Source organism: Primulina tabacum, chromosome 17 (genome assembly GCF_025594145.1).
Source record: "Primulina tabacum isolate GXHZ01 chromosome 17, ASM2559414v2, whole genome shotgun sequence".
Classification (NCBI taxonomy): Eukaryota; Viridiplantae; Streptophyta; class Magnoliopsida; order Lamiales; family Gesneriaceae; genus Primulina; species Primulina tabacum.
Genome location: NC_134566.1, coordinates 3,039,989 through 3,112,077, shown reverse-complemented (window position 1 = coordinate 3,112,077; position 72,089 = coordinate 3,039,989).

Genomic DNA, 72,089 nt, shown 5'->3' with positions numbered 1-72,089 from the left:
GGAGGTGGCTCTTTCTGCTGGGAGGAGAATGTATCTTCTTCTGTTTTTGAACAGGAGGATTTTTCAGGAAGAACCAATTCCTGATCCTGTTCCCAAAATCTGATTTCCCTTTGTAGGCCACTAAGATCTGAGTCCAGTTGGGTGAACACAGCTCTATCATGATATGCAGTTGGACCTATGTGATTGTTGTTTGATTTCAGCTTTTCAACCATTCTAGTCAGCTTTTTGGCTCGAATTTGATCAAAGAAATATTTTTGCCTCTCCAATGCCTGGGCAATAATAGCAGCTTTGACTATATTCAACACAATCGCTTCAAGTTTAATAAACTTTTTCAGTTGGGATTTGTGCTTCAGCTCTTTGGCAAAAATCTCAGTCCTAAAACTCTTCCAACTATCAAAAGATTTTAGTTTCGATGTGGCAAATGCATTTACCTGTTCCCAAACCAGGTCAATGTGAGTTTGGATGGCATTAGATGGTCTTGGCTCTTCAACTAGCGTGCCCTTTCCTTTTTCAGCAGTGAGAATATGAGGAATATCCAAACCAGAGTGAGTGGTGTCCACTTGTTCCCTCAATATATCGCCTTTAGATCTGGCCGGATGCAAAATGGTAGGGCGATTTACATGAGTCAAGGGAGCTCTTACTTTAGCGGGTGCCTTTTCTTCAGTAACTGAATCATCAGGTGGAACAACCTGCAAAGGGATAGCCTGAATAGGTTGTTGGGCAGGTGATTGAGTCAATCTCTCAGTTGGAATGAATTTCACCGCTGTTATTGGTTTAGTTCTTTGCGTCCTCGGTCTCTCGACAAGCTTAGGAGAAGGAGTTTTCTCCGAATCTGATTCACTGATAATCAGTTTTCTTTTTGCAGTCTTCAATTGGGCCAAAGTTTTGGCCTTCTTGACTGGTGTTGGAGCAGGTGGTTGCGTCCCAACCTCCTGTTTGGTTTTCAAAAACTGTTTGGGAGAAATGTCCAGTTTGGTCTTTGGCGGCAAGATGTTCTTGGCAGTGAATACCTTGAACTTTGATGATTTTCCAGCATTTTCAGCTACCAATCCCTTTAGTTTTAGAAGATAATTGATTGGAATAGCAAAGCCTCTTGATTGTTTGGTAGATTGAAGCATATTCCTCAGAATATTGAAAATAATATGCCTCCAGTTAGCTTTCTTCTCTCCCATGATGATGGTCATCACTTGGAATTTTTCAAGAGTAAGGGCAGCATAAGAGCCTGCCTTAGCCAATATGCCCTTCGCCACAATGTCGGCTAATAACTGAATTTCTGATTTCAGCTCTTTCTTTGGATCGGAAACTTTGATTTTCCGCCTATCAGCAGACAGCAAAGATTGCATTTCCTCAATGTAAGATGTTTTGACTTCAGAGAAGTTGACGTATCCATCAGTTGGCAAAGAGAAAATTTCTCCGAAGGCCTCTTCAGATAGGATCAACAGCTGATCATTGACAGTTACAGAGATGCTTCAATCAGTAGTGACAAACCCCTTCAGATAGAATTCATTTACTTCCTTGGGGTATATCTCCTGCGAAGATTGTCCCAAAAACATCCTGAGACCAGCAGATTCAATCTTCAGAAAGACGTTCTTAACTTCAGCTTCTTGAACTGATAAAACAGAGTCAAAATCAATGGCCATAGCGTTCAACACGTGAGATGGGATTTGATTCGCCATTTCGAAAGATAAAACGATCTGAAATTCGTAAAAGATAAGCTCTGGAATTAGTATGCTTTTAGGAACTGATTGTTTTTGTAAGAAAGAAAACTGAATTGAAGTGGGCATAGTACATTTGTACGTGACTGTTCAAATTCGGGACACGTGTCAGTCCATGAAAAAAATTTGAATAAAAATGTGTGTACGTGTGCTGTAAGCGTGTGTGCAAAAAAAGTGAGCGGTTTAAAATAGGCCACGTTATGAAACTGCAGTCACGTCAGTTGATTTGGAATATAATAAGTTTTTTAATTTGTTAACTTTTGTGAGAAGATTTGTAAAATATCCAGCTGAACAATCAGTTGGGAAACTGATTCATTTCAGTTGAGAATTCACAAACAATTGTCCTCTCAGTTAACCACTTCAAAACTGATATTCCCCCTTAATCGGTGCATAGAATAATTAAAGTGACGATATAAAATAAATTTAAAGGTTAGAAAGATAATCGTTTGCTGAAACGTTGACGACCCTTCAGCTTCCATGATTTTCGGCAAAGAATTTTATTAGTAAAACAACATCAATAATAATTTTAAGACAAGTCAATTAAACCAAGAATATTGCGAAAGTAAGAAAACTTAGTCTCAGGTAATGGTTTGGTGAAGATTTCAGCTGCTTGTTGCTCAGTTGAAATATACTCCAGTATAATGTTCTTCTTCAAAGCATGATCTCTAATGAAGTGGTGCCTGACATCTATATGCTTGGTCTTTGAGTGAAGAACTGGATTATAGGTGATGGCAATTGTTCTCGTATTGTCACAAAATATGGGCGATTCATTTGTAATTACTCCATAATCTCTCAGTTGTTGCTGGATCCAGATCAGTTGTGCACAACAACTACCAGCAGCAAGGTATTCTGCTTCAGTTGTTGAGGTAGCTATGGATGTCTGCTTTTTGCTGAACCAAGAGATCAGTCTGTCTCCTAGAAACTGACAAGATCCACTTGTACTTTTACGATCAAGCTTACATCCTGCATAATCTGCATCTGAATATCCAACTAAATTGAAAGTAGAGTCTTTAGAATATCATAACCCAACATTTTGTGTACCCTTAAGATATTTCAAAATTCTTTTAGCAGCTGAGAAATGTTATTGCTTAGGATTTTCTTGAAATCTAGCACACATACAGACAGCAAATACAATATCAGGACGACTGGCAGTTAAGTACAACAATGAACATATTAAACCTCGATATAATGTCGCCTCAACTGATATTCCCCCTTGATCAGTGTCCAATTTTACTGATGAGCTCATGGGAGTGTTTGCAGTTGAACATGATTCCATGCCAAATTTCTTCAGCAGCTCCTTTGTATATTTAGTTTGACTGATGAATATACCAGTCTCCAGTTGCTTCACTTGCAGTCCAAGGAAGAATGTCAGTTCACCCATCATGCTCATTTCAAACTTATCCTGCATTAGCTTAGCAAACTTTTCGCATAATTTGGGATTAGTTGACCCAAATATGATATCATCAACATAAATTTGAACTAATAAAATGTGATCATTCTTAGCAAATTTGAACAAGGTCTTATCAACTGATCCAACAGAAAAATCATGATCAGTTAGAAATTTTGAAAGAGTTTCGTACCAAGCTCTGGGAGCTTGTTTAAGACCATATAAAGCTTTGTTCAAATGATATACATGATCAGGAAAGTTGTGATTTACAAAACCTGGGGGTTGTTCAACATATACTTCCTCTTGTAGTTGACTGCACTCTTTACATCCATCTGATAGATCTTGAAGTTCTTGTGTGATGCATAAGCAAGAAAAATTCTGATTGCTTCCAGTCTTGCAACTGGAGCATACGTCTCATCATAGTCAATTCCTTCTTCTTACCTATATCCTTGTGCCACTAATCTTGTTTTGTTGCGTCCAACTGAACCAACCTCGTTCAGTTTATTTCTGTATACCCATTTTGTACCTATAATAGTTTTTGAAATTGGTCTTGGAACTAAGTTCCAGACATTGTTATAAGTGAACTGATTTAGCTTTTCTTGCATTGCATTTACCCAGTTAGGATCAGCAAGAGCTTCATCAGTTTTCTTCGGTTCTAGTTGTGAAACAAAAGCTGAATAGATAAATAAATTTAGCATTTGATTGCGAGTTCTTACTGGATCAGATGGATTTCCTATTACCAGTTCAGGTGGATGTGATTTTCTCCATCTGTACTCAGTATTTGTTGTATCAGCAATTTTTTCAGTTGGTAACTGAACACAGTTTTCAGTCTCAGTTGGTGCTTCGTCAACTGGTATTTGAATGTTATCATTATGCTCTATCAACTGATCATCAGCAACGACTTCCTGCACATCTGATTGGTCCAGTACTTCTGGTTCAGGTGTTTGAAGTATGTTTTGATTGCCATGACTTTCATTTTTGTCATCATCTTCCAAACTGATATCTGTAAATCGATCAACTAGCTCAACTTGATCAGTTGGCTTATCAATTAGTTCAGTTTCATCGAAATCAACATGAGCAGATCCTTCAACATTTAGGGTTTTCTTGTTGAAGACTCTATAAGCTATACTAACTGATGAGTATCCAAGAAATATTCCTTCTGCGGATTTAGCATCAAACGCATTTAAATAATTTTTACCATTATCAAGAATAAAACATCTGCAGCCGAATATTTTGAAATAAGTAATTATACTTTTTCTTCCATGCCAGATCTCATATGGTGTTTTCATATGATTTTTATTAATCATCGATCTGTTCTGAGTGTAACACGCAGTGTTTACGGCCTCTGCCCAAAATCTTTGAGAAATACCAGAATCAGCAAGCATCGTTCTAGCAGCTTCTTTAAGGGTCCGATTTCTCCTCTCAGCTACACCATTTTGCTGAGGAGTTCTGGCTGCTGAGAGCTCATGCTTAATTCCAGCATTTTTTAGGAAATTTGAAAGAGTTTGATTGATGAATTCAGTTCCTCGATCAGATCTGATTCTATCAATTCCAACTGATTTTTCATTTAAAAGTTTTTTGAAGAGCTTTATTAGTTGCGAAGCAGTATGGTCTTTAGATTTGAGAAAAAATAACCCAAGTAAATCTTGAAAAATCATCTACGACTACCAATGTGTATTTCATTCCTCCTAAGCTCATGACTGGTATATGACCAAAGAGATCCATGTGCAATAGTTCTAAGCATCGGGATGAAGATTTACAGCCCTTGTTTTTAAAAGAGGATCGTACTTGTTTACCATACTGACATGCTGAGCAAAGTTTTTCTTTTGAAAAGTCTATTTTTGGCAAACCAGTTACAAGTTCATGTTTACTCAGATAGGCAATGGTTTTAAAGTTCAAATGATTTAGTCTCTTATGCCACAACCAGTTTTTAGACAATTTGGAAGCAATAAAACAAACTGGTGCATAAGTTTGATCATTCCAACTGACTTTATATGTGTTTCCACAACGTTTGCCAGTTAGTATGATTTCATTAGTTGAAGTTTTTACTGAGCATGATTTTTTGTCAAATTGTACTGAGAATCCACTGTCGCATAACTGACTGATGCTAATCAAGTTATACTTAAGGTTTTCTACTAATAGAACATCTTTAAAAGTAAAGTTATCATGGATAAGCTTACCCTTACCCACAGTTCTACCTTTGGAATTGTCCCCGAAACTGATGTTTGGACCACTGTATTTGATCAGTTGAGATAACGCACTTGCATATCCTGTCATATTTCGCGAACAACCACTGTCCAAATACCATATTGAGTTCTTGTTTGTACCCGTTTCCTGCAATCACATACATAATATAACATGGTACCCATATCTATTTGGGTCCTGAACTGATTAGTCCTTTAGGAACCCACACTTGGATTAGTCTAACAGACTTTCCAGTAGCTGTATTCCAAATGATTTTTCTCGGCTTTTGTGTGCTTGGTGTGTAGTGTACAGATGGTACAATATGTGTTTTAGCTTTATTCAACTGATTGTTCAGTCTATATCTCTTCTGAACTGGCTTGCAGTTATAGTAATTGAAATAGCTATTCGAATAGTTCTTGTGAAACCTCTTTGATGACTGACTTTGTGAATCAGTTGAGAATTTTTGACTATAACCAATCCCATATTTTCTAGCCTTATTCATATTCTCAGTAGGTTGCTCAATCAGTTTACTGGACTCAATTTGTTCTTGTACCTCTGCTGTTTTGACAAAGTGAATGTATTTCCCTTTGTTTGTTTTTAGCTTTGGTTGAGTATCATTTGGATACATTTCTCTTTGAGTGTTGAACCCTAAACCAATTTTATCAGAAACCGATTTTTGTGAATTCTGCATCTCATTCAGTGCAGTAGATGACTTGTTCCAAGACTGAATGAGCTCAGTCTGTTTTGAGTTTTCAAAAATCAACTTCTGGATTAATGACTGATTTTTGTCTCTTTCTGCTTTTAACTCAGCAATTTCTCTTTTTAGACTCAACCCATCAACTGATTCATCAGTTTTGGTTTTATTGTCTGTGGGATCAGTTTGCTTTGCTTTGATTTTTTCAAATGATGATGCAAGCTTTTGATACTCATTTACCATATCATGTAGTGTTAGAATGAGTTCTTCTCGTGTGAAATCAGTTGAGCTAAAATCAAATACCTGCTGGCTAGATGATTCTTCTTCTGCATCATTGGCCATTAAGCACTTGTCTTCATCATCATCACTAGAGCTGCATGAGCTTTCTGGTTCTGACTCTTCACTGTCAGTTTCTGCCCATTTAGATTTGTTTTCTTCACCTAAGAGTACCTCATGTTTCTTTCTGAAGGACTTCTTATCTTCCTTGGGTCTTCTTTTGTGCTCATATGATTTCTTTCTTCTATCAGTTGAGCCTTGACTATCCTTCTTGGGTTTAGGACAATCAGCAATAAAGTGACCTGATTTGTCACAGTTGTAGCAGGCATTTGATTCATCTTTGGAGCTGTTTCTTTGGTATGGCTTCTGGAAGTTTCCTTGATTCTTTCTCATGAACCTTCCAAATTTTTTGATGAACAATGACATAGCATCACTGCTCAACTGATCAGCAGATTTCTCGACTGAACTGATTGGTTCTGTTCTGACAGCAGCTAGAGCAGTTGTGGCTGCAGGGGTAGATGGTTCTCCTTCTCTTGTCTGCAGCTCAAATTCATAAGCCTTTAAATCAGCAAACAGATCATGAAGTTCAATCTGGTTCAGATCTTTGGACTCCCTCATTGCCATGGTCTTGACATCCCATTCCTTGGGAAGACCTCTCATTACCTTCAGTGCAATCTCTTTGTTGGTATACACTTTTTCAAGTGCATTTAACTCATTGATGATACTGCTTACTCTTTCATCATACTCGTGCATTGATTCTCTTGCTTTCATTTTGATATTATAAAACTTTTGAACACAGAAAGTTTATTTTCTTTGGTTTGATCATTTCCTTCACACAGCTGGATCAGCTTTTCCCAAATTTCTTTGGCTGACTTACACATCTTTATTTTGCTGAAGGTTACTTTGTCCAGCGTTTTGTACAGAATGTCTTTAGCCACATTATCAAGATTTGCTTTTCTTTTATCTTCAGTTGTCCATTCATCTCTGGGCTTTTCTATTCTTTGTGGTGCCCCTTCTGTTATGGCAACTGCTGTATTTGTTTTTAGAATCTTCATGGGTCCATCAGTTATGACATACCACATGTCATCATCTTGTGCAGCTAAATGAGCCTGCATTCTGATTTTCCATTCATCAAATTCTTCTCTGGAGAACATAGGAATTTTGTTGAATGAAGTCATGCTAGCAAGTTTATAGATCAAAAGTATTCATGAACAAGATTCAACCGCTCTGATACCACTTGATAGGATTGATTAACGTATCAAGAGTGTTTAGAAGGAGGGGGGGGGGGGGTTTGAATAAACACTCACAATTAAAACTGATCTTTTCGAATTTTGAGTTCAGTTTGGTGACAAACTGATTCTCGAAATCTTGCTGGTCAATGACAATCAGTTAAACTAAAGTAGTTGCGGAAAGTAACTGACTGACAGATAGAATATAAATACACAAAGATTGTTTCTGGATGTTCGGAGATTTCAATTACTCCTACGTCACCTCTTCTATCTCAAGGATAGGATTTCCACTAAAAGACTTTGATCGAATACAAGATTTGTACTGACCCACTTCAGTTTGGACTTATCACTGCCAAAAGCTGAAACTCTTAGTATTACAAAATGTTTTCAGTGCGTAACTGATCTTAGCACTATCGAATTTAACGATTATTACAAAGTGCTAATGTAACGCCACAGATTCGACGACTGTCCTCATTGTACCCAAACGAGTCTTTCCAGCGTGTGTGTCCTCACTCACACGCACCCTAGGAAACTTCCCAGGAGGTCACCCATCCCAAAATTGTCCCAAGTCAAGCACGCTTAACTTTGGAGTTCTTATGTGATGAGTTACCGAAAAGAAGATGCACCTTCGTGATATGAGTAGTACAAATCAAATCTTTTAAGCCCTCTTCAACTGTGCAGTCCATTACATTGCACAGTCTCGGAATCCCTCTCATTCCGGTGTGGGATCGGTTCATTCATGTTCCCTCCACCTAGAAGCCTGCCTGGAGCCGCTCATTGTCCGTGCAACCTCATGGCACCGGCGATCACCCCCCGCCCTATTCGGCCCCGGGCCTCACATGCCCACCAGCTTCCGCTTGGTTCGTCCCCGAACCACACAGTACTTAGAGAACCTGGCTCTGATACCAACTGTAACGCCACAGATTCGACGACTGTCCTCACTGTACCAAGACGAGTCTTTCCAGCGTGCTTATGTCTTCACTCACACGCACCCTAGGAAACTTCCCAGGAGGTCACCCATCCCAAAATTGCCCCAATTCAAGCACACTTAACTTTGGAGTTCTTATGTGATGAGCTACCGAAAAGAAGATGCACCTTCGTGATATGAGTAGTACAAATCAAATCTTTTAAGCCCTCTTCAACTGTGCAGTCCATTACATTGTACAGTCTCGGAATCCCTCTCATTCCGGTGTGGGATCGGTTCATTCATGTTCCCTCCACCTAGAAGCCTGCCAGGAGCCGCTCATTGTCCGTGCAACTGATGGCACCGGCGATCACCCCCCGCCCTATTCGGCCCCGGGCCTCACAGCTAGTGAGCTCAAATTGTAGCCTTGACTGCTACGAATAAACCAAGTAAGAGTGAGCTAAGATTTTGGCAGAGTAACAGCAAGCTTTGAATAGAGCGATCTTCTTTTTTCTTTAGCTGTTATTCTATCATATTTATAAGCTTCCCTTCCAACGGTAACTTGAGATATATTTGAATCTTTGTATCCGTTGATTGCCACTTCATTATTTCTTGGGCATTGTTTGCTTCATTTATTGTAATGCGGCGTCTTTACTGCTTTAGCCGAAATGCGTTGTTCTAAGCTGTATTGATTGAAGTGCGGCGTTTCATATTCAGTTGCAGTCTTCTATGCCTCTTTGTCGGTTGAATGTTCTTTCCCGAGACATGTTCAGTTGAAGGATGCTTAGCTTAAAAGCATACGACTGAATGTATCAACTGATCGGTTTCCAACTGATCAGTTTTCTTTATTAGATCAGCTGATTTCAGTTGTTAAGTCCAGTTGCTGAATATAATTGCGCGTATCAGTTGGTTGATCAGTTTGTCAAACTCCAGAATTTAGAGTCTGGTTTTCAACACATTCCTTGAACTTTCAACAAGGGAATAGTCTTCATTCTGAATTATCTTTCTTCTATTGATTCTGATTCCTATCTGGAATAATAATTCAAGAAGTATAATGTCATAATACAACTCGAAGTAACTTTAATAGAATCAACCTCAGAATATTGGCTATACAATATCCGTATATACCAATCCAGAGCTCATAGCAAGTCAATACCATTACCGGCTACCAAATCAGTTTACTCTAAATCAATTCAGTATTCAATCTACTATATCAAATACCATCGGTCGTCGTCTGACGTTGGCATATTCAGTCTGTCTACTTAGAGCTGTCGTAATTCTTTTCTGAATCAGCTTCACTTCTTAAGTCATATCTCTGATCATATCAGGTTCAATCTTAGGAACCTCAGAGATATTATCTCAAGTACAAAAAGGGAATCTGCCCTTCTCATCGTACAATGCCTCGAATGGAGCTATCTCGATACTCATCTGATAGCTGTTGTGGTACGAAACTCTCAAAGTGGAAAAAATTTTTGCCCACTAGTGCTAAGTCAAGCACTATAGGTCAAACTATATCTTCCAGTATCTGGATAGTCTGCCCTGACTATCCATCAGTCTATGGATAATATGTGGAGGAACCTGCTACACACTCTGCCAAACTTGCAAAGTTAACCCAAATCATGGTCTGATATAATCAATTTTCGGCACTCTGTTTAATCTGATCACTTTTCTAACAAAAATCTCAGTAATCTAGTCATATCTGTATGTATACATGTACGAAATAAAATTTGCAGACTTGATCAGTCTGTCATTCTTAACTCAAATCGATACTCAATCTCGGGAGTATTGCAGTAGCTTCATCACGATATCCCTGAAAATGTGATCTCATTTCCATTCAGGAATCGATAAGCTATATAACCAATCTCCTGGTTCTTTCTTTCTGTCTTTATCTGTCAGCAATTCAGACATTTCAGTACAAACTCTGTCACATCTGATCTCATCTGTTTCTATCAAAACAATCTTTTCAAACTATTATACATCTTTCTGCCACCAGAACGAATACTGAATCGACTACTGTGCGCTTCAGACAATATCTGTCATTTCAAATCGGAAATATCTGGCACAACAAGACGATTACTAACATCTAACACGCTGTCACAAACCTGATACTTGGATCGATGCCCTGCTCTGAATGTCGATATCGAGTTTTGAACATTCTGATCAAATTTCTGAACGGTTTTAACTCTCAAAATCAGCTCTGGTTCTGCTTGAACGGTATCGAGTCTCAACTGTATACAATCTGTATCAAATACTGCTCCAGAAAATAATCATTCTCAAGCAATTCAAAATAACAATCATATACAGTAGCCTGCTAAACTCATGCAACTACAAATTTCTGACACTGATGTCATTCTCAGCTAACTAATTACGTCTTCACGGTGCTAGGATCAACAGATATATCATTTTCAGATATAACAAGCCCTGAATACAATCTGTCTTAATCAAGATTCACATCTCAACAATTTCTGTATACCACTTTCCAATTCTCAGAATATTCAATACAATACTCAAATATTCAACAAAATAAGTTATATTCTTCGAATATACAAGAATATCATAGATCAACTAATCAGAGAATCATCAAAATATTCTGAACACAGAGTTTATCAACTCACAATCATAGCTGATACATCCCAAAGAGAAACACTCAATCAGATGTAACTCTCTGCTAATAAATCTTCTACCTGATTTTTCAAATCCTTCAATTCAATCGGTATCATTCGGTACAGTGCTTTAAATTAAAACAGTACCTGGTATCAAGTCAAGGGTGAAATCAATCTCCATGGCTGGAATCAAACCCGGAGTCTCATCTGGGGAAAACATCAGTAACTCTCATGTCACTGGCAAATCAGCCAATGATGGACTCAACTTCAGTAAGTCAACTGAATACACAAGGAGTCCCTCTGCTCCTTTTTGTAATGATCGAGTCATAGATAGTACGGATATCAAAGGAATTCTAAATCTAGAATCCTTATCGTACAATATTCCTTCTTCGGCCATTTCAGGTCCGAAAATCTTACCATCTTCCGGAATCAGTCTATGGTAATTCTGTACTTGATCAGTGTATCAATATCAATAATGTAGTCATACTCAAACAACACAAGTACAATACAAGCTAACTCAGTCTCATTCTCATCTCACTGTAGTATACGATGTTTCACAGAGTTCACTGATATCAAAACTCTCCCCAAACGGTAAAGAGATAAAATACTACCGCAGACACTGACTCAACAGATAAAGCATACATCAACGCCGTTCATTCAGAAATCATACATAGGATGTACGAGAATCTCTCAATACATACACGGAATAATCATAAAAGAACAGTTACATGCCACTATATCATCAAGTGCATCATGGGTTTGTTCCTCGGTCACTGCCACTACTCTGCCTTCCTTCTGGCCCTGGTTGTGTCTGAGTAGGGGGTGGTTGGAAAGAGCGAACAACAGATGATGGTCTATTAGTCTGAGTCACTGATCCAGATGATTCTGCTCCCTGGAATCTTCGGAAACCTCTCTGTTGACATACTCTCGCAAAATGTCCTGATCGTTTGCAGATACGGCAACTACCAGTTACTCCTTGGCATTGCTCAGTGGGATGTCTCCCTCCGCAAATGCTACAATAGACCACGGTGTAACTTTGACTAGAACCACTGGAACTAGATGAACCGCTTCCTAACTTCTTGAACTGTTTCTTTCGGGCTTTCAAATAGTCTTTCTTTCTACCACTGCTACTACCAGTCTCAAGTCCGAGAGGTGGTTGCTGTGGTCTCGATGCTGGAGGCACAAACGAAGCTCTTTTCTGTCTCATCAGACTGGCTTCGGCTCTCTTGGCTCTACTCAGAGCATCAGCAAAATTATAGGGTCGGCCTGTGTTTACCAATGTCAATATCTCAGTATTCAATCCCTTAACAAACTGATCAGTCACAGCTTCATCATTCTCAGCCATGTGAGGAGCAAAACGTAACAAGGTAGAAAATTGAGCAACATATTCTTCAATGTTTAGCTGGCCCTGTTTCAAATTTTCAAATTCTGCCATCTTATCTTCTCGGTACGAAACTGGGAAAAACCTTCGATAAAATTCCACTTTGAAGATTTCCCACGTAATCACCATACCACGCTGTTCTAAGGCTTCTTTGGTTGCAATCCACTAGCTCTTTGCGACCTCCTCTAACTGATGCCCAATCAGTTTAACTCTACATTCATCCGAGTACTCAAGTGAATCAAACAATATCTCTATATCATCTATCCAGCTCTCACAATCAACATTCGTCTCAGTACCCCTCAGAATCGGCGGTGTCAATGATTGAAACCTCTTCAACTGTATTTCCATTGGAGTTTCTGACACATCCATCTGATAAATCAAGATACTATCCCTGTTCTGGGATTCTTCGAGGAGATAAATCTTGTTATCAAAAGGGTTAGTAACCAGATACAACAAACCTGTTTCAGTCCTCCTCTGATCATCTTACTGCTGATCAAGAATAGGTTCTGATTCACTTTAAATAATACATATTACCAAATCAAATCAGATAAATCAAGTAACATGTATTGCAAAGTAGTAATTCATGCTAGCAATCAAAAGCAAGGAAAGAAAACTCATTCTACCTTGCTCACTAGCTCTTCTATCTTAGTCTAAGGTACCTACTACTCTGGAACTTACTGCTCTGATACCACCTGCTATGGGGACCCGGACGCTAATTCATGTCTTAATCATTATTAATATCAAATATAGCAATTAAGAAAAGTGGGACTAATTTTCTTTTTCTTTTTAAATTATAAATGCGGAAACGTAACAATAATCTATCTGATATACATGTAAAAATCAAAGTACAAATCATGTACTACATGTCTCTATCTCAACTAGGTTCAACGACTATACATCCAGTGCTAAATCCTATTCTGCTTCTGTGCCCGGATCTCCACGCTAACTATAATCTCTCATCCTCTTCCTGATCCTGATCCTGTCCCACCTGTTGTCATGCGCACATACAAACAAGACAACAGCCGGATAACTCCGGCGAGAATTACATTCCCAGTATAAACCATGTATACATGCATTTCATATAAACAGATATAAAAGTATGAAGCAGATATCTCTAACATGTATCACAGTCAGAAACATGAATCAATATCAAACTGTAAATCACACTCTGAACATGTATCAAAATCAGAAAACATGAATCAATATCAAACGTTAAATCCCGCTCTGTGACTCTGAAACTCTGACTTGATTCATTCCTAATCTAGGGATCCCGATCTGAATAAGAACGCAACAATCTCCCACCTACTCTCCCGATCGCGGTGGCGGTACGTTCTTATTACGGACTTTGGTCCTGTCCATATTGAATCTCGATATAGAAGTTGCTCCACTCCTACGCACTATCAATATGACCAAACATCCGGTGTCTTGGCGACTCAGCCGAAGACTTGGCACATCAGCCAATGACTAGGCACATCAGCCCATGGACTAGGCACATCAGCCCATAACTCTACATATCACATATGCTTAATTATAAATCAATAGAATAAGCATAACGATCTCAAACATTGCCACATATCGAGGCAATGACAAATCAGTATGTGATTTTGGGAAACTCAAGTTGAATCAAACTCGAGTTGTGCAATCCTGAATCAACATTAATTTATACATTTCGTTTCTTTCTGTCGATCTGACTCTATCAAAGTCTCGAACTCACTGCCTGTCAAATCAATCTAGCAATAACAATATCGAATACACTGTATTAATGTATAACTCAATTCAAGGCCTGTTTTGATCAATACTCAAATCAAACATAATCTGATCCATATCAATGATATCATGATACAATCTCAGTCAATACTGAATCTGATCAAAATCAATCTACTGATGTTTCGACGGCATAATAATACAATCTCGATAACCCCGTCAATCTCAACATCACAGATATAATATCACAACTCATAATCGATATCAATACACTCATAATCTCAAAAATAACAGATCGTAATATCAAATTTGCGCAATCTCAATCATATCACTTCCGAAAATAATAACAATTACATACACAGTCTGTTCTTCGATCTGACTTCAATTATATACTGATCAGTATATCCAGAACACATAATATCAGTCAAATCACAATTCCCCCAATATCATAATCTCAAACAATATCAGAATTCGATAAAACTTACGTCCTGTTGTAGCTATCGTTGCTAGGAACTCGGTACTGAGCTCGGATTCAAAATCTGACGGACGGATCGTTCGTAATTCAAATTCTAGCATCAAGAACTTTGCAATTCTCCCTAGCTTCTCTCCCGTTTCCTTTCTGCCGATTTGAAGGAATGAAATGGTTATATGGATATATATCTTGCATGAAGAAGGGAAAGTGGCTTCCCCTTTGTCCAACACGTCTCGCGCATATGCGTGACCTCAACCGGCACATATGCGCGAGACCTACTGGTCTCGGTTCTTAGCTTCTCGGCAGCTCGCGCATATGCGCGCCCCATCGTCGCGCATATGCGCGAGGTTCTCTGGACATCACATTTAGCTTCTGCACAACTCGCGCATATTGGCGCACACTTCTCGCGCATATGCGCGAGATCTTCTGCCACTGTCGAGCATATGCGCGGCTCTTTGTCGTGCGTTCTGTCCTCGCATCTCTTTCGTGTTTTCTTTCGTCCTTTCCGGTCTAATCCCTTTCCGTCTATAATCACATCGATTATCACAAAATCATTTCAGATTACGGTAATCAAAATCTCGGGCCTTACATATGTATTCGGCCTCAGTTATAGAATCCGCTATGGTGTGTTGCTTGGAACTCTTCTGAGATATAACACCACCATTGAACATGAATACAAAACCAGATGTTGATGTCGAATCATCCACATATGTTTGGAAGCTAGAATCTTCAAATTATAATTCTCCACGCCCATAGATCATGATAACATTATTAGTTCTTCTTAAGTACTTAATAATATCACTCACAATGCAATGGACATGGTTCGACTGATATCTGCTTGAAACACTCAGTGCAAAGGCTATATTTGGTCGAGTAGATATTATACCATACATAATACTACCAATGACTGATGCGTAGCGAACACATATCAGGGTTTCTATCTCATCATCTGTCTTAAGATACATAGACTTAGATAAAGTCACATAATTATACATTGGTAGGTATCTTATCTTGAAATCTTCCATAGAAAATCTCCTTGATATGATATCAATATAATTGGCTTGGGTGAGCCCTAAAATATTCTTTGATCTATCTCTATAAATCTATACTCCTAAAACATAGGATGTTTCACTCTTCATGGAGAATTTACTAACTTTCCATAATTTAATTGATTTCAATAGTCCTAGATCATTCTTAATAAGTAGTATATCATCAATATAAATTAATATGAATGTTACAGCACTCCCACAAAATTTCTAGCACACACAAGATTACTAAGGATTCTTAACAAAATTAAACTCTTTGATAGTTTTATCTAATCTAAGGTTCCAACACCTCGATTCTTGTTGAAACATGTAAATCTTTTCTCTAATATCAATCTAAGATTTATCTAATCCAAGGTTCCAACACCTCGATTCTGCGTATACTCCAGGTTGAAACATGTAAATCTTTTCTTTAATATCACTATTAAGGAGCACTGCCTTCACATCCATCGGCCTTATTTCATAATCATACCATGTTATTATGGCCTGTAGAATCTTAATTGACTTTAACATTGCGGCTGAAGAAAGGGTTTTATTATAGTCAATACCTTACATTTGAGTATATATCATTTTGCTACCATTCTAGCATTTAATGTCACTATATTCCCATCTGCCCCAAGTTTTTTTTTTTTTGTAAATGCATTTACATCCTTTTGAAATAATTCCCTCGGGTGGATCTAATAAGGACCAAACTTGGTTTTAATACATAGAATCCATCTCAAACTACATGAATTTAAGCCATTTTGGTGAATCAACATCAGATATTACTTCTATCATATTTCTTGGATTACATCCAAGAATAGGCTTATCCTGAACTTCTTCAAGAAACAAACCAAAACATGGTCTTGAGATACTTTAGATCTCCTGTTAGGGGCTATTTTTTCAATTGATTATTGGGGCATCAGTTCTAAAATATTAGGTGTGTGTGATTTTTGAATCTTATCAAGTCCCATCGTCTTGCTTTTTTTATCCAAAAGAAACTCCTTCTCCAAGAAGGTGGCATTCTTAGAAAAAAAGCACTTTCTTTTCCCTGGGATCATATAAGTAATATCCAACAGAATTTTTTGATATCCCACAAAGTAGCACAAAATGGATATATTATCCAATTTGTCTATCGCTTTCTGCTCCATGTAAGTAGGGCATCCCCATATTCTAAATTAAGAATATCTGGGAGGCTTTCTTATCCATATCTTGTATAATTTTTTTGTTCATTGCCTTTGTATGAACGTTATTCAACACCATTTTTTCATTCTCAAGCGCATATCCCCAAAAATATGGCGGAATTTCAGTGAATCACATCATAGATTGAACCATATTATTCAATGTTAGATTACGAGTTCTGACACACCATTCAAATGTGGTGTGATGAGAGGAGTTCTGAAACGACCTCTATTTTTTTTCCTAAACTTAAACCAGAAATTCTAAATTATTAACTAAAATAATTTAACATAATCATGAATCATAATAAATTAACATATGAAAGCTCAAGTGCATAAAATAAAATCCTAACTCATCGACTAACCAAAATTACTAAATCGACATTTAAAAGATCGGCTAACAATAAAATTAAGCATAAAAATATATCTAATAAAAATCATTAACATAATCTTTAAATCATAAATCTATCTAGCTAGTGCGGAAACATAAAGGTCCTCAGGTGTGTACTGCTGCACTCGATCTTCTCAAGCGTCAGCACCTCCCATAAATCATCTAAATCTGCATCATATAAACCTAGTGAGTCTAAAGACTCAACACGTTCTAAACATGGATAGCAAATAATACGTATACATTCACATGCATTAAAATCATATTTTTATTTAAAATAGCTTTTGGACATACATAAATCATTTAAAATCATTTTAGCATAATTAAATTATAAATCGTAAAATCATTTTAAAATAACTTTAAGCATAAATAAATCCTTTCAATAATAATTTAAAATAAGTTTTGAGAAAAAATAAATCATTTTAAAAATAGCTTTAATCATCATCATGAATCATATATCATAAAATCATTTTAATCATAAGCTTTCAATCATATATCGTTTTGGGTGAAGTTTGATCCTTGAAAGTGACTAGCTTTTATCCTTTGGTCGACTGCAGTCTTAGCTCCACATGGTCCATGGGGATGTGCACTAGGCTCCACCTTGTAAATACGATCGTCGGGGTCGTCAGGGGCCTTTTCCCATACACGAGGTCCATCTGGGGCCTTGGCCCGTATATGGGCTCCCTCTGGGGCTTTGGCCCTCACGTCATCCCCACAAAATCATATATCATATCTTTTGTCACAGTCAATTCACATCCCTCAAAAATATTTTTCCATTTCTTTAAAAATCATAAAATAAGACAGCTTTCCAAAAATAGTATTTTAAACAGTATAAATTGCACAGCTTTACCATAAATCGTAAAAATACATGTTATCATCAAAATCATCATAATAAATAATAAATTATCATTTTACAAGCATTATGATCCTTCAAGACGCTGCCAAGGGTTAACGTATTTTCCTACGTGTAAAATTACCGTTTTGCCTCTGGACGTAAAAATTCTCGATTTTATCTTTTTCTAACTTTTAAAGACATGGGATTATTCTAAAATAAGTATTTAAGCCTAAATATAATTTTTTATAATTTTATAAAGCTTAAAACTAGGCTTTTCAGTTAATTCTTTAATTAACGTTTTGTGAGTCGATTAAATCTCGGATAAATCCAAAACTCAATATTTTGACCCCAAATTTAAACATAACATTTTTATTATTTATTCTACCCTTGTGAGCCATGAACCACACCCGTGGACCCATGGTTCCAATTTTTATTCTTTAATTTTCGAAATTGACCCTTAACCGATCAACCCGAGCCATCTCCTGATTTACTCGAGTCACGCCCAAGCCACCTCGAGCCAAACCCTAGCCAAACCATCTAAGCACCCTCCTGACCAAGCCCAAGCCCATGAACCTAGCCCTGGCTCGCTCACAAACCCTGCAACTGAGCCACAAGAAATTTGCGCGTGAACCCCTTTTGCCCAAGACTCCTAGCGAACTAGGACCCTTCCAGCTGAGCCACCACTATGCCCATCTGACCATAACCATCCCTGGACCACACCCTGACCCTACCCTAGCCCCCAACCGCGCGCATGAAGCCCTGCACCAGACAGTAGCCTCGCGCGCCCCTCCCTGCGTGCGTGCGTGTGATGCTTCGCGTGGCTCTTGCTCGAGCCACCACAAGCCTTGACCCTTCCTACCCCTCTCTGGACTGTCCCAAGCCATCACCCAGACCACCTAGCTCGCCCTCAGACCGAGCCACCCCCTGAAAACTCTCGGCCAGCACCATCACCCTATGGGAAGAGTCCTATGCAGCGAGGACTCTTCCCCAGCCCCAAGCTCAAACCCTAGCCACCCTAGGACCCAACCCAGACCTAGACCATGACCCTTAGAACCCAACCCCCAGCCCTGGTTGAGCCCCAAGCCCCCATGCATAAGAACCGACCCCATGACTCTTGCAAACCAAGCAAAACCTTCGGCCCCTATTTCCCTTCCTGCCCACGGTTTTCCAGCATATTTCCTTCAATATTTATCATGTTTTGTACATATTTTAATCATACAACATCCTACCTTGGCAGCATATCGTTGGATTCAAAAACGTTTGTCATAAAAGCGTAAAAACGTCGTATAAATGTTCTACCGTAAAAATTATCGAATACCTATTTTTTCATGGAAAAACAATTAAATCATGCATAATAAGATTTTTATGATGTTTAAAGGAGTTTAGGAATGTGTCTTTGCATTTATAACGCTCGAATATACGATTTTCGGCGAGGGTGCGACGTTGGACGACCGGACGACGAAGAACACAAGCCTTTTTCCTTCCCAAATTTTCGAAAATACTTGTGAGTGTGAGGAGAATTTCAGCTGATTGGTTAAAGAATTTGTGAGGGTTTGAAGACCTAATACACTTATTTATAATTTAATTAACATATTAATGAGCGTTTTGGGCTTGCAAGCTTAAGGGTAATTGAGCCCACTTAATTTAATTAAATTGAGCCCAATAACACTTGTTTAATTAAATAATAAAAATTTATAAAATTAGTTTCCATAAAATAATATTTTTGATCTTTTAAAACTCCTTGTTTGCCCAAAACCGGCTTCACGGGAAAAATCGAGCTCGACTCGTAAAATAATTCGAACTCTTAACATTTTTAGAAAAATAAATCATTTTTAATCATATTAGGAAGTGTTGCCATTAATTAATGAAAATACATATTCTTGTCTTGGTCGTCTCCGGTCTCCTTTCCGCTGCCTATTATCGAATATTCGGGTAAAATCCTTAATTTCATGTAATCATGTCATATTATCATTTAATCATGTAATAAATATCGTGCAAGAATTTGAAATCAATTAAATAAAATAATTGAGCAATTAAAATAATTTTTCATGCGTGTGCTTTACGTAGGTTGGTTTTTCGGATGTTACAAGTTCACTATGAGATAATCTCATTCTCTTGTAGATATTTTTGGAATTCCAGACTCACATATTCTCCACTTTGATCAGATCAAAGTGTCATGATATTTTTTTCTAATGTATTTCTACTACAGCTCTAAAGGCTTCAAATTTTTATTTCATGAAATACACATAGTCATATTGAAACGTCTCTTACTCATTTTTCTTTAAAATATACTAGAATACTTTTTATATATAAAACATTCGGCTTGACCATATGTATATATATGTAGAAATACTTTACTAAATTTTGCACCATTAAAATAATCCAACCAACATATTATTTAAAAAATCCAAAAACGCAGTGCAAATAATAAAATCGTAAACGTCAAACCAAACCTAAAGCTAGCATTTTATAAAAAAATAGCATAAATATCTTAAATACTCTCAAAACCACTCATAAGCATAAAAGTCATGAAAATATTTAAAAGTATTGTAAAATCATAATAGTCCGGAAAACTAACAATGGTTCTCGGGTTAAGTGCACCAAAAGTCTAGCCAGTTCAACCATCAAGTCCTCCTTTATAATCAGAAATATCCTCACCTCCATCATTCACAACTAGTGAGTCTATTGACTCAACAAACCCTAACCATAGTAACAAGTAATACATATACATCCACATGCAACAGTGAAAAAATAATTTTAATAAAGATAGCTTTATCATAAACATGCATAAACTTGAACCTTTTTTTTCATCTTATACTTTTCCTTTAATCATAAACTTTTCCTTTTATCATATACATATACATTTTCTTTAGGGTGAATTCCGTTCATTAATTATCACCATCCTTTCATCCTTAGTTCGATTGATTAATCTCAACTGTAACCATGGTACCTGGCAGCGAGACATCAAACCATTTTCCCTTATGTGCCTCAGCCTTTAGTCGGCGTGGACACCAATAATCACTTTTTCATTACTGGGCCTTGGCTTATGGAAATTCGGTCGTTGGGTTTCCACGGGGCTTTGTCCCATAAACGGGTTCCACTAGGGCATCATCCCTCACAAATCTCCAATCCTTACCGTCACAATTAAATCACTTCCTTCAAAACATTTTTTTCATCGTTCCCATCACTTTACGAAAATACATGCATTAATATCATTTTCTTTTAAACCAAGCATAAAACACGTCTTTTAACTTTATCATATTTCATCATAAAATTCCATATCCTTTCAAAATAAAAATTATAACATTCATTACAGTATTCAGGACACTGCCAGGGCTCCTAACATTTTTTAGGTGTAAAATGACCTTTTTGCCCCGAGACCCTAACTTTCCCAATTTACCCTTGGACCTTAAAACGACGACCCAAATCCATCCAAACTTACCATAACATCTTAAAATTAACACATAAACAATTTTTAGATGTAAACTTAGGCTTCTCGACTAAATTTGTAATTCGTTTTGAAACTTGAACCAAAGTCTCAGTTTTAACCCGAATCAACTCGAAACTTAACCAAACTTTTAACCATAGCTTATTAACACCGAAACAACCCTTTTTCAACCCAATTCAAGCCATCTAAAACCCTTGGAAAATCGTAGAGACCTACTGAAATTTTCTGCCCTTGTTCGAAAAACCTTACCCCCAACAAGCCCTACGTTCCTTCGACCCTAGGCCTTTACCAATGTGACCACCCCCTAACCAGCCATCCTAGGACATAGACTGGACTCTTAGGAACCTACTGGACCAACCTCTATATCCCATGCACTAGGACGTGAGTGAACCAACAACTCTTTGTGTGCGGCCAAACCGTGCGCCTACCTTTCCTAGCCACTCCAGCCATGCATGGACCATCATGGCTTGATGCTAGGACCCTCACGAGCCGAGTCCCTCTCCTGGAAAGCACACCAAGCGGCCCCCTCCTTTTTTTCTTTGAAAACCTCAAACCCTTGCCCTTTTGTCCCCAAAACGTGCAGCCCTTTCATCCTTCTTTTTCAGCCCTTAACCATGCATCTAGGAGTCTCTAAACCTCTAAAAATCGGCCTTCCTAATAGTTCTAACCTGGCAGCCCCTTTGTCATCAATAACATAATTTAAAAAGCATGAAAACCCAAGTTTTTGGCATGTATAATTCAATAAACGAAAATATAAAGAGGGTAACATATTTTTAATGCAACCACGTATCTTTCACATATAATATGGTATGAACGATGAGTAAAGAAATATTAAGACGTGCCTTTGCTTTGTTTCACGCAAGAAAATCAATTCTAGGCGCGAAGAACATTGGCGGAGAGACGGGGAGACCTTGCTGCGTTTTCTTCCTCAAAATCGACGTGAATCACCTTAAAAGTGGGTGTGTGTGCGTGTGTTGTTTGGAGAGAAAAATCCTAGGAGTCTTTAGGTGGTGTGTTTGTGAGTTTTGTGAGATTTAAATAGGGCTTGGAACTCTAGTTTTAACATAAAATACTATGATAGAAGTTTAGGCTCAATAATCTTAGTATAATAAGTTCATTAGGCCCATTATAAGGTAAGAAAAATATCCCGTTTAGGAAATTTTTTAAAAATAATAACCGCACCTCCAAAAATTCTTTGTTTTTGTAAAAATCGATTACCGGTTAAAATAGGACTCGACATGTATAAAAACCTCAAAAGACACAATTTTCAAAAATTTCATATTAAATATACCATGCATTAAATAATTAAAAATAATCATTTACTAAAAATATTTTTCTTTTACAGTCCTCAGTCTCCATTTCTCGATTGCGTCTCGAATATTCTTTGAAAACAAAGTTTTATCCATTCTAATAGGAAACTATATTTTAAACATGTAAACATGCCTACCAAATTTAATTAATGCAATTAAAATAATTTAATTAGGCATTTTTCATTTTTCCTAAATTTGCATGCAGTTGGGTTACCTTATCGCTTGGGCTACCTTATCGCATTTTTAACCTTACACATACCTTGATTATTCATAAATAAGTTAATGAAGTAAGAATTCTCTTATTTCGTGCTAACACTTAGGAGGCCATACACATATGTATGAATCAAATTCAATAGGTCATGAGCACATTCGTATTTACATTCAAAAGGGACCTTGGTCATCTTTCTTTTCAGACATGACTCTCATGAAGAAAGGTAGTTTATGTCAAACAAATCAAACATGTCCTATTTCACTAACTTGTGTATCATCCTTTTGGATATATGTCATAGTCTAGACCTGCCACCTTCTCAATAAGTCCAATACTAGGTATACCACGCTCAAAGACCAAGGCCCCATCTTGCATTCATGTAGGCATGATCTCCTTGATAGTTGTGTGCCTCACTATATGAGTTTGAATATAATACAGCTCATGCAGGTGCATTCGACTGCCAGCAGCATTCATAATTTCCTTAAACTTCCTTTGCCGTTCATTTGACATACAAGCCAATATATAACACTTAGGCTTGCAGATTATGGTCCCACCATCTTGCATTATTTTCCACTGCAGTTAGACTGACATTTGATCATGTATTGTAGATATGGATTACATGACAAAATCGTGAATATATTGATTATGAAAGAGAGAAACATTGTTGACTATTTATCTTCACGGGTCAAGTCCAACCAATATATGTGGAATCACAATGGACGGTCTCCATGAGATCCTCGAATAATATGAGCTGAACCATGAGAGTTCCACCCAATTAACATCAATTATGTCGATGGTAGTCACAAATTTCCGACTTCTAGGCATTTTCAATAATATGAGCTAGACACTAACCGCATGTAGCATTCATCATTGTTGGATTAAGCATGCATGATTGAGAATAGTACTGGGATGTGTGACCTCTTGGGAAGTTATCATATATCAAACTGCTGACATTGCGCTGATTGATCTGGGCGGCTAAGTGGTTCGTAAAAAAAATGAGGCCAGGTTTTAACGGGTAATATTGTAACTGTTGGGTCATGGCTGATGGTAGGAAAAATGTAAGACTGATATCAAAGGGATGTGAGACAACACCAACAAATAAACATACACCTCTCCGTACTTATGTGCCTAACAACTCGACCCATAAGCACTCAAGTGCAATTTGTGTTGCTACAACTATAAGAAAATAAAGTTTTGCCTTGTCTAACAGCTATAGCTTTTAACCTAGCGGAAAGAGCTTGATCCTAACAATTGGTATCGAAGCAAGGTCATGGGTTCAAGTCTCCCAAGAAGCATATTTATATACCTTTTTTTTTTGGGGGGGGGGGGGATGTTGGGTTAAGCATGCATGAGTGAGAGTAGTACTGTGATGGGTGACGTCTTGAGAAGTTTCCGTGCATCAAGCTGCTGACGTTGCGCCGCTTGATCTGGTTGTCTAGGTTTGCCATAAAAGAGTGATGTCATATTTTAACGGGTAATATCATCTCTTCTGGGGACATGGCTGAAGGTAGGGAGAGAATAAGACTAATCTCTAAGGAATTTGAGACTGTACCAGCAGATAGACACGTCACATGTATAAGGAAATAAAGTTGTGGCTTGCCTAACAGCTAAAGCTTGTAGCATAGTGGTAAGTTCTTGATCCTAATAATCATGCAACCATCATTGATGAAAGACATATTACTTTTAAAATCAGAGATTGATGGTAGAATCAATTTTGGTTTCTTGCTTGGAACTCTTCTAAGACACAACACCACCACTGAGAACAAATACAAAACCAGGGGTTGATTTCGAATGATCTACATATGATTGGAAGCTATAATAGTGTAGCCTTCAAATTTTATTCTTCACCCCCTATACCATAAACAATTTCTTAGTTCTTCGCAAATACTTAAAAATATATTCACAACTTTCCAATGCAATGGATCGGGGTACGACTGATATCTACTTGCAACACTATGAAAATTATATATCTGGTCGAGTAGATATATCATCCATAATACTACAAATGTCTGATGAGTAGAAAGTGTGTGTCATGGTTTCTATCTCTTCACTATCTTAGGGCATATTGGCTTGGATAGAGTCAAACCATGACAAATTGAAAGATATCCTCATTATTATGATATTGATATGAGTGGTTTGGATGAGCCCTAACATCCTCTTTAATCTATCCCTATTGATTTGCATTCCTAATACATATGATGTTTCACTCATGTATTTGATTGAGAATTTACTAACTAGCCATACTTTATATGATTGTAATAATCGTACATCATTTCCAGTTATTAATATATCATCAACATAAAGTACTATGAATGTTATATCACTACCACTAACTTTCTTGTAAACACAAGGTTTCTCGGGATTCTTAACATAAACAAAATTTTGATAGTGTTATCGAATCTAAGGTTCCAACTCCTCGATAATTTTTTAAAACCATAAATTGATCTCTGAAGTTTGCATACCTTATGCTCACTTCCTATTGATGTAATCCTTCAGGTTGAGAAATGTAAATATCTTTCTTAATATCAACATCAAGGACATTGTCTGCACATACTTTTGTCATATTTCATAATCATAGTATGCTCCTATGGCTAGAAGAATCCTAATAAACTTTAACATTTTTACAGTAGAAAAGGTTTCCTCATGGTTAATTCTTTGCCTTAAAGTATATCATTTCGCTACTGGTATGGATTTGAAGGTCACTACCTTCTCATCCACCACTAACTTCCTTTTATAAATTCAATTACATCATGTGGGAAAAATTACCATAAATAGATATACTAAGGACTAAATTTGGTTTGAATATTTGGATTACATCTAAAACTGCATGACTTCAAACTATTTTGGTAAATCAGTATCAGATATTGCTTCTTTGGATCACATCCAGGAATAGCCTAATCCTGAACTTCTTCAAGAAACATACCAAACCTCATAGATGTTCTCAAGATGCTTTCATATCTCTTAAGAGTGTTTATTTCTTCGATGTGGGCGCTTCTCGAATCTCATTGAGTTCTATCATCTTGCATTTTATATCATATAGAAACTCTTTCTCCAATAAGGTTACATTACAAAGACAACCATTTTCATTTCCTTAGGATCATATAAATAATATCCAACTTAATTCTTTTGATATCTCAAGAACTAGTAAAAATGGTTTTATTATTTAATTTTTCTCTCATTGTCTGCTTCACGTTAACAGGGCATCCTCATATCATAAGATAAGAATATTTGAAAGGTTTTTCCATCCATATCACATATGGTGTTTTGATCAATGACTTTGTATGGATGTTGTTTAACTACATTGTAACAATCTTAAGATCCCTAAAACTATGGCCGGCATTTCGGTGAAACTCATCATAGATCAAACCATGACCATCAATGTTTGATTATGATGTTCTGACACACCATTTAACAGTGATGTGGCGGGAGGAGTATACTATGAGAGAATCTCATTCTCCTTTAGATAGTCTTGGAATTTCGTACTCAAGTATTCTCCATCTCGATCAGATCAAAGTTTCATGATATTTTTTCCTAATTGTTTTTCTACTTCAGCTCTGAATTCTTTGAACTTTTCAAATGTTTCATATTTGTATTTAATCAAATACACATGCAAATGCCTCAAGTAGTTATCAGTGAATGTAATGAAATAAGAATTCCCATATTTTGTGCTAACACTTAGCGGGCCACACACACATATATATAAAATCCAATGGGTCATGAGAACATTCGACTTCCCCTTCAAAGGGATCTTGATAATCTTTCCTTTCAGAATGGACTCACATGTAGCAAGGGAGTTTATGTCTAAAAAATCAAACAATTCATCTTTCTTTAGTCCGGGCATAATTCTTTGGAAAATATGTCATATTATTGCGTGCTATAAGTGCGCTTGGTTAAGACTATCTTTTTTTTTTGGTTGAACGCGTGTTGGACTTGCACATTCACTTACCATTTCCAAAGCAGTTCTGGTTTAGATATTTTCCAATGTCCATATTTCTTATTGTTGAAACAAACATGTTCTGACTTATCAGGTTTTGTGGGCCTCTTAAATAATATTTGAAGCACGCTTCTTATTGGGCTTACTTATTTTGATGGGGCAGAGCATTTATTTCCCATATTTTGGGCCGCAATTTTCGTCCCATGCAAGAAACCCACTAGAAGAACATACTTTTATTTCTTTATGGCTTTCTCATAAGTTGTAAGCATGTTGGTCAACTCTTCAAGGCTAACCTCGAGCTTATTACTATTTAAATTCACCACAAAAATGTCAAGCGAGTAAGGAATGATGACAAGATGATGTCATCATGGAACTCGTGGGGAATCACTGATTCCAGGCCAATCAACTTCTCAATAAACTCAATCCTATGTACATCACGCTCATGGATCGAGCTTCATATTACTTGCGTGAAATTATGAGCTCCTTTGTAGTAGTGCACCTCACTGTGAGAGTTTGAGCACCATACAACTCTTTCTTGCAAATTCTAATGTCAGCAGCATTCGTTATTTCCTCAAGTTGTCTTTACAATTCATTTGAGTTAAAAGTCAACATATAACAGTTTATCTTGCAGATTATGGTCTCATCATCTTGCATGGTTCGCCAGTTCACAAAAACTAACATTTCAAGCACCTCTTTTGGAGGATACTTAGTAAGTGTGTACTCCATCTCTTTTCGATGTCAGAACAATTTTTATTTTTTTATCCAATCTTGATAATTAGCTCCAATTATAATTTGTTGATCAAGTATTGTGGATAAAAGATTACGTGACAAAATCGCGAATATTCTGATTATTAAACAAATAAAAATTGCTAACTATTTTGTTGGAATATTATAAGTTTCAGAGTTTGAGAAATTAATCCGAAAAAGAACTGAATAATCTAATTGATCGAACAATCGAGTAATCGTAACTAAAGACTTCGTTTGAGTTGAACTAGAAAGACCTTATCAACTGAAATATTCATAGCTGATAGGACATCAGTTAGAACTGATAATGTCCAGCTTAATTGATCGGCTGATCAGTTGACTTCTAATCAGTTGGTCATGTCATCAGTTGAAGTATCAGCAGCCAGACTAACAGGTCGTACCAAAGCAGAACAGAAGAATAAGACAGAACAGTCTGAATATCTCGTACTACTGTCAGATAAAGTAACTAGATGACGTTTCAACGGATATTTGTCATTAAATGCATTCAATACGACCGTTGATATCGAAGACTATACATAGCTGATCGAATCAGTTGAAGAAGACTAGTGAAACACATGAAACTCTCAAGCTATAATCTTCAACCAGTTGCGATACTTTTCACGAGTATTTCCTCAATATAAAAATCACACACTCAAGCTCTAAATTAATTGTATTTATCAGTAGCGTTTAGGCTAACAGTTAGAGCATTTTTGTTTATTACTGTAAAAGAGTTGTTACACTAAGAGTTTCAGTTTGACAGTGTGTAACACCAACAAAAGCGGATTATTATAATTTGTTGTAACATATCAAAGTCTTTTAGTGAAATCCTGTCTTCGTGATAGAAAGGGTGACTCAGGAGTAGTTGTAGTCTCCGAACATCCATAAAATTTTCCGTGTTCATTTCAGTTTTATTGTCAGTTTTACATTATATAATCCTTCATTATTCAATATATATTTCAGTCTATTTCCGCACTTTTATCACTTGACAACTTTATATCGACAAACGAGATTTTAGGATCAGTTCCTTAAAGAACTAATTCATATTTGAAAAAATAATAAAAAATTTTAAGTGTTTATTCAACCCTCCTTCTAAACACTTAAACTTCCTTAACCGATCCTATCATAGTTTATAATATTTTATGAGATATAAAATATAGACTTTAATTTTCTAAATTATCTCCTACTATTTTGACATTTTTACCATCTTTCTATGAAAATAAGAAATCATACTTCTGTAGTGAGTATGCGAGTCCTAATCAGCAAATCATGATCCCTGATAATATTATTCAATCACAATTCGAAAAAGGTAGATCCCAACTGCTGCTCATGAAATCCCCACATAATTTGTCTCCCGTTTGCTAAGAACCAAATAATATGATTATGTTTATCTTCACGTGTCAAGCTCAGCCCATCAATGTTGAGTCGTAGTAGACGGTCTCTGTAAGATCCAAAATGCGATAACGTAACCCAACTACATGCAAATCTAGGAAAAATAAAAAATGATTAATTAAATCATTTTAGTTGCATTGATTAAATGTAGTAGGCATGTTTACACGTTAAAAATGTGATTTTCTATTAGAATGAATAAAACTGTGTTTTCAAGGGTTATTTGAGACGCGACCAAGGAATAGAGACCGGAGACTATAAAGGAAAAATAATTTTATTAAATGATTATTTTAATTTATTTAATATATGGAATATTTAATAAGTGATTTTCAAAAATGATGTTTTTGAGGTGTTTTTAAACGTCGAGTCATATTTTAAACCAGTAATCGATTTTTTAAGAAAACATGGACTTTTTGGAGGCTCGGTTAATATTTTCGAAAACTTTCCTAAACAAGATATTTTTTCTACATTATAATGGGACTAATGGGCATATTATCCCAAGGTTATTGGGCCAAGCTTTCTATCCAATTATTTTTACCAAAATATGGAGTTTCTAAACCACAAAACACTTCATATCACACAAGAAACCTAGGGTTTCTCCATAGAAACACATGGCCATGCACACATCCACATTTTTGAAGCAATCCACATCAGTTTTTCAAGGAAGAAAATGCAGCAAGGATCCCCCGTCTCTCCGCCAACGTTCTTCGCATCTAGAATTGATTTTCGTGCGTGCATCGTGCAAAGGCACGCCTTAATCTTTTTTTTCTCATCTTTCATACTATATTATGTGTGAATAAGCATGTTTGCATGAAAAATATGACATCCTTTTATTTATTTTCGTTTCTATGGAATACACATGGAAAAACCTTGATTTTTTGCATGATTCTTGATGCACAAAGGGGCTTCCAAGGTAGGGCTATTAGAAGTGGCGATTTTCAGAGGGTTAAGGGTCCTTAGATGTATGATGTACGTCCGGTATGGTTCATGGAAATAGGGGCTGCACGATTTGGGTTCTTTGTCGAACTAGGGCTCGAGTTTGGTTTCTTAAAGGGCACGGCTCGTGCGTCGGCTGGGGCTGGGGTTGGGGCTGAGTCCAGGGTTCCTAAGAGGGTTGTGACGTGGTCCTAGATGGGTTGAGGGAAGGCCGGTGCAAAGGCAGGGGCAGGAATGCTTGGCTCGGTTGCGCAAACCATGCACATGAAGGGAATTGAAGAACCATGCACGTCCTCGTGCATGGCCTATAGGTCTTGGTCCAATAGGTTCCTAAGGGGTTCGGTAAAGGTCCTAGCAGGGGCAGGTAGGGTCTAGTCTCGTGGTTAAGGGCTAGGGTCGCTCATGGGTTGACTTGGGCTAGGGTTTCGTTCGAATAGGGCAGGAATGTACAACAGGTTCTAGGTGGTTTTCTAAGTTATAGATGCCTTGAATTGGGTTGAAAAAGGGTTGGTTAGGTTTTAGTAAGCTATGATTAAAGTTTGGTTAAGTTTCGAGTTGATTCGGGTTAAAATCAGGACTTCGGTTCAAGTTTTAAAATGAATAACGAATTTAGTCGAGGAGCTTAAGTTTACATCTGTTAAATGTTTATTGGTGTATTTTAAGGTGTTATGGTAAGTTTGGATGGATTCGGGTCGTTGTTTTAAGTTCCAATGGTAAAATGGTCAAGTTAGGGTTTCAGGAGCAAAACGATCATTTTACACCTGAAATATTAGGAGTACTGGCAGTGTCTTAAATGTAGTAAAGAATGTTAAAATTTATATTTGGAAAGGTTATGGAATTTTCTGATGAAAATTGTAAAATGTTATAGAATAAGTTGCATGCTTGGTTTCAAGAAAATGTTATATGCATTAATTTTTACAAGTGATGGATATGATACAATGTGTTGAAGAAGGTGATTTGATTGTGACTAATAAGAATAAAAATACTAAATGACACGATGATATGTAAGGCCAAGGCTCAGTTGACGCGCTGATATCCTCACTGCCTTGTGCTATGATAATAAGTAAGATCGATCAATCAACAAACAACTGATACGAAAGTCATAATTAATGATCTGAATTTATCTATGGGTAAAATGTATATGCATATGATTAAATGAAAAGTTAATGATGAAAGGAAAAGTATACGATGAAAAAGGTTTAAGTTTATGCATGTCATTTAAAAGCTATTTTTATTAAAAGTATTTTCACCGTTGCATGTAGATGTATACATATTACTTGTTGTTATGGTTAAGGCTTGCTGAATCAATAGATTCACTATATGTAAATGATGCAGGTGAAGATTTCGATGTTGAGACTGGCGGGTTGGCTTACTGAACTGGGTAGACGGATGGTGCACTAACCTGAGGACCTATGCATTGCTAGTTTTCCGCGCAGTTATTGATAAAACAGTATTTTAAATATTTTGATGACTTTTATGCTTATGAGTGATTTTAAGAGGATTTAGGATGTTTATGCTATTTTTGAAGCCTTAGGTTTGGTTTGACGTTTACGTTGTTACGACGTTTATTGCACTTTTGGATTTTGAGTAAAATAGATGGGGAGCTTATTTTAAATGGTGCAAAAGTATATATTTATATAAAATAATTTCTAGCATATTTTAAAGAAAAAGAGCTAGAGATATTTCATTCTTAATGAGATCCTCCAATAATATGAGCCGAATTAATGGGACTTATATCTAATTCACATCAAGTATGTCAGTGGTAATCACAACTTTCTTGTGTCCTGGTCTCTCCAACAATCTGAGCTAGACATTGATTGCGGGTAACATTCATCATGCTGTCACTGTTTATGGAAGGTAAGGAAAATGTTAAACTCCTCATAATTTTCCGTTTAAGAGCTTGATACAAATATTTAAATCATCTTAAAAATAAAGGATTTTAAATTTGAATTTTGTCTCATCAATTTTTTAAATTTTAAAAATTGTGTCATATTTGTTTGTATGTTTGTCAGATTTATGCAACTCTTGTTATAATAATAATAATAATAATAATAATAATAATAATAACAATAATGTATTATTTATAATATATCACATACATAATAAATAATAAATAAATGATGCTAGATCACCGAGAGCTATTTGATCCATGAGTGTCATACATGGATCTGAGTCCAAAAACATAGGTAAATACGAGGATGCAAATAAAATATTAAAAATCTTCTAATACTTTACATGTTTTCAATCTTAAAAATTATTAATGATCTGGCCCACCATCTTTTAATATTGATCTCCTAATAAATTTATATTTACATTAAATTTATATGACAAATGAAGATACAAACTTAAGGAGTGAGAATGAATAATGAACATGCCCACTTTAATAATTAACCCATAATTAAAAATTACAACATCGTAAATTATCCTAACATTTACCTAGCATATTAGTCATGGCTCTCGAACATCTTTATATCATATAATCTGCAATATTTCGGCCCGTGAGCAAGGGATTGCCCAAGACCATCTCGAGCAACCCTAGCCCGTGCTCCTCCTACTGCCCGAACTTGTATGGAAGGAGTTGTGGGTATTCAACAAGTCATGGGCAGGAGCACACAAACCTTCCCAATTTTAAATTTTTTTTTAAAAAAAACTTAAATGGACAGTCGTTGGTGCCTAGTTATGAAGCGGCAACCCACGGACAGTCGCTGCACACACATGCTGCTCAAAACTGTTTTGGTTGTTTTTCTCTAGTTAAATTTCATAGACTACAATTTTCTGGAAAAATTCTTAAGCAGTTAGAACAAACAAATCAACATGATTTAAATAATAAACAACTTGAACCATAAGATTTGAAACCTAGACTATGATACCAATGTTTGTGTATCATTTTCTCGTAGCCAAACGCAGCAAAAGTTTAAAATTTTAATTTTTGACATTCAAAATTTCTTGGGTGACGTTTATTGAATGTTACCTTTAGCGTTTAACAATTGGCTCCAACTATTTCGGATTTTAAGTGGAGATAGTTCTTCTCGTATCTCTCTACGAACAATCAATTGGATTCGTCGTTCTTAATTCTCCAACAATTAGGTCCACGATTGAAAGCTATGTTCCTCGTCTAGATCGCACTATAAATTTAGACAAACTTTTCATAGAAAATCAATGTCCCGTGCGACGAGGCAATGACGGCATGCAGTGGTGAGAGTAATGCTCGACCGCGAATTATTTCTCAAAGAATAGGTGTGGCCAAAAATACTTGTGTAAAAAGAGAATGAAATTGTCTCGTGTGCAAATTTTACATGTAATGTCATATTTATGAATTTCATGGATGATGTAGAATCCCATTAGGAATCATACTAGTATTTTTTACCAACCAAGACATTTACTAGTAGGTGTTTGAGTGGGATACTCCGGCTCAACTGGTCAAAACTTCAACTAGTGGTTTTATCAGTATAAGACATTATCTAGATCATATCTAGATAACGTGATCTCGTCTAGTTGTAGTTTGTTTAGGATATTCTAGTCGAATGAGTCAAAATTCATATTGGGTGTTTGTATAATTAGGACACCTAATAGATAGAGTTTTATTAGGATACTTTAAGCGCAATCTATCAAACAATCCATAATCATGGTTTCATCATAATCTCGATTGAAGATCAGATATCACCAATGTAACTAAGGTATAAAGCTTTTTATAATTACGCAATGTCAAAATTTTCGTAAAACCACTATGTCAAAGTTAAGTGTCCAAAATCAATTTTTCACTGACTCAGTTTTGGAACTCTTTCACAAAAATCAATTTTTCACTGACTTAGCAGGCATGCTAACTCTCATACCTCCCAAATATGTAATACACTTATAAATACTTTTGTAACACCTGTTTTTGATCTTCATCAAACTTAGTCATCAAATTTAACTCCTTAAATTTTACTATGCCAACGGGAATACAGAAAAATTCAATACTTGCGTGATCTTCAATAGTTCAGGAATTCAGTAAGACATGAGTTCACAAATCATGTGATTCGTGATAACACGTGTCTCTTATACGAGCTTATTTTTGTTAGCCTTATTCTATGTATCAGTCACTTTATCACAATAACATCAGAGCTCATGTATGATTGGACCCATAAAATCATGGTAAGAGCTTCTAGTATCATCTTCACATGATTCCCTAGGTATCAAGGATAGTGACTGCAAGAATCAGCATGTTATGGTTATCGTACAACATAGTCCTTTCAACTTATATATCTCGATGGAATCTGCAAAAATTAGTTTATCGAGGGTGGATATGAATTCGATAATAATGCGATTTATCTTTGAGTAATCATAGTAGTATCGTGTGTGCAACTAGGAAACCACTTTATCCTCAAACACATGGCCACATATTCCTTACATTATTAAAGCATCATATCACATATGATAATTATACACGTAGGTGAGCAGTAAATCCCCGATTACAATTCATCGGCTCCTATATATGTTGAAACTACACTCAACATCATCACCTGATGACTCTCGCAAAGTCGGTAAACGAGTCAAATTACAACACTAGTACGTAGAGCCTCTGTGTTGTGACATGTCAAAGGACTAATTTCGTATAACCATAACCGCATAATTATCCACTCGATAAATGATAACCACTTGAAAATTTTGAATGAGTGTTGTTCGGTGATTCATCATATAAACATTCATCATACTTGATAGGACATCTCCTGATCTCCATGTCCCTACCAATAAAATGTGACATATAACGTCACAAATGTTATTCTCTAATTGGAGCGATCTTTATCCGTATTTTATATTGTTGAATCGAATAGAAACATTTTTAGAATATACGATAACCAAAATGTGTTTCACGATCGACGTGACATGTACGATGTCACTGTACTATAACATATCTAACGTCTTTATCTATACAGTTTATATGTGTATATAAATAATGTAAATGTTATAATTTGTTAAAACGTAAAATGTTAATAAAATAAATATTCTTTATTACATAAGAGTTAATAAAACTCAAGCTATAAGTTAGCATGCTGTACACCTACTATAAAACACAGTTATAGTATGTCGATTCTCAATAACGTCAAACAAACGGTGACAAAATTACATTCGTGTACCTGATTAATACTACCATAAATTTACAAAATGATATGTAATTTATATAATTTACATCATTATATTTTATTCAATAGCATATCTAATAGATTAAATGTTTGTTGCATTACAAAAGTAGCTAATAGTAACAATGTATCTTGAATTTTTTAAACTATACAATAGCTTAAAACACCACATTTCGATCATTCTCTCAATAAAGACATGCACACCCAGCAGCATATCTTATGTACACACAGACACACCGCACACACATATATAGATATTTCAAAATGTGCTAAGTCCGTCATGTCAAACAAAATAGATGGATTGTGTTCGACGATTTTTCAACCATCAAAACTGTGAGTCGTCTTGCCAAATTACACACAAAATTGGCTATGTTCGTTTCGCCACTATAAATAACTGGATTGTGATGATAGTTTCTCAACCTTGCTACCCCGTTTGACATCTCTATGTGTGTGTTTGAAACGTGTACATATATTGATCGGAAAATATTTGACTTGAAATGAGTGGCATGCATGTAGGATTTTCTTTTCTAGACTTAAAGTTCAGGGATATTTAGAGAGATTGATATTCCAGATTTTACATAATATCTAGTGAACTTTTTTCCATGCAACATTCAAGAATCGATAGGGAAGTGCGTTGTATTTTTCATACCTTAGTATACCTAATACATTATATAATCATTCAAATTTATTATCAGCGGTGGAACCCAAATTAAATAGACAGAGTGGATTAAAATATTAATTTATTCCGCGACATATATACTAGCTTATTTTACTATACTAACACAATTTTAAATAATATATTATTGGGCCTTCTAAATTATTTCAATTTAGGACCACATAATATATTTTATATATTATAATATAATAATATAATATAAGTGGAGAGACAGACAAATTTTAATTAAAAAAATTTCCTTTTTTTATTAAAAGTTTTGCCGATACGCGTGATCATGCAACCGATACATGCATTATTCGACGGTCAAGATTCCTCCGCTAAGAAACAACATACATCATAAAAACGTTTATTATTATAAAAAACTCATGATGGTCTCATTGTTGGAATAATCGGTTTTTGTGTCTAAAACGTAGCGGAAATTAGAAAATTTTATTTTGACATTCAAAATATTTTGGTTAATCGTATGATTTATATGAAACAAACATTCATAGAGAGTATATAATTTTTACCTTCAGTGAATTAATTCACTTGACACCAACTGTTCAGGAATTAGGAGATATAACTCTTGTTGAATTTTCTACGAACTTTCTTCAAACTATTATTTTTTCGACTATCCTTATTCGATCCACGACTGAAATATTTGTTCATCTTCAAAATTGTACTATGTTAACGTTTAGAGCAAAAACAAGAGGTGGCTCAAAAAACTTAATTTTCTAGGTGATGGCCGAAATATAGAGAGGAGAGGGAAGAGCTGATTTTCGAATTTCGCAAGAGGATTGGAGGCTTGTGTTAAGGTTTCATTACCTTAAAACAAAAGTCTTAACTTAATTACTTTAATTGTAAAATTAGGTTTTATAATTAACATTAATGAGCTTATTAATTAATTTGACTAATCCAACTAGTTTAATTAATTATATCAAAGTCTATTAAGAACTTTTATCATTTAGTATGTTGGACTTGTACTCCTACCGGCCAATTAAACATACTTCCTACTATATTTAATTTAATATTTAATAAACTCAACTTTTGAGTTTTATAATTTAAATTCTCAAATTTTATAAATTCAACTCCTTGAATTTATTCTCCCATAATTTTAATTATCATAAATTCAACTTCTTGAATTTACTATCTTGTAATTTTATATAAATTCAACTCCTAAAATTTATTCTATCCAAAATTTAATTATCATAAATTCAACTTCTTGAATTTTCTATCTCATAATTTTATATAAATTCAACTACTTGAATTTATTCTCTTATATTTTTAATTATCATAAATTCAACTCCTTGAATTTACTATATCGTAATTTTATATAAATTCAACTCCTTGAATTACTCTCTCAACGGGAACAAATGATCCAGTACTTTTGGACCCTCAATGGTTCAGGGATACAGCTAACAATGGGTTTACAACTCTTTGTGATTCTAGACATTTTTTTTATTCGGGCTTATCCTAATTTTCTCCATTTCATGCACCAATATTTGATCATGAGAATGTCAGAAATCAATTTCTGATTAAACCTATCGAATCATGGTAAGAGCGTCTAGAACCATCTCCCCATGATTCTCTAGGTATCACTAATAGTGCCTGCAAGAACCAATCGGTTATGATTAATGTATAGTACGGTCCTTTCATCTCATATATCCCGATCGAATCTGCAATGGTTGCATATTAAATTCGATAACTATGTGATACAATCATGAAATTTCATAGTGTCATCGCATGCACAACTAGAGAACTCTTTCCCTAATGTACATCTCATACTCTTGCCAGATATTTCATACACTATTATTTCGTTAGATCACATAGGATATCCATGCTCGTAGGTGAGCGGTGACCCTCGCAGAGTCGGTAAACGAGTCAAAGCACAATCCTAGTATGTAGAGCCTCAGTGTTGTCACGGGTCATAAAGACTAATCATGTACAATTACAACTACAAATTTTTCCTCTCGATGAATCACTACAACAAAAATGATTTTTCTCAGCGCGCAAATTCTCTTTCCGCGGCGCACATTGCACGCTGCACAACTGCAAGTTGTTGAAAGTTCAAAATTATCCGCGACGTACATGTTCACGCTGTTAATACTATTATCTGCACGCCGTTAATATAATTATCCGCGGCGTGCAACGTGCGCCGTTAATATTCTATCTAAAATTTCAATAATTTGAATCGTCGCTAATTAATCGACGATTTAAAACGTTTAGCGACCGTCGTTAAACTCGCTAACGGTATATCATAATCCATCGCTACTGTTTTTGTTAAAATAAAAAAAATACTTTTATAATTTAATAAATTTAAAAAAAAAACTTACAATCTAAATATGCTAACAATACTCATGATCTTAACTAACACTTAAAAATTAACCAAAAATTGAAACGAAAAAACGTACCCTAAATCGAAACAAAAACCGTTTAAGAGAGAAAAATTTTAAGTGTTGTGAAGTGGTGTGGAAGAAAATGGATTGAAAAGCGGATATTTATAGACAATTTGCGACAGTTTTTGGTATAACCGTCGCTAAGAGTAAAATCGTCGCTATTGTTTATTGAACCGTAGCTATTAGCGACGTTATCAAACACCGTTGCTATTAGCGATAGTTGGTAATACGGCTATTAGAGACGGTTGAGTTATTAGCGACGGTTTTTTATTAAACCGTCGCTAAATTAAATTAAAATCATCGCTAAATAGTGACGAGGTAATTTAAACCGTCGCTAAATTAAAAGTTGCTAAATATAACGACGGTTTCAATAAAACCGTCGCTAATTTAAAAATTGTTCTAAATAATTGGGCGCCAATTTTTCGCAGCGTACTCATATGCATGCCGTGAATAATAATATTGACGGCATGCGATAAATGTACGTCGTTAATGTCTAGAAAAGATTTTTTAAAAATTATTTACTATTAACAGCACACATAAACATGCACGATGTTAATAATACTATTTACGACGTGTCTTTACTGTGCGCTGCGAAAATTGCATAGGTTATTAATAGCTCACATATAACTGCATATCGTTTATATAATTTATTAAAAGCACACGTAAATGCATGCTGCAGATATTACTATCCGCAGCGTGCTTTTAATGCACGCCATTATTTTTGTCAAGTGCAACAATATTAACAGCGCACATATGGATGCACGCCGTTAAAAGTAATATTCGCAGTGCTTTTAATGCACGATGTTGATGACATGCTGTGAAAAATCATTTTTCTTGTAGCGAATGATAACCACTTGGAAAGTTTGAAGGAGGGTTGTTTGGTACAATCATCGTATGATTATCCATCTAATACGAAACACACAAATATAACCAAAATAAATATGCCCAAATTTTTTTTATGACTAATTATAAAAAATCTTATGAAAAAATAATCCATAAAAATTTTAATATTAATATAAGTTCTCAATAATTTACGTACTAGTTGATTTAACTACCGTAAGTAAAAATAGATTGTGAAAGAATGTAATGTGTACATGCCCGTGTGAGAGATTGAGACAGGAGGTATTTAAGACTCGAACCAAATTGTAAACGCGAATGAAATCGCATAGTTTGGATTGGTTTTTACTCGATTACAGTTGGATTGATTTTAAAGTCAACTAAATCGAAAAATTGGTAGGTTCGAGTTTTAGATAAAAATAAACCGAACCAAACTTATTACATTAATATAAAAAAATTGTCCTTAATTTTGTTAATTTAATATGAGATTTTTGGATATAAAATATTTTTTTATTAATAATTTATGTTATATCAGTATTAAAATTTTTGAATAGTCCAATTACATAGAGAATTTATTTATTGCATATTTAAGTCCAAATAGACATAATCATAGACCTAAAAATTCAGGTGTTTTCATAAATTGCACAAAATCTGTAACTTAAGTACTTGAATTTGCGATACTTTACCCATTAATTAGCTGAAATTCAAAACTTAAAATTGATCATTTCAACCAAACCAAACCAAACCAAACCAAACCAAAATGATGGGTTTGGTTATTAATATTTCATGATTTGATTTGGTTTTAAGGTTTATAAAACTAATAACATATTGTTTGATTCAAACCAAATCAAAACATAGTTAAATCAGTTGGCTCTCAAGAATTTGTATAGTTGCTTATTTTCTTAATTTTCTCAATTCGTCACGATTTATATGTGGGGCCTGCCTATACACATATAATTTGGTTAAATTATAATTTACTTTGGGGAAACGCCCATATCTGTGCCCACTAATGATGTATCACTCATTTATTGGATATTTCAATAGATCAATAGATGAATGATTTCTCATTAATAGACAGAGATGTAGTCACGGTGGGTAAACAACATATTAAACAATATATATTCAAACATATTTTTAGTTTATCTCACATAATGTTTGCCCTGTTGGAACAATTTTATTTATACGTGCTTATATATGAATAATTATGTGTTATGAGTTATCTATTAAGTTAAGGAAAAAATTAAAGTGCTCAGGTAGAGTTTTGGCTATTGGGCTTTAATGTATCTAATATGTTATTGACCTTTAATGCATAGAGACATAAGTGTGATTTCTGTTTTTATGATGGATTAAAACAGAAATATCAGAAGATAATGATATACATTATCTATATATGAGTCATGCTCCCCAGATCATGTTCCCTATTATCTTCCCTATTAAGAAAATAGTTGAGAAGAAAAACTAAATAATTCTCTCAAGGAAAAGAACGTGTAGATCTGGAAGATCAAGAAATGTTCTAAAGAATTCAGGACTATGGCTTCAGGTACGCTTTCTCTTATGTTTTTAATCAAATTCTTAATAATTTGGCTTGATAGATTCTGTGTTTTATAGATAAAATTTGGTTCCATATCTGGGAAAGAAAATTTTTATATGGCTTCAAATCTGGAAAATATTTTGCTAGAGAACAAATCTTTCAAGATTTCAGTTTTGGTAAAGAGATTTTGGTTGATAATTTTTAATGATTTGGTATAAGATTTCGTTTTTCCAGTTTTTGTTCAACGAGATTTTTTTCAGGAAAATCGAAAATTTGGGTTAAAAATTTTCTCCAAAATCGACCTAGGCGCCCAAGAGTGCCTAGGAATGTCTCAAGCGCCCAAGGGTGTGATTTTGAGGGCCCACGTACACTGGGAAGTTCTGTACAGTAGCAGGCGCGCTTGGGCGCGGTTTGGAGGTGTCCCCGTGCGTGTCGTTCAAAATTTTATAATTTTTTTACGGTTCAGGTTTATTTGATTTAATATTAAATTCTCAATTATTCAAATAATGATAACTTTATATGTATTTTAAAATAGATTGATTGAAATAAAATGTCACCAAAATGACATCTTTTATGGAAATTAATTTTTATTTTGAAATGCAAAAGAATTTTGATATATGTTATTGACATGAACATTGATCGACCCAAAGGAAAGTTAATATTTAATATAATTACATATGCACTTGTGGTGATAAACATATGATAGTTGTTCGGTTTTTAATGTGAATAATGAATTGACACAAAAGAAGGTTGCTATCTGACATGACATGTAGTATGACTGTTTGAGTGCTGTGCAAGGATATGACATACAAGTTAATCTTTTGTCCAAAAATAAACCATTAGTAGAGTGTTCTGTATCCTGTTTATGATGTTTACATTATTTGAATTTATTGATTATTTTATTTGGATATTAGGTTGAACATATATTTTTTTGTTCTTTATTCTGATTTGATTCATGCGAGTATTCATTCAATATAAATTTTATTCATATGTTAAATGGTTCGAACTTTTAATCATGGCAAGAAAATTTACTGATAATTCTCGGAGTCTTGGATTTGGACCTTGCGATAAGGGATGACTCTCCTGATAAGAGTACCTCTGACAAAACAAAGGAGTTTGAAAGGTGCGAGAGGTCGAACCACATGTATATGATTATCATGAAGAGAGCCATTCTAGAAACATTCAGGAGCACAATGTCTAGTGAGATTGCTTCAGCTAAGGCTTTCCTTCAGAACCTCGAAAAGAGGTTTGCTAAAAGTGAAAAGTCTGAAATTGATACACTTTTGGAAAGCCTCGTTTCAATGAGGTACATGGGTTAGGGCAATATAAGGGAGTACATTACATAAATGTCTCATCTTGCTTCAAGGTTGAAAGCACTGACCTCTCTGAGGACTTGCTGGTGCATCTGATTTTGATATCTATTCCTCTACAATTTAACCAGTTCAAGGTGAGCAATAACTGCTAGAAAGAGACTTGGTCTCTGAATGAACTCATCTCGCATTGTGTTTAGGAATAGGAAATGTTGAAGAAAGATGAGATTGAAAGTGCTCATCATGCATCTACCTCAAAAGATAAAGAAAAGAAAAAAAGGATAAGGAAGGTGCAGATACACACCTCCGAAGAAACAATAGAAGAATCCTAATGATTCACAAAGTGTCGATTGTTTCTTCTATGGCAGTTATAGGCATATAAAGAAGCAATGTACAAATTATCACCCTTGGTGTGCTAAGAAAGATATTTTTCTCAATATGGTTTGTTCTGAGGTTAATTTAAATTCAATGCCTAGACATTCATGGTGGATATGTTCTGGTGCAACAACTCACATCAGTGTGTCTATGCGAGGTTGCCAAAAACCAAGTGATGCTGAAAGATTCATCTACGTTGGTGATGAAAATAAAGTTGAAGTTGATGCAATAGGAAAATTTAGATTATTGTTAAAGATTGGAATATATTTGGATCTTTATGAAACATATTATGTGCCATTTTTTATTCAAAATTTGATTTTTATTCATGAATTGGACAAATTCGGTTATTCTTGTTCATTTGGAAATGGAATATTCGATTTGTCTTGATTCAAAATTGGTTGGTTCTAATTCTTTATTTGGATACGATAATCTTTACTCTTTGGATGTTATTAGTACAAATAACTAGAGGCACTAAAATAAAGTTAACTAGTGAGAATTCAGCTGCATAATGACACGAAAGATTGGGTCATATCTCTGAAAAGAGAATAAAAAGACTTGTGCCAGGTGAAATTCTCAAACCTTTATATTACACAAATTTTAATAATTATGTAAATTATATGAAGGAAAAACAAACCAATAAAAGAAGATTTGAAGCCAACATGTTTTTGTGTCTTAGAATATATACATACTGATATTTGTGGTCCATTCCATTGGGCTTATTGGAATGGTCAACAATGTTTTATAACATTCACATACGATTTTTCAAAATATGATTTCATTTATCTCATCCATGAAAAGGCACAATCATTGGATGTGCAAAAGTTTTAAAGCTAAAGTTAAAAATTAACTTGGCTTAAAGATTAAAAACGTTAGATCTGACCGTGATAGTGAATACTATGATAGATATGATAGTTCACGTGAACAACGTCTAGAACCTTTCACTAGATTCCTAGAGGAATGTGGTATTATCCCACAATACAACATCCCGGGTTCGCCCACTATGAATGGTATTGTTGAAAGACGAAACAGGACGCTTAAGTACATGGCGAGGAGAATGATTAGTCATTATACCTTACCAGAATCACTCTGTGGAGAAACAATAAAAAGCGCAACATAAATCTTTAATAGGATTCCAACTAAGGCAGCGACCAAAACCCATCACGAACTTTGGACTGGCAAAAAGCATAATATTAAGCATTTTCACATTTGGGGATGTCTACCTGAGGCAAGACCTTACAAGCCTAATGAAAAGAAACTAGACTCAAGGACGATAAGTTGCTATTTTATTGAAAAATCTTAAAGATCTGTAGTGTACAAGTTTTATGATCCCACAAGTAAGTCGATTTTTGAGTCAAGAAATGCTCGATTCTTTGAGGATGTTGAGTTTACGGGGGGAGATAATGTAAGAGATATTGCCTTTGAAGAGGAATATGTAAATATTCCCACAGGTATCTTGGAAATTGATCAGGATTACAGTCCTCACTCTGACCAAGAGACAACATAGGAAAACAATATTAGAGATCCTCCAATTCCAGAAGAACAAAGTCAAGCAGCTCCGGAACCTATGCCATTAAGGAGATCTACTAAAGAGTGGAGAATTGCAATTCCATATGATTACCTTGTATTTATTTAAGAACATGAGGTAGACAACGGAATGAATGATGGAGATGATGCTATCAACTCCCATCAAGCCATTGAAAGTTCTAACCCTCAAAAGTAGAATGTTTTCATGAATGAGGAGATAAAGTCTATGAAGAAAATGACTTATGAGATCTTCTCTCATTGCCTAAAAGTGTGAAACTCATTGGTTGTAAATGAATATTTAAAATCAAGAGAGATTCGAAAGACAATGTGGAATGATATAAGATTCGTCTTGTCGCTAGAGGCTTTATACAGAAAAAATACGTTGATTATAAAGAGTCAGTCATCCCGACAATGGTATCTGAATTTCATCAATTGATCATCTTGCTTGGTTTTGAGGTGAATTTGATCAATGATTGTGTGTATTATAAGTTTAGTTGAAATAATCATATTTTTCTGGTTTTATATGTTGACGACATTCTACTCCCTAGCAAAGATATAGAGTTGTTGCATGACACCAAGATATAGAGAAGAAAATGCAGAAGATAATGATATACATTATCTACATATGGGTCATGATCCCCATATCGTGCGTAATAACTTTCTCTATTATTTTCTCACTAAAAAAATAGTTCAGGAGAGAAAACTAAAGAATTTTTTCAAAGAATATAGCGTGTAGATCTAAAAAATCAAGACACGATCTAAAGAACTCGGGATTATGAGTTTAGATACGCTTCCGCTTAAGTTTTCAGTCAAATTATTAATGATTTAGTATGATGGATTATGTGGTTATGTGTAAAATCCAAACATGCTTGGAACCATGTGAGGACAAAGAAGAATATCATTTACATAGCAATAAAATTTCGAACCTATTAGTGGATCGAACTCTGATATTCTTTTACTATTTGAAATTAACATATTTATTCGGCTTAAAAGATAAAGCCTACAGAAACAAATTTGACTTTGGCATCGAATTAATTAACAGCGACCATTATCTTATCCTATCTTAGATTAAGTTCAGGACCATTCCATGAGGATTTCACATGAAACACTTCAAATTCTGTGCAATATTATCAAAGTCTTCACAATAATTGGGACCATTTTTACTCGCATTTAGGACCCCCACTCGACCAATTTCTCGTGTGTACTCGAACAAAGTTTCAATCCTAGAGTCATTTTCTCCCGAATTGTTTTCTAAATGTTTATTTATCTAATATTTAATAATCTTGTTTGCACACAATCAGAGTTGGGTTTACGAGCACGAAATGTACCCAAAAAAATGAGATTGCTGCTGTGTGTCACGAAAAACGTAAAGTCGAATTCTTCGGGGGTGTCGGTTCTAACTTCATCGAATTTGGATGCTACTGAATCGGAAAATTAAATATAAGGGCAAAAAAAAATCAAATTCTCAATTAAATTAAATCTATTTATTTCATTTCGAATAGAATTGAACACTTTACAAGGAAATAAATGATAGGAAATTGAAATGAAAATTTATAATGGCAAAAACTTATGTGAGACGGTCTCACGGGTCGTATTTTATGAGACAAATATCTTATTTGTGTCATCTATGAAAAAGTAATACTTTTTATGCTAAGAGTATTACTTTTTATTGTGAATATCGGTAGGGTTGATCCGTCTCACAGATAAAGATTCGTGAGACCGTCTCACAAGAGACCTAATAATTTATAATTACTGGAATGAAAATTATGAGATCAAGATAACTAAATTTTCTGCAATTTTAGACTAAAATTGTAGAGATTTCTCTCTGATTTAGTTGTTGATGAAGAGTTGTTGGAGACCTTATACAGCTGGATGTTACCAATAGTTTTCCAAACATGGGTCTAAAGCCACCAAAGCTGATCATCAATTTTCAATATTCATGAGATTAATTGAGCCCAAACATTTTGATCGGGCATACACTTATTTTTTTTTTTAAAGATTTTGTCCGATACCAATTAAGATTGATTTGCTTATCTAACGACCTGATTTCAAGTAGTTACAGCAAAATCTATTATTTTTTAATATAATCAAATTTTAAAATCCGATTTCTTAGATATATGATGTACATGTTTTAAATACTAGTGTCTTGTGCATGTGTTGTGCATGTGTTGTATGTTTGTACAATTGTTTTGTTATTTCTCCTTGTAAGCTTTTGCTTATTCTTCACAGCCAGATGTAGGAACTTTTTCAATCAAGTAAACAGAACTGCTGACATTATTATTCGTATCTTGGTTGATAGCATTCATTATATTTATATCATTCTCTTGGTATCATTTCCCTAAAACCAAACCACTTTTCATTAATACAGATTTTTATGATTAAAACACTAGTCTAAATCCTAGCTTTCTCATCAATAGGGATATAGATACTAAGTTCTTACGAATGTCTAGGACATGGAACACATCTTTAAGACTTAGTTCCTTTCCAAAAATCATTTTTAGCACCAATTTTCTGATTCACGGGATCTCAGATGTTGCAGAGTTTTTCATGAACAGTTTCCTTCTACTAATGGGAGTGTAGGATGAAAACATCCCATTTTCAGCACATATGTGGCGATTTGATCCGATATCTATCCACCATTCTCTTGGATTATCCACCATGTTGGCTTCTGATCGAGCAAAACTTGCTGTGTAAAATCCTCGGTAAAAATCAATAAAATTCAAACTCGATATAATCGCAAGTGCACGATGCCAAGTAATAATATAGTGTACACAAGTACTAGTATCGTTTCTCCAGAAACTGTATTTCACAATTATTATTTCCAATTATTAAACTTTTAGCAACGATAGATTTGAATGATTACTTAATACTAAATGATTAAATAAACAATTATTAAATTTTTTCAGGATTAAATTATGATTTTAACAAACTAAAATAATTAATCAAAGATTCAACGAGGAATGAATTTGTTGGGAATCTCGGTTCACCTACCCCTCGTTCATTTACTTAATTCGTTCGACAATGTCCACGCCTTCAACAGGATTTTCTAAACAATTGAACAAGTCATCTCGAGCTATGCCAAACTAATTCAACTCAGTAAAGTAATTATCTCTTTAATAATTTATCAAAGGTGAATTGCATGTCGTTCTATGAATCCCCTAGCTTTCGACCTACCGGACTATGACTATCGACGTGTATCCAACTTCATATCTCTATACAAATTGTAAATCTACGGACTATGCTTTTCATTCCGATCACAAGATATTCTCTCAAACACACTCGCAATATGAGATTGTTATTAAAGTTAGATACGCTTTAGTAATACAATGAAAATAAATCCAACTTCATATCTCTATGCAAATTGTAAATCCACAGACTATGCTATTCCTATCACAAGCTATTGTCTCGAACTCACTCGCAACATGAGATTGTTATTAAAGTTAGCCACGCTTTAATAATGCAATGAAAATAATATCACAATCAATAATCAATCAAAAGTCGAGAAATAAATTAACTAAACACGGTTTCCAGGTAGGATCCCCTTAAATCCCAACAAATATGAAAGTTAACTACTCGTATTCATGATAAAAATAAGTAAAACAATGCTTAAACGAGAAATTTTAAGCTAGAAATACTAGACGTGACGAAAACGAGAAGAACGGTGCTCGGAAATTTTGAATTTCTTCACTCCAAGCCTTTTTCTCCTCTCCCAAACTTTTTGGATGCTGAAAAGTGTGTGTTTTTCGTGCCCTCTCTCTTCCATATGCAAACTTTCCACCCCAATTGGTAAACCTCCAACAGGAGGAAATAAATCACGCGCACAATTTTTTTTTTCCAAATTTGAGTCCCGCTTGGGCAGTAATATTCTACCGCCCGAGCGCCAACTCCTCTGTCTCAACTCTTCCAACTCGGAGCACTCGCGCTCGAGCGGTAAGATCCTACCGCTCGAGCGCTGACTCTTTTGTTTTTCAAAAGACACAACTCACGCCCAAGCGGTAAGATCTCAATGTCCGGGCGCCAACTCTTCTATCCACACGCTCAGGAAATCAATCATTGCGCTCGAAAGGTAAGATTTTCCCACCCGAGTGCTAGCCTTTCTACCAAATTCTCTCCATTTTCTTGTTGCTTGTATCCTTCTCCCCCGATTTCCGGTCATTTCACCTGCAAATTCATCAAGTACAAGTGAGCCATGATCATATGTATATGTTAATTCTAAAAAGAAAAAAATGTAGATAAAATGCGCACACACAATGCAAACACACACAAAACTAATGGAACTAAACACGTAAAAACGGCACCTATCAGCCTCAAATACAACAGTGGATAGATTAAGCTCCAACAGATCTAGCGGTACATAATTGTTCTCAACAATATTGACTTGCCTTTGTTTCCCCTTTTTATTATCTCTTTTAGGACAACGACAATATTTGGCCATGTGGTTCGTCTTGCCGCAATTGTAATAATTTCCTTTGAACTTCTTGGCTTTGCCTTGTTTGTTATTATTGTGCTGGCTCTTCTCTCGTGTCTATGCTTATTTTTGTTAGATTGGCCTTGAACTCGACTTCCATTCTAGTCTTTTATGTTTTGACTTTAGAATTTCGGTTCTGTCACCTGGAATGTTTAATTAAATGTTATTTCTTCTTCTAGTATGAATGATTTTAATTTCTTGCACTTGGTTTATCATTGCTTTTTGAGTCAGTCATTTAGAAATAAAAAAATTACCAACAATAAATTTTTTATTCCAACATCTTCTGTCTTGTACAAATTTTTCAGTGAGTCCCATAGTTCCTTGGCACTTCACAGAACTGTATATGTTTTTGTTGTAACATTTATGTTTTGGAGTTAACTAATGATTTAAGGCAAAACTGATGTAAGCTAAAATGAAATAGGCTATTTGAGTCATTCGAACAAAATAGAACTGACTATGTCCACAAGCTAAACTGGTTTACCTAATCTAGACTAGTTAACGCAAAATTGACTCGGACCAAAACTGAATTAAATCAAAGCACGTTTTGACAAGTTATTAGTTTAGTGATCTTTATTCATTCTCAAGCACATCAGTTTACACCAAAGATCTAAACTGATTATTGGATAAGTTTTTTCGTACTTTTCTGACACAGCTTAATCCAACCGCACTAAAATTTTGTACAGATGTTAGAAAATGATGACCTGGAGAAAAACACAACAAGAATATCATTATTTGGAACAGATTTTTTTTGAAGTTTGTGACCGTTGTACATTGAAGTCTATAGATAGAAATGCAGATCAATTGAGCAAAGCCTGGAAAAAACTTACAGGACAAAATATTACATAGACAGACATCTGATTCAAGCTTGCAAGCAAACATGATCATACACTCAAGCACACTTTACGTAATTGTACCTGATCATTAAGGATCATCAAATGATAAGAGAATTTTTTGTAATTCATTGTATTCAAGAACAGTTTGTATACTCTTACTTCGTTCAGTTGAGTAGACTTGAAGTTTATGTTTTGGCAGTGTTAAGTCCTAACTAAATTGGGTTATTGCAAATCTCTTGTAAAGATCAAATCCTTCTAGTATGAGCCTTCCCAAAAGGAATAAGGAATGACGTAGGAGCTTGAGTTCCGAAAATTCAGAAAAAAAAACTTGCATATATTTTATTTTCAGTTTATCATTAAGTTTACATAGTGTTGGAATATTTTATGTTCGCAATTATTGATTTTGATGTTAACAAAACTTGCTATTTTGTTATTAATAATTTTACCTAAGTGCGTAGAAACTGATCAGGATTCAAACTGATCAGTTATCAAGCCAAAACTTAAGCTATCGAGATGCAAATTGAAAGCGTCAGGTGATCGCCAAAACTGAACCAGTTCAACTGAGATATCAAAAGACCAGTTCAACTGATTGTCCAGCTGATTGGCAGTTCAGCAGAAGACCTTCAGAAGCCCGGCCAGCTGATGAAGAGCTCAACTGATGAAGAGTCCAGCTAACCAGTTCAACTGAAGCAGCAAAATCAGTGCAGCTGACGAGCCAACTGGTTTCACCGAACCAGTTCAAGATCAGTTCAACTGACCAGTTCAGAACATCGCTTAGGAATATATCACTTTATAGAACACGACAAGCTTATTCAATGGAATCCAGCTGTGCACACTGATGAAAAGCTTTTGTCCAGTCAAAGGACAATAATAGACGTTGCAGCAGTGCTTAAATCCAAAACGTTCCAGAATGGTTGTCGGAAATTACAGACATATTTCGAGGAACATATTCAAAATGCAACAGATACAATAATTGAGTCTCACTGTACGATCAAACTTCGCGTCTATAAATAGAAGATGAAGATCAGTGAAGACTGTTGAACAGTAAGAGTGTGTGAAGAAGAAAGGCTAGCTTAAAGTCTTATCAGCTTACAAGAAGCAATCAACCCAGTTGTAAGGGAACACTTCAACGTGCTATCAGTTTAGTATACAATCTCTTTTCCCTCAGTGTGTGATAACACCTTCCCGGTGTATTCATTGTTCAGTTCTCACACAATCACACACTATCACTCACATATATAAGAGAGTAGAGCTTAAAAGATCAATTGAGTGAGTCTTGCACAAAGGCGTAAAGGTTGTGTATGTAGTCTTTGACACACAGACGTTAAACAAGTGTTGACTGAAATGTGCTGCTTTCAGTCTAGGCTAGGAGTTCAGATTAAGCAGTAGTGTAAGCCCTAAGATGAGTAGGTTTGTACAAGGTGTTGTATAAATCAAAGTCTTCTAGTGTATCCAACCTGAGGAGGTAGAAGGGGTGACGTAGGAGCAGTTGAAGTCTATGAACATCCATAAACATATCTTGTTTGCTTAACTGTTTAACTATCGTTTCAAACCGATTTGATAAGTTCAAGTTGTTATCAGTTCAGTTCTCACGATAACTGAACTGATATATGCAAGAACCGATTCCCCTTTTATCAGTTAATCAGTTTACACAAATTAAAAGCTTTAAAATTGATTAGCTATCTTAACGAAGGATTATTTCGAGTATTTTCCTCTTGGTTTAAAACCAAACTCGATCTAATTAATCAGTGTTTACATTTTTAGAATACGAGTTATTGCAGCTCATTGAGAATATTGTGTTTGAAGCACGCTCAAAGGCTCCCGAACTGATCCATCACATAGCCATGCCATTATTTGAACTATTATAATTTGTCAGTTTAGCTTCTTTCGGCACATATTTTGTTAGCCAACTGATATTGAAAATCGAGAATACCAAGTTCAATTTCTAACTAGACTGAATAATTTTTGAAGAAATAAATTTTAGGAAGCTTTTATTCAAACATCCTTCTAAACACTTCAACTAATCCTATCAAGTGGTATCAGAGCAGACTTATTTTCGTCTTTGAACATTTTCTACAATGGCTTCATTCAAAAAGATCTCAATGTTCTCCAATGAAGAATTTGATGATTGGAAGATAAGTATGCAGAATCATTTTAGTTTCACAATATGAAAATATGTGGTACATCATTACTGATGGAAAATGACAATTGTAAAATCAAACACTATTATTGCTATAACTTATGGAGCACCTCAGAAAATTGAAAAGCCCAGAGATGAATGGACAAACGATGATAAAAATAAATCCAACCTCGATAATGTGGCTAAAGACATATTGTACAAAACTATTGACAATAATATTTTCAGCAATATCAAGATGTGCAAGACAACAAAATAAATTTGGGAAAAACTTATTCAGTTATGAGAGGGTAATGAAGAAACGAGGGTAATGAACAAAAAAAAAAGAAAACGAACATTCTATTGCTATACTGAATTTTGATAACATCAGGATGTAGTAAGGTCTAAATTTGATGAATGAGTAAGCAACATCATCATTAAACTGAGTGCACTTGGAAAAGTGTACAGTAAATGAGAATTATTTTGAAAATAATGCGTGGATTGTCCAAGGATTGGGATGAGAAGACAATGGCAATGAGGGAATAAAAATATTTAAACAAGCTAGAACTATACGATCTGTTCAAAAATATAAAAGCTTATGAATTTTAGTTTCAAATTAGAGAGGATGATCAAACTACTAACCAGCCTATCCATCCCTTAGCTAACCTTCCTAGGACCATGACCAAACCCTAGGGACCATACTGGACTGAGCATAAAGGACATAGAACCCCCAAACCATAAACCCAATCACTCATGCCATGTGCGGCCCTCTACTCCCACGCGATCACACCAGCCTTTGAGCCAAGCCTCGTGCGACCACCCTAGGACCATCCTATCATCCCCTTAGGTCCCTTGGTTGTGCCCTAACAGCAGCTAAGGCCGTGCCCTTTTAGAAAAACAAGTCGTGCCCTAGCTTGAACTTAAACCCTAGGTTTTCGTTCAGCCCTTCCCTAGCTCTTGTCCAGCCCTTAGCCCTGTCTCTTGTGACCCTTAAACCTATTGGAAATCGTTCCTTATTATGCCCCTACCATGGCAGCCTCTTTGTGCAATGTTAACATAAGTTTTGGATCACAAAAACTTGAGTTCTTGGCATATTATCGCATAAAAACGAAATAATACAAGGGTTCATATTTTTTTATGCAAACATGCATCAAACATATAATATGGTGAAATAAATGAGAAAAATGAGATTAAGGCGTAATTTGAATTTATTACGCACGAAAACAACTTGGCGATGCACGGAACGTTGGTGGAGAGGAGGTCTTTGCTGAATTTTCTTCCCCAAAACTCACATTTTCACCCTTGGATGCTGGTGTGTGTGTCTCACAGATGATGAGGAGTCCTAGTAGGTTTCTAGGGGTGTGAATAAGTTACATGGTGCAAGCTTAGGACCATTAACATAGGTACAATAGGCCCATTAAGCCCATTAGCTAATATTTAAAATATTATGTTTAGGAAAGTTTGAGAAAATATTAGCCGAGTTCTCAAAAGTCCCTATTTTTATCGAAAATAGATTACCGGTTTAAAATATGACTCGGCATGTAAAAACACCTTATTTTCCAAAATTTCATTAAAATACATCATACATTAAACAATTAAAAATAATTATTTAATTAAATATTTTCTTTCATATGGTCTCCGGTCTCCGTTCCTCGATCACGTCTCGCATGACCTTTAAAACAATTGTTTTAGGCATTCTAACATAGAATCATATTTTAAACATTTAATCATGCAAATCATAATTAATTCATGTCATTAAAACCATTTAATTAGTCATTTTTTATTTTCCCTAGATTTGCATGCTGTTAGATTACGTCATTGTATTTTTGACCTTATAATTCCTCCCTCCCTTAAATGAAATTTCGTTCTCGAAATTAAAACTTACCGAATAACTCCGAGTAGCAACTCCTCATGTTCTTCTCAGTTTTCCAAGTAGCTTCTTCGTTCGAGTGATTTAGCCACTTGACTTTGACCATTTGTATAACTTTGTTTCGGAGTCTCCTTTCTTGTCTACTCAAAATTTATATAGGCCTTTCTTCTTACGACATGTTTGGAGTCAACTGAAGAGGCTCATAATTGAGTACATGTGAAGAGTTTGACATGTACTTACGCAGAATCGAGTTATGGAACACATTATGTACTCCAGCTAGCGACGGTGGCACCGCCACTCTATAAGCTAATGTTCTAATCTTCTCCAAAATCTCAAATGGTCCTATGAACCTCGGACTGAGTTTGCCTTTCTTGGCGAATCTCATAACCCCTTCATAGGTGCTATTTTTATAAATACATGATCGCCTACTGCAAACTCTAGCTCTCTTCGTCGCTTGTCGGCGTAGTTCTTTTGTCGGGTTTGCGCAGTCTTCATCCTATCACGGATTTTGACTATTAACTCCGCAGTTTGCTTGATCAAGTGCGGACCAAATTCCTCTCTTTCACCAACTTCGTCCCAATGTATAGTTGATCTACACTTCCTCCCATAAAGTGCCTCGTAAGGAGCCATTCCTATAGATGCTTGGTAGCAATTGTTATAGATGAACTCCATTAGAGGTAACTTCGGTTCCCAACTTCTTTGGAAATCAATCACACAAGCTCGGAGTAGATCCTACAAAATTTGAATCACCCTTTCAGACTGACCATCGGTTTGAGGATGAAATGTTGCTCTGAATAACAACTTCGTATCCATCGCTGCATGTAGACTCTTCTTGAAAGATGATGTGAACCTCGGATCTCAGTCAGAAACGATAGACATTGGAATCCCATGCAGTCTGACTATCTCTCGAATATACGGATCTGCATACTATGTCATGTTGAATGTCGTCTTGATAGATAGAAAGTGCGCTGATTTTGTAAGACGATCAACTATCACCCATATGGCATCGTATCCCATGATAGTTCTAGGCAGTCCCACAACAAAATCTATAGTAATATTTTCTCATTTCCACTCGGGAATAGGAAGTGGTTTAAGCTTTCCGGCTGACCTCTGATGCTCAGCCTTAACTTGCTGTCATGTCAAACACTTGGACACAAAACACAAGATGTCTTGTTTCATGCCCGGCCACCAATACAACAACTGTAGATCCTTGTACATCTTTGTACTTCAAGGATGAATGGAGTACGGGGTATTGTGAGCTTCATTCATAATAACCTCTCAAAGTGAATCTCCACTAGGAACCCATAGTCGATCTCGATATCGAACTATGTCATCCTCCTCAGAATGCAACTTCCAACCCTTAGCTTCATCTCTCAATCTCCATTTTTGTAATGGCTCATCAGAAGACTGACCTTCTCGAATTCTATCCCTCAGAGTTGACTGAAATTTCATAGTAGCAAGATTGGGGGCCTCGCCCATAGCATATACTGCAAGTTCGAATAACTGAATCTCGGACTGCATTGGTCTTTGAAGTGATAATTGAGTAACGACTGCATTATTTCGACTCAACGAGTCCGCTACTACATTAGCTTTTCCCGGATGGTAGCTAATATCACAGTCGTATTCCTTTGCCAACTCTAACCATCTTCGTTGCCTCATATTCAACTCTTTTTGGGAGAAGAAGTACTTCAGATTTTATGGTCGGTGAAAATCTTGCACTTCTCCCCATATAAGTAAACTCTCCAAATCTTCAGTGCAAACACTACTGCTACAAGATCTAGGTCGTGAGTCGGGTAATTCTTCTCATGAACCTTCAACTGTCTAGAAGCATAAGTTATAACTTGGTCATTTTGCATCAGTACTGTGCCTAAACCAAGCTTCGAAGCGTCCGTATAAAGAACATATTCTCCTTGCCCTGATGGCATCGACAGAACTGGTGCCGAATTCAAGGCTCGCTTCAGCTTCTCAAAACTCTCTTGGAATTTTGGTCCCCAAATAAATTTTGCATTCTTCTTCGTCAAAGCGGTTAAGGGTACTGTAATAGTAGAGAAACCTTGAATGAAATTTTGGTAGTAGCCAACTAAACACAAGAAACTACAGATCTCGGTTACGCTCTTCGGTACTGGCCATTCTTTGACTGCCTCAACTTTGCTTGGATCAACTTCAACTCCATCTCTAGAAATGATGCTGCCTAGGAACGCCAATCTCTCGAGCCAAAACTCGCACTTGCTGAACTTAGTGAATAACTTTTTACCATGTTGTAATTGTAGCGTCATTATCAAGTGCTGACTATGCTCCTCTCGACTCTTTGAGTAAATCATAATGTCATCTATGAAGACTATGAAGAATTGATCTAGATACGGCTGAAATACGCGATTCATGAGATCCATGAAAATCGCTGGTGCATTGTGAAAGGTGATCGATTACGGTGCCCGAAAGTGCAACGAAAATTTCGAAAATCATATTTTCATAGCAAGAAAACCAAGCACCCCACAGTGTGTAGAAAATATAAAAAAAACACAAAATCATACATATTGTGTTTTAGAAATTTACCTATAAATCTCAAAGATTGATGATGGCTCAAACTAAGTTTTTAAATAACTTAGCTCTTGAATGGTAGACAAATCTACAAGACTCCCTTGAGCACTCCTTACTCAGATTCCTTCAAATTAGGTCCACCACCAACTAGGAAGATCCACTCTAATTTTGTACTAGAAAAATTAGAGTATTTTTCATTGAGAATTTTATGAAATCCTCAAACAAATGAAGAAGCAAAATGTGTAGGAAAAATTGCTCAAAATTTCGGCCATATGCATTGCAAGGCGGAGAGATGAAAACTTTTCTTGGTTGAGTGAAAAGTAAAAAGTTGCATGTGTATGACATTCCTAGTTTGTTGAAAAAGTTGCATCAAACCCTTCACCTTCCAAGCATGCATTTAATTTGGGCTTGTATCAATTACAAAGCCCATGCACTTTTAATTAAATATCTTAAACACATTTGAAACCATTTAAACTTTACTTGATTTTACTCAAACCCACTAGTTGAATAATTATATCATATTGGGATCTACAAGACCCAATGTATTTAATTAATTCAACATTTGAATTAATTTAAATATTTGAACTCTACTAGGTCCACTAGTGTTTAAATAATTCAACACTTGAATTAATTTAATTTAGTCTATAATAATGTTTATGAAAATCATAATTTTAAAATACATTATTTATTTGAGCCATCTTTTAATTTAGGAACACTTCCACAAATTAAAAGTTACATTTCCCATAATCCACTTATAAAAGTCATATTTCTATTTTTCTTTGCGCTTATAAACTCCTTTATAAGCCGTTCAACACATTTAACTATTTTCCTTCGCAACGAATCTAGAAAGTTAGCACTCGTGTGACCCTCAATGGTTCAATGATATGGGTTCACATCTCAATGTGATTCGGGACTAAACATGTCCTTATATGAGCATACCCCAGTTGCTCCATTCTTACTTTTCAACTCCTTGATAATAAGAACGTCAGAACTCAAGTCTGATAGTACCCAACCAATCATGTTAAACGCCTAGCAGCATCATTTACATGATTAACTGTGTGAACCAATCCATTATGGTTAGCATACAATACAGTCTCTTCATCTCATATATCTCGACCGATTCAACAACTATTGGTATATCGAAAACTGTCAAAGAATCGATAGTATGTGTCATGTCTTAGTTTCATCGATGGTGTAATCTAAGAAACCCCTTTCTTAATTACCACCAATACTCTGATCAGATATTTCAAACTACATGCACATCATATCACATAGGATATCCATACTCGAAGGTAAGAGGTAAATACCCGACTACAATGCATAGACTCCTATATGTTTCGATAGAACACCCAACCTTGCCACATGATGACCCCATATGAGTCAGTAAAATAGTCAAAGTGCAATGCTAGCATATAGAGTCACAATGTTGTTCCGGGTCATAATGACTAATGGTGTACTACCATAAACTTGGACGTTTCCACTCGTTAAGTGAGAACCACTTGGAAAGTCCTTTATGGAGGATTGTTCAGTGCACTCTACGAGGAGCACCTATCTGCATCCTCGGACATCACAATGTCCCCTACCAATGAAACATGATACTCACATCGCAGATACTAGTCTCAAACTCGAGCGGCCTTTATCCTTCTTAACGGCGGATGAATCGACTAGAAACTGTTTAGAATATACAATATTCCAAATATGAGTCTCATGATACTCATCATATGAGCATCTCAAATTCTTTATACTATTTATATATTCAATGACTTTATCTATGAAAGTAGCATGGATATACAGATAAAGATGTGGCAAAACAATAATTTCAAATATTATTAAAATAAATATTGTTTATACATTTTAAACATGAACCCTCAGCCAACACTTGGCTCGACGGGCACTTACTCTAATAATCTCCCACTTGCACTAGAGGCAACTACACATATGCTTCAAACCCATCGATTTGTGATGATTCTCGAATAATGGTCCAGGTAAAGGCTTAGTTAGTGGATCAGGAACTTTATTTGCGGAGCCGACTCTGTCAATCGACATTTCTCCTCTTTCCATAATCTCTTGGAGGATGTGGTACTTTCTCAATATATGTTTGGATTTCTGATGAGACCTTGGCTCCTTTGTCTAAGCTATGGCTCCGGTGTTGTAACAAAACACCGGGACATTAGCAACTCCATTAAGAATGATGCCCAACTCTTGGACGAAATTCCTTAACAAAACAGCCTCCTTTGCTGCAGCTGATGCAGCAATGTATTCGGCCTCAGTGGTGGAATCCGCAGTACTGTCTTGCTTGGAACTCTTCTAAGAGACAACAGCTCCATTGAGCATGAACACGAACCCATAGGTTGACTTTGAATCATCGATATCGCTTTGGAAGCTAGAGTCGGTATTGCATTCCAATTTCAGTTCTCCACCCCCATAGACCAAAAACAACTTATTGGACCTTCTCAAATACTTGAGGATGTCTTTTACAGCTTTTCAGTGTGGAAGACCAGGGTTCGATTGATAACTACTCACTACACTTAGTGCAAAAGCCACGTCAGGACGTTTAGATATCATCTCATACATGATACTACCAATTGCAGATGCATACGGAATGCATGTCATCGCTGCTATCTCTGCATCAGTCTAGGGAGACATAGACTTGGATAGGGACATGCCATGACACATTGGTAGATGTCCTCTCTTGGACTCATCCATCGAGAACCACTTAACAATGATATCAATGTATGTGGACTAGGTGAGACCAAACAATCTTCTTGATCTATCTCTATAGATCTGTATTCCCAATACAAAAGATGCTTCACCCAAGCCTGCATCGAGAACTTACTCGCTAACAATATTTTAGTTGATTGCAACATCCATACATCATTCCCAATGAGTAGAATGTCATCAACATAAAGCACCAGGAATGTCACATCACTTCCACTGACCTTCTTATACACACAGGGTTCATCAGGATTCTTAGTAAAACCAAACTCTTTGATTGTACTATCGAATCTGAGGTTCCAACTCCTAGATGTCTGCTTTAGACCATAAATAGATCTCTGAATTTTACATACCATATGCTCATTTCCAATAGATGTAAACCCTTCAGGTTGAGGCATGTAAATCTCTTCTTTAATATCCCCATTAAGAAATGACGTCTTTACATCCATCTGACGTATCTCAGAGTCATGCCATGTAGCTATGGCTAACAATATCCTTATAGACTTGAACATTGCAACTGGAGAAAAGGTTTCCTCAAAGTCAACTCCTTGTATTTTAGTATACCCTTTGGCTACCAATCGCGCCTTGAAGGTCAATACCTTTCCATCCGCCTTAAGTTTCCTTTTGTAAATCCATTTACACCCTATGAGAATAGTTCCCTCATGTGGATCCACAAGATTCCACACTTGGTTCTAATGCATGAAATTCATCTCAGATTCCATAGCTTTAAGCCACTTGGATGAATCGGCATCAGATAACGCTTCCTTGAAGGTTATTGGATCACATACATGGTTAGGCTAATCACGGTCCTCTTCAAGAAGCAGAACATACCTCGTAGATGGTATCGAGACTCTCTCCGATCTTCTAGGAGCTTGTATATCCTCTCTTGGCTCTTTGGGTGTGGGTTCTACAATTGTGGATGTCTCTCAAACCTCTTCGAGTTCTATCATCTCCCCTTTTGTATCTAATAGAAATTTTTTTTACAAAAAGGTTGCATTCTTAGAAACAAACACCATTGTTTCTTGGGGATGATAGAAATAATATCCAACTGAATTCTTTGGATATCCCACACATTAACATAAAATGGATCGACTATCCAATTTATCTCCCACTGCCTACTTCACATAAGCAGGGCATCCCCATATTCTAAGATAAGAATATTTGGGAGGCTTACCCATCCATATCTCATATGGTGTCTTATCAACTGCCTTTGAAAGGACATTGTTCAACAACAGTGCCACTGTCTCAAGCGCATATCCCCAAAAGTTTGGGTGAAACTCCGTGAAGCCCATCGTAGACCGAACCATGTCCATCAAAGTCTGGTTACGACGCCCCGAAACACCATTCAACTGCAGTGTAGAAGGCGGAGTCCACTGCGAGAGAATCTCATTCTCCCTAATATACTCTTGGAACTCGACACTCAAGTACTCACCACCTCGATCCGATCGAAATGACTTGATGCTTTATCCCAATTGTTTCTCTACTTCATTTTTGAATTCTTTGAACATTTTAAAGGCTTCATATTTGTATTTCATCAAATACACATACCCATACCTCGAAAATTCATCGGTAAAGGTGAAGAAGTAGGCATGCCATGCTTAGTGGTGATGCTAAGTGGACCGCACACATCGGTATGGATAAAATCCAATAATCCTTTGGCTCGCTCCACATGGCCCTTAAAGGGAATTTTGGTCATCTTTCCTTTCAGACAGGATTCACAAGTCGTGATAGAATTAATATCAGACATATCAAACATGTCTACTCCCACTAGTTTGTTCATCTTTCTTAGGGAAATATTTCCTAATCGAGCATGCCATAATTGTGCCGAATTTTAGAATATCTTATTTTTGTTTGTTTGTTGTTGTTATTGCTTGGACATTGTTTAGTGGAATATCTTTCAATTTTAAGTTATAGAGATCGTTTTCAAGTTCTCCTGTACCAATCAAACATTTGTTCTTGTAAATGTTGCAAACACTTTTGCTAAATAAACAAAAATATCTATCTTTATCAAGCATAGAAATAGAAACAATTTTTTTCACCAACTCAGGTACAAACAAAACATCTCTCAAAATAACTTAAAATCAATTTTCAATAATAAGTAAACATCTCCTACGGCCTTGGCAGCAACTCTTGCTCCATTGCCCATCCTCAAGAAGGTCTCACCTTCCCTAAGTCTCCTACTTCTTCCCATATCTTGAAAATCATTACAGAGATGTGAGTCACAGCCGGTATCTAATACCCAAGAAGTATAGTTAATTGAAATGTTTACTTCAACGTAGAACATACCATTTCCAGAACCTTTCTGGGCAAGGTATTCTCTGCAGCTACACCTCCAATGTCAAGGCTTCTTGCAGTGATGACAGACATCAGCAATCTTGTCAGCCTTAACTGGTATGGCTGCAACAACGGGATTTGGAGCTTGCCTCTTCAAGGGCACATTCTTCTTGGGACTTTGGAAAGAACGCTTCTTTCCCTTCCCATGTGGACCAGTCTTCGTACCAGATGAAGAACCCATATAAAGAACCGACTTCTCTTTCTTGATGGAGGATTCAAACTTAACAAGCATATTCATCAACTCCTCAAGAGTAGGCTCCAGTTTGTTCATGTTGAAATTCACCACAAAAGGATCAAATGAGCTCGACAGTGACAAGAGAAACACGTCAGTGGTCAACTCTGATGGCAACATAAGATCCATGCCAACGAGCTTGTCCACAAGCCCAATCAACTTTAGGCCATGCTCATGGACCGAAGCCCCATCTCGCATGCGTAAAGTGATTAGCTCCTTGACGGTAGCATGCCTAAGAGGTCGAGTCTGCTCACCAAAGAGCTCCTTGAGATGCAAATGAATGTCAGCAGCACTCTTTGCATCCTCAAAACGCCTCTGCAGCTCATCATTCATAGAAGCCTGCATATAACACTTGGCTCACAAGTCATGGTCCTACCAATCCTTGTAAATCTGCAATTCCTCAGGAGTGCAGCTAGTCGGAGCCTCAACAAGGGGAGACTCAGTAAGTGTATATGCAATCCTTTCCGAATTTAAGAGGTTTTTCAGGTTTTTTAGCCAATTGAGGTAATTAGGTCCAGTTAAAACGTGTTTGTCGAGTATTGCACATAATGGGTTGTGAATCGAAAACATTGTCAAATTTGTACTGAAAAGTAAAAACAGATAAATGTTAATGATTATTTGAAAATATTTAGTAAGATATAAAGTATAGACTTTTACTTCATAAATTTTCACTTCCACTGTTTTGACATTTTTCACTACCCTATAGTGAAAACAGGAAACTCCTTTCCTCAGTAGGTACATAAGGTCTAATTAGCAATTATGATCCCGAATAATATCAGCCAATTGCAATTTCTAAAAGGTAGTTTCCAATTGCATCTCCATGCAACCCTTTACGTAAATTTTTGTCTCACGTTTAATTAGGACCCAATAATATGATGTTCATCTTTACGTGTCAATCCTTACCCATCCATATTGAACCTTAATGGATGGTCGCCATGAGCTCCCTCAATAATATGAGTCAAAATCATGGGAGTTCCATGTATTTCACATCACCATGTCAATGGATGTCACAGATTTCCGGCGTCCAGGGCTCCCCAATTATATGAGCCGAGCCCCGAGAACGGGTAGCGTTCATGAACCCATTGTCAATGGGCCGAGCCCCGAGCACGGGTAGCGTTCATGAACCCATTGTCGATGGAAGACATGTAAATTATAAACACCTTTATAATTCTCCTTTTCAGGCTTGATATTAATTTTGAATCTTATTGAAAAATGAGGGTTTTTAATTTTGAAAGGTCTCATCATTAATTTTTTTTTAAAGCTCACCATGTTTGATCGTATGCTTGCCAGATTCATGCAACTTTGTTATTATCATAATAATAATGCACATACTGATTATTTATAATATATCATGCATATATTATAAACAGTAAACTAAACAAGGATGATCAATCGCCCCAAAAACTAATGGCCCGTGTGAGCCAAACACGGGCCTAAGTCCAATCCTAGGGAATGCATGGGATGCAAATGCACAATTATATAAGCTTTCAATATTTACCTGTCTTCGATCTTGATATTCATCAAGGCCCACCATATTCCAATCTTGATCTTCCACTATACTAATATTTACAAATAAATATCCATGAAAATAGGGATATATCTCATGGGGTAGGAACGGGTTATAAACCAAGTCCACTTATAAATCGATACTTATTACAATCATTCAACCCAAAATATCCTATCATGCACCTAGCAAATTGGGCTTGGGCTTTTGATCATCCTTCATACATAATATCATATATCATACACCATCAATTAATTATCACAATAATCAATTGATCCAATATTATATATCTGGATCCAATCACTAACCGCCACGATTATAAATTAAATTAACAAAGTAAACAAACTCCTTTGTTCACTTTCTAATTTATTTAAAACCGAATTAAATAGTTAAAGTCCAAATTCAATTATTTATTTTATGAGAAAAAATATACAAATTTTGCAGATTTAAACTTAAGGGCCCAATAAGACATTTTTCGCCAAAAATATTTTGGCCCAATTAAATTTCACAAATTATGTTAACCATCTAATGACCCAACAACTCAAGGCCAGTGACACTTGATATTCCAAAACACTTTTGGAAACCCTAATATTCATCGTCGTTGCCGGAGCTCCGTCGTCGGATTCCGGCCAACTCACAAAAAAAATCTTTTTTTAATAAAAAGGGGGGGATGTTGCGCGAAATTCTCCCCAAAAATGGCCTCGATTTGTTGTAACGATTTTAACTCATGATGTTAGAATAGTTCTCAATATAATATCATGTATTTGCTACACAATTTGGTAACCTTAGCTCATGATACCACTTGAAAGGTGGTCGATTACGGTGCTCGGAAGCGCAACGAAAATTTTGAAAATCATATTTTCAAAGCAAGAAAACCGAGCACCCCACATAGTGTGTAGCAAATACAAAAATAAACACAAAATCATACATAGTGTGTTTTAGAAATTTACCTATAAATCTCAAAAATTGATGATGGCTCCAACTAAGTTGTTAAACAACATAGCTCTTGAATGGTTGACAAATCTACAAGCTTCCCCTTGAGCACTCCTTGCTCAAATTTCTTCAAATTAGGTCAACCACCAACTAGGAAGATCCACTCTAATTTTGCACTAGAAAAATTAGAGTATTTTGCATTGAGAATTTTATGCAATCCTCAACCAAATGAAGAAGCAAAATGTGTGGGAAAAATTGCTCAAAATTTCGGCCATATGCATTGCAAGGAAGAGAGAAGAAAATTTTCTTGGTTGTGTGAAAAGTAAAAAGTTGCATGTGCATGCCATGCCTAGTTTGTTGAAAAGTTGCCTCCAACCCTTCACCTTCCAAGCATGCATTTTATTTGGGCTTGTAACAATTACAAAGCCCATGCCCTTTTATTTAAATATCTCAAACACATTTGAGACCATTTAAACTTCACTTGATTTTACTCAAGCACATTAGTTTAATAATTATATCCTATTGGGCTTTACAAGACCCAATGTCATTTAATTAATTCAACACTTGAATTAATTTAATTATTTGAACTCTACTAGGTCCACTAGTGTTTAATTAATTCAACACTTGAATTAATTTAATTTAATCCATAATAATGTTTATGGAAATCACAATTTTCAAATATATTATTTATTTGACTAACCTTTTAATTTAGGAGCACTTCCACAAATTAAAAGTTACATTTCAAATAATCATCTTATAGAAGTCATACTTTTATTTTTCTTTGCGTTTATAAACTCCTTTATAAGCCGTTCAACACATTGAACTATTTTCCTTCTCAACGGGATCTAGAAAGTTAGCACTTGTGTGACCCTCAATGGTTCAATGATACAATTAGCCGTGGGTTCACATCTAAATGTGATTCGGGACTAAATATATCCTTGTATGAGTATACCTCAGTTGCTCCATTCTTACTTATCAACTCCTTGATAATAAGAACGTCAGAACTTAAGTCTGATAGTACCGAACCAATCATGTTAAACGCCTAACAGAATCGCTTACATTATTCCCTAGGTATCAAATGATAGTGCCTGCAAGAACCAATCCATTATGGTTAGCATACAGTACAGTCTCTTCATCTCATATATCTCGACCGATTCGACAACTATTAGTATATCGAAAGCTGTCAAAGAATTGATAGTATGTGTCATGTCTTAGTTGCATCGATGGTGTAATCTAAGAAACCCCTTTCTTAATTACCACCAATACTCTGATCAGAGATTTCAAAATACATGCACATGAGATGACATAGGATATCCATACCCGACGGTAAGAGGTGAATCCCTGACTACAATGCATAGACTCCTATATGTTTCGATAGAACACCCAACCTTGCCACCTAATGACCCCATATGAGTCAGTAAACAAGTCAAAGTGCAATGCTAGTATATAGAGTCACAATGTTGTTCCGGGTCATAATGACTAATGGTGTACAACCCTAAACTAGGATGTTTCCACTCCATAAGTGAGAACCACTTGGAAATTCCTTTACGGAGGGTTGTCCAGTGCACTCTACGAGGAGGACCTATCTGCATGCTCGGACATCATAATGTCCCCTACCAATGAAACATGTTACTCACACCGTAGATACTAGTCTCAAACTCGAGCGGCCTTTATCCTTCTTAAGGGCTGCTGAATCGACTAGTAACTGTTTAGAATATACATTATTCCAAATATGAGTCTCATGATACTCATCATATAAGCATTTCATATGCTTTCTACTATTCATATATTCAAGGACTTTATCTATGCAACTAGCATGGATATACAGATAAAGATGTGCCGAAACAATAATTTCAAATATTATTAAAATAAAGATTATTTATACATTGAGTTTAAACATGAACCCTATGCCAACACTTGGCTCGACGGGCACCTACTCTAACACATTGGCCAAAACAAATTGCATGACCATAAACTCATAGTGCCCCTATCAATTCCTAAAAGCCGTTTTATGAACATCAGACTCTTTCCCTTTCAACCTATGATATCCCAAACGAAGATCTATCTTCGAGAAAATCGATGCTCCTAGCAATTGATCAAATAAGTCTTCGATTCTAGGTAAGGCATACTTACTCTTGATGGTGACTATATTCAGCTCTCGATAATTAATACAGAGTCGCATACTTCCATCTTTTTTCTTCACAAATAATACCGGTACATCCCACGGAGAATAACTAGGGCAAATAAAACTCTTGCCCAGCAATTCTTAAATTTGATCCTTTAGCTCTTTCATTTCGACGGGTGCTAGACGTTAGGGTGCCTTAGAAATTGGCACAGTGCGCGGAATCTACTAAATAGCAAATTCAACTTCTCGGTCCGGTGGAATGCCAGAAACGTCCTCAGGAAAGACGCTAAGAAAGTCTCTGACGACCTCAACATCCTCTAGCTTCTGACTGACAGGAACATGTGTTGAAGTAACACATGCTAGGAAAGCTTGAAAGCCTCACTTAATAAGTTTCCTCGCACTGATGCAGGAGATGATGTGCAGCATTTGCTTGTTTCTCGCTGCCTCAAAGACAAAAGATTTCCCGCGGGGCGTTCTAATAGACACTGACCTCTGCTGAAAATCTATCGAAGCTCCATTCAATGACAGCAAATACATGCCAAGAATGATGTCGAATTCAGGCATTGGGAGTACGATGAGATCTTTTTGCAAATGAAGCTCGATATATTTTTGCAAACGAAGCTCCATATTGGGAGTACGATGGTTCTTTTTGCCAAGATATGGGATTGAACTTCGAGTATTGCCAACCACATCGTTTTGCAAACGAAGCTCCAGATTCTTCACAATACTCGAAGTGATCATTTGATCACTGGAAGGAATAGAAACTTTGAAGTTCAATCCCATATCCTCGGGTATAATATTTAGTTGCTTGACGAAGATCTAGGATATGAATGAGTGTAGAGCTCCCGAATCCAGCAATGCGTAGGTAGCTACCCCTAGAATGAATATCGACCAATACACCGTCAAATCTATTCGTGTCGAAACTTAAAGAATTTCTATCACTACTTTCCCAAAAAAATTCAAAAATTAGATGCTTGGACCCTAATTTTACTCAAAAAATTTGCATTTTAGCCCAATCAATTTCGAAAATTACATTTTAACTCCTTAAGTTTTTGCAAATGGCATTTCCAACCCTCAAGAATTTCGAATTCTGCAATTATGTTCCTAAACTTTCGGAAATTATTGAGTTAACCCATAGGATTTTGAAAATTACGAAAACAACCCCTAATTACCTAAGATTTTCAAAACATCCCTAGACTTTAAAATTTGCAATTTAGTCCCTGAATTTTTGAAAATTCCAAATTCATTGTAGAACTTTCAGTTTATCTCAATTTCAGTTCATGGACTCCTCAAAAATTCGGATTACCCCTAGAATTTCGGCTTGTACAATTAAGCCCCTTTAAGTTTCAAATTTTTTCATTTTGGTCCTCAATTTTCGAAAAAACCATGCATGCCCTTATTCTTTATTTTTCTCAATTTAAAGCCTTAAAATTCTTATTTGTATTTAATTCATTCCTTTGCATTATTAAAGCTCATATTTTGTGCTCAATTTCTATCATTTTCAATGTCACCATTTAAATCCAATTATAGTAGAACATGCAACCTAATTTCTTCTAGGTTCTTCATTATCCCAATCAATCATCATAACCAATTTAACATTTCATGCAATAAAACAACATAAAAACATTAAATAACTAGGTTATCAGTGATTAGACTCGTGTCTGATCCTCCTTGGCTTCTTCAGCATGCATTACATAAGCTCTCCCAACAGTTGGTCCCTTCTTCCTTGGGCAATCGGCAGCCTTATGTCCCTCTTCCTTGCATATGAAGCACCTATATGATCCCCACATGCACGTGCCATAATGTAAGCGATTGCAATCTTTGCATAATGGACACTCTTCAGGTTTTGGTGCTCCAGACGGTGGTGGCTTTTTTTATCCCGGCTTCTTCCATTGTCCTTAGGGCTTTTGTTGCCCTTGAGCTTTCAGAGATCCCGTAAATTGCCTCTTGACTGGCTGAGAGCTCTAGTTGGTACTGCTGCCTCTTGCTCTGCATCTCAAAGTCAATATCTTTCAGGGCTTCCTCAGCTTGGAATTCACAAGCAGTGGCAGCTGGATAATCAGTCAGTCGCATCATCATCACATCACGACGTATGGTAGGTCGAAGGTCATCCATAAATTTCCTTAATTTCTCAGTAGCATCCCTAGCAATAAAGGGTACAAAGTGACAATCCCTATCAAATCTCCTAACAAACTCAGCAACAGTTGTGTCTCCCTTACGGAGAGTCATAAATTCCCTCTCCAGGCGCCCTCGGACGTCGGCAGTAAAATACTTCTTATCAAAAAATGTTCTTGAATTGCTCCCAAGTGAGTGTGGCAAGATTGAATCCATGCTCATCTCCTTCCCACCAAAGAGAAGCGTCGTCTCGCAGCATAAACATAGCACACCTAACTCGATCAGAATCTACCATATTCAGATAAAATAAATGTACCTCAAGAGATCGAATCCAACCCTCAGTGGAAAATGGGTCGGTGGTGCTAGAAATTACTTCGGACCCAGCCTCCGGAACTGATCATACATGTCGTGTTGTGTCCTCGGAGCATGCTGAGTCTGCTGCTCAAAGAAACGTGACATGCCCTCTAGAACACGAGTAACAACATCTCCATTAGGAGGTGGGGGTGAATTCCCTTGACGATACCCATTAGTCTTTACTTTCCTATCGGTATTAAGTGCACGTCTAGGAGATATTATATCTGAACATTTTCCAAATTATAAATGTAACCAACATGAATTTAAATCTAAGTTTCTAATCATGCAGCATATACTAATCCCCTTTTGAGCAACTTTAAGCATATATAACAACATTTAATCTCAAAAAGCTTTTAAACATGTAATGTGAACGTATAAATCATGTAAACATGCATGTATCATCATAAAAATCATGTAAAGCAACTGAACTTACAGATTTGAGGCTTGAAGACTAAGCTTTACAGAATTGACGGTGTCACAACCCTTTGCTGGAACATTGCTCTGATACCAACTGAAACGTTCACTACTCATTTTTCTTTAAAATATACTAGAAATATTTTTTCTTCCCACTACTCTCAGGTCGAAATATACATAAATATATTTAAAGTACTTTTGCACCATTTAAAATAAATCAACCAACTGTTATTTGAAAATCCAAAATAAAGTAATTCAAAGCTTAAAACCGTAAACTTCAACCAACCTAAACTAACATTATTTCAAAAATAAGCTTAACTATAACATCCTCTCAAAAACCTCTCTAAAGAATCATAAGTCATAAAATTATTTAATTAATCATAAATAATAAACTTATTTTTATTTGTGGAAAACAAGCGACGGTCCTCGGGTTGTGTGCTCCTTCAGTCCAGCTAATTCAACCATCATGCTTACCTGCATCGATCACACCTAGTGAGTCTATTGACTCAGCAAACCTTAACCATGATAGCAAGTAATACATATACATTTACAAGTAACAGTGAAAATAATTTTAATAAAATAACTTATCATGAACATAAACTTTAACATTTTCTTTTAAACATATCATATCATATTTTCTTTCATCGTATACATATATGTTTCCCCTTTTATTAAATTCAGATCCTCAATTGTGACTTTCTTATTAGCTGTAGGTCGATGGATCCATCTACATATTATCACGGTACCGAGCGGCGGGGACATTAGCGACACTCTCACCCGTCAACTAAGTCTTGGCCTTACATATCATCGTATCATCGTAATAGTCACAATCAATTCACCTCCTTCAACTTTTCATATTTCCATCACTTATAAAAATTCATGTATATATAAATTATTTTTCTTTTAAACCAAGCATGCAACATATCTTTTAGAATTAACGTTTCATCATAAAAATTTCATAAACATTTGACATAAACATTTTAACATTAATTGCAGTATTCAGGGTACTGCCAGGACGTATAACATTTTCATGTGTAAAATGACCGTTTTGCCCGTGAAACTCTAACTTTCCCAATTTATCCTTAGACCATAAAAAGACGAACCAAATCCATTCAAACTTAGCATGTGACCTTAAATATACCCATAAATATTTCTTAGACGTAAACTTAAGCTTCTCGACTAATTTCTCAATTCGTTTTTAAACATAGACGTACATCCGATTTTGATTCGTATGGACTCAAAATTTAACCAAGTTTAAGGCGTGCTTTGCGTTTATTACGTACGGAAACAACTTGACGATGCGAGGAACGTTGGCAGAGAGGAGGCCTTTGCTGAGTTTTCTCCCCCAAAACTCACGTTTTCACCCTTGTACGTGCTGGTGTGTGTGTCTCACGGCTGATGAGGAATCCTAGTAGGTTTTTAGGGGTATGGGCGTGTGATATGTGTGCTTAAGTTAGGGTCTTAGGGCCTTATTTAATGAATAAGTTACAATGTGCAAGTTTAGGCCCATTAACATAGGTACAATAGGCCCATTAAGCCCATTAGTTAATATTTAAAATTTTTTTAGGAAAGTTTGCGAAAATATTAGCCGAGTTCTCAAAAAATCTCTATTTATCGAAAATAGATTACCTGATTTAAAATACGACTGGACGTATAAAAACACCTTATTTTTGAAAATTCCATTTAAAATAAATCATACATTAAGCATTTAAAAAAGTATTTAATAAAATATTTTCCCTTATATGGTCACTGTCTCCGTTCCTCGACCGCGTCTTGCATGGCCTTTAAAACAATGTTTTATGCATTCTAACATAAAACCATATTTAAACATATGATCATGCACATCATAATTAATTCATGCCATTTAAATCGTTTAATTAGTCATTTTCTATTTTCTCTAGATTTGCATGCAGTTGGATTACGTCATTGTATTTTGGGCCTTACAGCCCATGTTTCCCATATATGTCTCAATGTTGTCGATACGAGATTCAGTATTTATCATCTTTTTACTTGATTCAGCTACAAATGTCCCAACTAAATCTTCCATGGCGGGTTTCCCTTCATCATATTTATTGGAATCCCATATAAGGATTTCACACATTTTTTTTGTTGGCATAATAAATTTTTTTTATGGTTGCGCCAACTATGATGATATTGATTAGGGACAAGGTTACCTTGATAGCATGCATACCTATTGCTGTTTTTGGTAATGTACTATGATTCCTCAACGCTATCCTCTTCTTATATGGCCACAGTCACTACTTTAGATGTTAGACTAACCTCTTTTGTTCATGGCTGCGATCTTTGTGGTCAGAGTAGATACTTGGGTAGTAAGTGATGTGATTGGATTCACAGCAGATAATCTAGCCGTCTTCTTTGCTCCGGATCTCTCACTAGGCCACTGATAGCTGTTGATGATCATCTACTCAAGTAGGTCATACACTTGGTCGGGAGATTTAGCAAAAATCGTACCACCAGCTGCTACTGGCGGAAGGTGTTGATCTCAATCTTCAATTAGTCATATTTGGCATGTGAAAAATATTTTGCAAAAAATTTCGTTGCCAAGTCCTGCCATGTGGTGATGCTTCCCAGGGGTAGCGATTGAAGCCAACCCCTTGCTTGGCCCCTAAGAGAAAACGAAAACAAACGCAATCTAATAATATCTTCAGACACAGTATTAATTTTCAAAGTTTTCGTAATATCTAAGAATGTCTGCAAATGAAGATGTGAAAAAAAAAACTTGTTTTATTGAACCATGTTGATCAATATTTGCTTTAACTCAAAATTGTTTGCATTGATATTTTCACAAGCTATAGCAGAGTAATTTGTGTTGATCACTGGTCTAAAGTGATCTAGGATAGGCACCATGACACGGGATAGGTTTGCATTCTCTATGTTCTCAGTCATTGCTTGCACCTCATCTCATCTTGCTTTTCTCAAGGGTTTAGTGGTCATTTCAATCTCTGGATCAAAAAGCAACGAATCGAGACTTAGTTTTTTTGAAAAAACTACAATTCAGAGGAGAAACGATAACTCAGCAAACAATAAATAAAAATAATTCCAAATTAAATTCAAGAGTAAGTGGTAACGATATTAAAATAAAAATTAAATATTACACTCTCCCCAGCAGTGGCGTCAAAATCTTGATGCGCTATTTTGCTAACCGCAAGAAAACTCTGTCAAGTTTTAGTACTCTGTTGAGCATATATATCGTTTCCAAAAAGAGTGTAATTTAATAATATATTAATTACCATAATTAGAATAGTCAAACTTTATTTAGAACAATAAATGAGTTTTGATGATTATTATAAACTGGAATTACTTCAAGCTCACAAGCGATTTAAAATCAGTAAGAATATGAATCTAGATGTGCGATTTTAGTTGGTCTTCCATACATTAAATCTCCATTAACATCTATATTCACAAATTCAACCCGTTTACTACTCAAGAATTCTCAAATATTCATATACATTTCCCAAGTGAAACGTATAAATTAATTATTTCTATATCAATTTCAATATCCCTATTGAAAATCAAATCTTAAAGAATTTCAATAGCACAACAATTATTTTAATGGGTTAAGTAGAATTATAGGCCTTCCGAACTTTATAAATACCAATGATATATTTTTCTATGATCTAATTCAAAATCTCATCTCCCGAGTGACAGATATCAAACACTTTTGGTAATCAAATTATTGATCAAATAATTGAATGTAATAAAATCTGATAAATATAAATAAACCAAGAAGAAATTTTCATATAAAAATAAAAAATTCCTAAGTATATGTTCGACCAAACTACATCGTCTTCTAGACCGAATAAATTAGTTCATGCAAAAGTACAAATTAAA